The sequence below is a fragment of the Glycine soja genome, chromosome 10 (genome assembly GCF_004193775.1).
Source record: "Glycine soja cultivar W05 chromosome 10, ASM419377v2, whole genome shotgun sequence".
In the NCBI taxonomy this organism is placed as follows: Eukaryota; Viridiplantae; Streptophyta; class Magnoliopsida; order Fabales; family Fabaceae; genus Glycine; species Glycine soja.
This window is the reverse complement of record NC_041011.1, coordinates 43,383,210-43,455,298: the sequence shown is the minus strand read 5'-3', so window position 1 is coordinate 43,455,298 and position 72,089 is coordinate 43,383,210. Positions and strand designations below refer to the sequence as shown.

The following is a 72,089-nucleotide window of genomic DNA, read 5'->3' as shown; positions in this document are numbered from 1 at the left end:
TTTTTTTAAAAAAAAGCTTTAGGACTCTATACAGTCTTAATGACTAATTTGAAGATTTAGTCGATTAGATATACTTATCTTTATTACAAGGATAATCGGTGTTCTAATTTACGCAATGAACTTGCATTTTTGCCGCTTCCAACTAGATTGGACTGAATGACACTCTCATTACCTTATTTCATCCAATGTATACCCTATGATTGGTTAAATATTTGAATTTTTTTTTAGCGTTGATAATAATTTTATTGGCGGACTAAAAAAAGATTGTCTTTGTAGATAATACTTATGGTCTAAATCTAACAATTAATATGCAACGAAGCCTTTAAATTAATTTGTCTACGAGAATATATATTAGTCAAGCTTTTTAATTCATAGAATTTTTAAAAAGAACCCTGATATTTTGACACAAATTAATAATGCAAAGACTTCTTTGACATTATTTATTTTTATTTTTATGTTATGTTACATCATCAATCATATTAATTTATTATTTGTCTATCTTTCACTAGTGTATTGTATAGACATCACTTGAATGCCCAAGTTTCTTTTTTCCTTTTAATTAAAAATTCTTAGTTTCTTACTTTACAAAGGTAATTCAGTCTAGTCTTTTTTGTTCAAGACATTAAAAAAAAGCATAATATTACTTATAATTATAAGTCAGGTATCACTAGAATGTTTTTAAAATCTAAAAACCTTTAATATGACTTATAAAGTGTCATTCTCTTTATAATTAGTCTTTTTGATATAAGACATCAGGAAACAAAATATTAAATTGAATGATTTTTCTCAAAGGCAGGTATTAATAGAATGTTTTTAAAATCCCGAGAACTATAATATATGGCTTATACAATTTTGATGACTAATTTAAGGTTTATTAACTAATATGCACTATTCATTTGTTTTTGGTAAAACTTATTGCATTTGCGGCCCTATTTTATTAAATTACTAAAATGATTCTTGCATGCAATGTAAATTTAAGTTAATGTCACTAATCAGTATCATTCTGTTATGATTAAAAAGAAAAGAAAAGAAAAGCTACTCTCCAAAATTGAAAAGTTTCCAACCAGAGTTTGTTCAGGGAAAGGAATGGTTGTGCTGAACGTTTGTTTAAGAGGGATCGGTCATTCTCTGCCTATGGGTCTTCACACATTATTTAGCTCTATTCCTCGTTTTCTTTTGCTTTTTGCCCGTCGTGTTATTGGCCAAATTTTGTTGTGCCGTGTTCATCTGTTAGCAATTATGAGTCATACATTATATATATATATATATATATATATATATATATATATATATATATATATATATATATATATCATTATATTATTAAGTAAAATATTAAATGGTCTAATTAATATAAAAGTATGGCTAAGTTGTTAGTAAGTTTGGATCATCAGTAGTGATGTTATAATTTGATGAGAAATCGAATTATAATTATCAAATTTGGGGTAATGGTCCCATTTGTAAAGAGCAAACAATTTTTTCTCTTTATAATTCACAGAAGAAAAAGAAGGACACTCTATTATTGGAAGGTCATAAAACAGGTCAACCTTTCATCATCATTCCATTATGATTAATCCAGGTATCCTTTCGCATGTAGTTCTCATCATAAAGGGGTTCTATTTATCTCTGTACAGTTAAAAATAATGTTAGAGGCCGCTACAGAATATTAAAATAATAATCATGGGCCTCTAAAATTTAAAATAAATAAATAGTTAAAAATAATTTACTCAAGAAACATTTTAATTTTGGATTTGGTGCATCAATGTTCAAAATTCAGTTATGGTATATTGTTTAAATTATTTAGCATTTAAATGAGTTAATTGGATCAAGATAACACCAAAGTGACCCCTTTTGTGTAGATTGTTCATGAGAAATGTTAAATGTTAACGTGTGTAATTATTTATATGAATGGTGATTGACTCAAAAAGTTACCATTTAACTTTGAAAAGAAGGAGTAGAAAAGAAGGATTCGAGCAGGAGACTAATAGTGCAAGGTCCAATGGCACAGTCAGGTCTGCTTAAGTGTAGTTCAACATACTAATTATTATATTAAGCTTTGATAATTAAGCTCCCTTGTCCCATTTAATTCTTTCTAATGACCAAACTGATATTTATGTTAGAATTTTCTATTCCAATAATTAATGTGGGGTAATATTATAAGACAATTATATTTATTTTATGTGATCAAAATAAGTGAGCCCGTTAGACAACCAAATCAGATGATATATACTTAAATGAACAAATGTTCCTACTAGGTTAACACACTATAAGAAGACTATGGTCCCCAATATATCGAGTTGTCACACATAGTTTCTCTTCTCACCATCTAAAGAGTTAGGAAGGTCCTATTAAGGAATAAAGAGATTCTAATTAAGAAAAAATCATGAAGTCATCGGTTACGCTATTAGCCAGTTATTCGTTCCATAACAGATCCTAAGAATAGTACATAGATCATAAATCACTTACGGATTCAAATTTTGATGCGTTTGTTTGATCAAACATTATGGATCCAAGTATTCCTAGAACACTTCTGAGTCATCTATTGTAATGTGTTCCAGGTGGTTATATTGGTATTTTATAAGAATCCATTAGAATTTCAACAAGTAGTATCAGAGCCACCATTACTGTTAGATTTTCAGAATTTAAAGTTATTTGATTCTAATTATACATGGATTTCTTTGGTTATATGAACCCAATTCCTTTTTTGGAACAACACATATTAATTATTGTTGGTAGATTGGATATTTGATTTAAATTCAGGTGTTTTTTTTGGCATTGTTATTTGGATTTGTTAACGGCTTCTCTTCATGGCTATTGTCCATAATATATATAAAGAAGCTTTTTGCACATATCGTTTTTGTTTTATTTATTTATTTATTTATTATTTTTTTGATAAAAAAAGGGAGGGGAAAATTTTATAAGGGAGTACATCAAGAAAATGTTTAACTTGGCATCAAAATGGAAAACACTTAAGCTAGAACTTAGTGAAGACTTGCTTGTGCATCTAGTTTTGATCTCACTCTCTGCACACTTTGGATAATTCAAATTGAGCTATAAAACCGAGGTGAACAAATGATCCATTAATGAACTTATGTCTCATTATATGCAAGAGGATGAGAGACTACAAGAAGAGAAAGACATATATGAAAGTACTTGTTTAAGGTTAACCTCTTAGAATAAAAAAAAAAGTAAAACTAAGAGTACTCTCACTAATAGAAACAAGAAAAAGATACAATATTTACTTGGAGTATTTTAAATATAAATCAATGATAGCATTAAATATAATATTTGTTTGCCGTAATTAATGTTTTATATTTTTTTTTGCTATCATTATTGAAGTTAATTTAGTAGTAACAAATTCTTTCCATTTATTTGCATATCTAGTGATTTTTTAATTAAATTGATTAACACGATATATTATCAAAGTAATCCCTATTAAGAAAATTGATTTATTAAAATTACATAAATTTTTGTATAAAATTATTTATGTGAATTATGTTCGTCCCAAAGAAAAATATAATTTGGTCAAATAATATTTTATACCTGTGATAAATGATAGTCAGTCTAAAGAAAGACTATTATTTGATAAATCTTATTGTCAATATTTGATCATTGCATTGAGAGTACCAATTATGAATTAATTTCTCTAAAAACTAATGTTATGCTAGGTATCTTGTTTGATGAGTCTGTTATGCAAAATATTTGCATGTTTTGTTATATATATTTTCATATAACTAAATTATATGTGAAAGTTGTATAATTTTAAGACCTCTCATTTATTATATTAAATTATCTTGTACTTTTTTGGTTAAATTGATTGAAACAACATGGTATCAAAGTAACATTTATTACGTAAATTGATTTGATTGAATTTATATAGATGTTGCATGAAATCATTCATGCGAAGTATGTTCGACCTAAAGGAAAACACATTTTGACATAAAAATTACATGTTTGTGATGGTAAACATGTGATAAGTATAAATAGTATGATTTTTCATGTGAATAAAGAAATGTTCAAAGACAATTATTATTTGACTAGAGTAATCATCATATACGTTTGTTGACAACTGGAGTGCAAAGAAAACAAGCATGGTTTACATGCAAAGGTAAGTCTGAAAGAGGCAACACAAAATAAAAAAGCCGAAAAGTATCTTTATGAAGAGTCAAGAATGCAATACTTCTTGAGAGGGATACGCTGAGGATCATCACATTTGGAAAAAACAATTGAGAAACAGGTCTGCATCTAAAAGAGGAGTAGAAAAAAAGGCTTCTAGCAGGAGACTAACAGTGCAAGGTCCAATGGCATAGTCAGGTCTTCCCAAATGTGGTTCAACATACTTACTCTAGGAGATAACATCAATAATTATTATATTAAGCTTTGATAAGCCCCCTTGTCCCATTTAATTCTTTCTAATGGCCAAACATTGATATTTAATCTTGTAATTTTGAGTTACAGAAACAAAACAATATAAAGAAAAAACTTTCACAAAGCAACATAGTAAATGTTAATAAGGTATGATACCCAGCCAAAATCCATCTTAATCCAATGACAAGTAAACCCAACTTCCATAGCAGAAACAAATGACACTGGTAATAAACAAGTATGTTAAACAATGCGAAACAAGTCAAACCCTGAACTAACAGAAAAAGGAAAATTAAACATAAAGGCAGTTTATATGATGTTATCCATTTTCATTGTTGTTTGATAATTTTTCCAGCCTGGCCAAAACTGGGAAGACCGAAGACCAGTGCTAGAGAATCAATTGAATTGTACGCAAGTTACATGATTCACGTCCAGATTGTTTCAAAAGTTCTTCCTTGATTTAGGCATGTAGTGGAATGTGTCACCGGCATTGAGCTAAAATATCACCTACTATGCAAGAGAAATGGGAATTAGGGTTTGTTGAAATAAATTTCTCCATATAAGATAAGAAAAAATAAAATAAACTTCTCTATAAGTTAATATCCTTCTTTTTTTCTTCTCATGAGTATTTTTGGAGAAGTTTATTCAAAATTAAACTACTTATTGGATTTTTGTTTGGCTATAACAAAATATATATATATATATATATATATATATATATATATATATATATATATATATATATATATATTTAGAATTTTTGGATTTAAACCTCATTTAATATTATAAAACCAATTTATAAGATAAAGAATATCTTTCACTTATATAATTTTAATTTGATTATATCACTAGTTAACATGGAATTTTTAACTAACTATTCATACTCATGTAGCGTGTCTGCATGAGTATTTAGCAAGTTTGGTTTCATGTCTATGGCAAACGTGTGTGATTGACATAAAAGGGAAAACAACATGGTTTTGTCCATGCTACTTTATGCAAGTTAATTTATATAGCTAGAATTATTTATTTCAATAGATAGAATTTGCTCTCACTAACGGGGTTTAATTGGTGTAATTGGGAAGAGTTTGCTTTTTCCCCAAACCTTATTAGGTTATGTTTTATTTTTCCTAGTTGCTTGTTGTCCATCCTTTTTTCTGTCTATATCTCTTCTGCGTTGTTAAGTGGCTATTATCCTACAACAATTCAGTATCAGAAATAAAGTTAACCAATAACAGTCTCAGCATCATGTACTCTTGTAATCAATTACAGATAAGCATGTGTGTGTAATTTTCTATCTATTGGAACAACTAAGGAACATTTTCTTCCTTTCTCCCAAAGTCCAGTCTAAAATGAATGAATCCAATAGTAATCTCAATTCCTATTATTTAGATCAAATAAGTGAAAAAGAAGATACATTGGGTAGCCAATTGGGGTTCTCAGCATCAGCCATAACAATGTTAAGCCAGTTAGAGTTACAGGTTTCAACTTTGGAGAAATATTTGAGCAAGGAATTGCAGTGCCTGCACTTAGGGGAGTAGAACTCCACCAAAGTCACTTACTTCCCACTCGCTAGAGCCGACGCAAATGCTCTCTGCTCTGCCTTTGACTCCACTGTTGTTGGACTCATTTTCTTCTTCCAAATCGAAACAGAGCTCGCTCATAACGGCTAAATATGAATTATTTTTTATAATAAAAATATATTGATATATCTTTAAAAATATTGTTTAGTAGTTATTTTTGACTTAAATGATAAGAATTGATATTTTTATTATTTATGGTTTGGAGATATGAAAATGATAGATTAGAAGAGAAAAAGATCGAGAAAATATCAAAAAGGAAAATTTTTAGCATCAAGCCTAGACCCACTACAACAACTATAAAAAGGAAGTCAAGCCAAACAAAAAAGACAACCACGACACCAACTCCGGAGACTCAGAGCTCTCTAATGAATACATCGTAAGCTGAGTATCTCTAGTAGGGGAAATCTTTTTCTCCCTTTCTTTCTTTCACCCCTCTTTTTCCATTAGTTCTTATACCTCATTCAGAGTAAAACCCTTAATGGTCATGAGAAGCTAAATCCTTAGTTAGGGTCAGGCAGGCCTAAAATGTCAAAAGATGTATTGTACACTTCATAAACAAATGTTTTCTTTCCTATTATCCTTTTTTATTTTTAATTTCATGCATTATTCATCCTTGCATCATTTTTGGGGGTTAGGTGCTCGAGAAAGAGTACTCCTTAATAGAAAAACAAGGAAGGTTTTGCATGCATCTATTTTAGGAATTAGTCATTCGACAGAGGATAATTTCTAATAAAACTAAAAGAAAGGAGTATCTTAATAAAATCATTGTTAGACATAGAGTGATTGCATCATGCCCATGCATCAAAGCAAACATCTAGAATTATAACTTCATGCATTTTATCTATTGACTTTTTGCAAAGATATTTGGGAGATAGATAAATAAAATAGACTTGTCATCGTGAGACATCAGAGACAAGTATTTTAACAGATGTCAGTAGGATAAATTCACCTAATTGATACAGAAAAATCACAAATAATACATCTTATGCAAATAAGGCATGTTAGGTCCTAACGTTTTCATCCTATTGAATTCCCTATTATTTCTTTTGTTTTCTATTAATAGTTATTATTTTATTCTTTGTTCTTTTAAATTTCTTTTATACCTCATCTTATCTTTTTCTCTTATAAATTAGAAATTATCTAACACAAGTACAAAACAAAGTCTCTGTAGAAATTGACACTCGGACCTCCGAGTCTTTATTACTTGAACATTTGGTACATTTGTCAATCAGTTAACACTCGCAAAACTGAAAGCGATTAAGCAAAGGTTTTTGAGAGATTGCCATGGCCAAGGACCCTCAAACTTGCATGGGCTAGGGTTAAAGTTAGAGTTTGGGTTTGCATCATTCCTTGGCCATTTTAAGCAAAACTCAGGTTGCTTGGGTTTAGCATTAGCATTAGGATTAGGATTACGAATCAAAAGGCAGATTTCTGCTGCATTCCTGCTTGGTGCATGGAGAAGTCTTTCAAGCAATAAATTGGAAAGGAAGTTTATAATGTGGAATATTGGGGAAAGGAAGCCAATCTTTCTTTTCTTGTATTATCATAGTTCATAGGCTTAAACGTAATGGTCTACAATTTGTAAATTACAATCATCAACCCTCCTAAGCTTTCTATTAACCACTACGTCAAACAAGTTTTCTACTATACCAGTAACATAATGCGTATTACACATGCACTTGATCACCACTGCTTTTATTGGCAGATGCACAGGAGTCTGACTCAAGGTAGAAGCAACTCAGTGTTGACATAAAGCCACCAAAGCAAAGGGGTATAAATACCAGCAAAAAATCATTTAAAAGAAAATATAAAATCAAAAAGTGTGTACGGAACAGCAAAAGAATACACTATTTAGCAAACACACACATGCAAATGTTGAAAAGTCCCGCGCCTCTGTTTGTTTCCACTTGTTAATTAAAATTTACATGTGCAAATTTGAGACAACCTAAGTTATGTGCCTCTGTTTGTTTTCACTTGGTAATTACAATTTACATGTACAAATTTGAGACAACCTAGAGATTTGAGTGTTTGTTTATCCATTTTTATTTAATTATTTTTCCAGAAATCAGTCTTGCTAAGAGAAACAAGTCAACCCACACTACTCCCTATCATGATCATAGACCCCTAAAGAGGAAGAGCAACAATCTTCTACGGCGCTAGTGCGGGAACAAGAAAACGAAGATATAGAAGTTCCATTCTTTTTCATCACACCTTAAACATGAACGGGTGCCTTATTCATACCAGAAACGATGACAAAGAACTAGGGATAGCTAAGAAGAAAAACATAGCATAAAAAACAAGTAACTAAGATATTCTAATTTCTACACCAGACCCAGAAATATTAAAATTGGATATTCTATAAAATAAAATAAAAACCTTGTTTTTGGGATTTTCAAAAACCTAATCCAAAGCGAAAGCCCTTCTTACAGAAAACAAGAATGAAGAGTGACTCAGTGAGAGTGAAAGTGAGGAGCGAAACGACAACAAGAAAGAAGTGCGTGACCAGGACTTAGTTTAGTGCGAGTCTGACACGTGAGTCACAGAAAACTTAATTCATCTCAATATTTTTTTAAAACATCATCTCAACAATATTATTGAGTTTTTTTTTAGGGAAGAATATCATGAGTCAGTCTATCTCTAGTATCACATAATCTAGTAAGTAATTATTTTTTTATATTTACATAAAAAGAAACTAATTTATATTTATTTACAATTATAAAAATATTTTATAAAAAGTTATTCAAAGTAACTTTTAATTTTGTTTACATCTTATATTTTTTTTAGTTTTTTTATTATTATTTTTTGTGCACCAAATATATTCTTCATAGCATACTTAAAAAATTAAAATATCTAGCGTGTATTACATCTTATACTTAAAATAGTATAAAATGTTATATTGTAATTTTATAAGTAGCCTATGACAAATAAATTAAAATTTCAAATGTCGCTTACCATTTTAATAGTCTTTGTCAACATCTATATAAAACTATATAAGAGAATAGGCTCTCAAGAAGTCCAAAATACACATCTTATATTGTTGATATGTCGCTTAAATAGGAGTAATTTAAATTTTTCATCATCTTTCTCTTTACTCACTCCTCCCTCTTTCTCTTTCTCCTTCGGGCACAACAGATATCTCAAAAGCTTCTAGACGATAAAAAATAAAAAGAGATGCTTCTTTCTCTAAAGAAGCATCATTGTATTTCCTTTCTCGCATCTTTTTCCCAACTTTCTTCTTCATCTTTCCCTTTCCACTCCTTGATCCTCTTCCACTATTTTCTTCATTTTTTTTTATTGAGCATGGACACAATTTTGGTAAAAAAAAAAATGAAAACCAGCAGCCATCCTTCTCTTGTGGTTGTATCACGACCCTAATTTGTCCTCCTTCCCCCAATATCGCCTTCACCAATGAGTAAGTTGGCGGACCAAACATTGTCATCGCCGCTCAACGATGACTTCCTTCACCACCGTATCCATTGAGTGGTGACATCCTTCACTGTCGTTGTCGCTGCCGTTGAACGATGAGTTCCTTCACCACCGCATTGGTATCATTGGTAAGTTTGTTTTCTCATCTTTTTTGTCATTTTCACCTTTCTTATTGTTACAGGTATTTCATATTTATTTTTAATTTCTCTCATTTGTGTTTAATGGATTTCTTGATGTTTTTTATATGAGAAATCGAAAGGGTTTTGTCCAACAACAAGAAGTTGTGAGTATGTGGTGATTCTCATACATCTTTTTTTTTTCTTTTCATTTTCACTTTTGTGATTCTAATGTCAAAGTTTCTTGATGTTTTTTTATTTTAGGAATCATAAAGGTTTCCCGCAGCAGTAAGTAGTCATCAATAAGTACAATGGGTTCTTTTCATTTTATGTTATGCTTTCCACAATCTCCTCCTTTGTGTTATGTATATATTATTGAAGTTTTTTTTTTGTTTCAAAAGTTAAAAGCTCTATGAATTAATTAAATACCCATTGTTACTTACTATCACTCTTTCTAAATGTTGTTGGTGCTCAGCTCAGTTGGCTGAGTCTAATTATTGGCAAGTTTGCACAAGTGTGATAAGAGATGGAGCCTTAGATGAAACAATTGCTTAAGGCCTTATTTCAAGGGAGGTACATTCTCACAAGAAGAAAAAATCATTATTGAACTTCACTTCTTTCTTTCTCTTATTTTTGTTGGACATCCATTTTTTCATTAGTATTGTTGTGCTAGATGATGCATTTTTTTTAACATCTTTCCAGTCTAGAAGGTATGTTGTCTGAGTTTCCTTTTAAGAGTTATGTGTGTTCAAATATCTTCCTTGTGAGATATGGCTTTAATTCTATGCATCATTAGAAAATTTCAATGACATGATCACTTTGTGTATATCAGGACTATAAGACCACTTAATAAGTATGTATCTAGAGCTCTTACAACAAATGCAAAATCTTCCTCCTCCATTAATTGAGTTACTTTTCAATTTCCTATTTGTATATATAAAGATTTTATATATATTCATAAGATATATGATCCTATGCATTTAATTAAGTTAAATTTCAAGCTCAAATAAATCATAAGATATATGATCGTAACACTCATGATTCCAATATTAAGAAACTTTTTATTTATAAGTTTATCATGATGTTTGGCAGTATAGTCTCTTTTCATATCTGTCATATGTTAGCTTATAGGTGCATTTGTGATTGATTAATATTAATATTGTTTCTCCTTTTGTCTACTGATTGAGATCCATCACTCTATCTTGGTAGTGTATGAGATTGTGTAGTAAGACCTTTATGGTGCAATTACTACAAGTTCTCAATCTGCAACATATTTAAGGGTGAAACATGGCATTCATCATGCAAGCACTCATCATGAAATTATTGAGTTGTACCTTTCTTTAACATTGCTGAGAGTGACATGAGTAATTTCTTATACAGAGATTAATTAGTTTGACTGCCACGACAGAGAGCAACCACCCGATGTTTTTACCTTTGAAGACTGATTTCGTGGAAATTAGGAGAGTACAAAGCTGATCTCAAGCTCAGTTTTCCAAGCCAGTGCCAATAATGTCCCTAGCTAAACATCATATGCCGCACATCATTTAAGAAATTTATTCAATAATTAAAGATATTGCATTTCCTCTCATTTCATACTATGTTATTGTTGGCATGAATAAACTGGCATGTTTTATCATAGATAATTATATTTAACATCCACACTTTATCATATATAATTATATTTAACATCCACATATATTATATACTACTCCAATTTTAATGTAAAATGGACTGGGTTATGACACAAAGAGATTGGTTAGTTTCCACTGAATATGGTCATGATTGCTGAGATTAGAAAGCCAGAAATAATATCTATTTTCACAAACTTTAACTTAGTGCAATAAAAAAATTGACATTGGAGGCCATAAACTACTTTTTACACCATTTTTTATAGGGTTTGCCATTGTGCTAGATTAACAATGTTCTTAAAAGGTGGATATCATCATCCGTTTCTGGCAAGGTTGAATCTAGAGAGAAATTGCATCGACGACATTTAGGATCAGGAACGAACTGGGGATTCGAGTTGCGTCTTCAAAGTTGTTTTGGGCTTGTGGACAAGATTTTTGGCTTTGTTAAAACTCATGTGGAGTAGTCACGTGGGTTTTTAAAATTTTACTCTATTGATTTGTAAAACATGTGAATCAAATTTTATGTTTTTACTCTATTCTTTTTATTTTTACTTATGGAGCTGGGTTTACTTTTTAATCTAAGTATAATTTCAATACTAAAACAAAAAAAAAAAAATAGAGTAACTCGTACAGACAACTGACTGGTTACCTATTAAAGCATGTGTCAAACAAATGAAAGTTTGAGAATTTAGACAATAAATCAGTAATTATTTGTAGGTTTTTAAACTTCTCTTGATCTCAATTTCTTTCAACAAAAGTTAGAAGAAACATGTGGCACAAACTCAACCAGGTTAGCCAATTCAATGTCATTTATGACACAAGCTTTATCGGATCACACTAAAAAAAATCCACATTTAGTTTAGTCTCAAAATTTATAGCTCAAATCTTATATTTTAAAAGGTGAGTTCGAGTGAGTCTAATTAGTCAATTTATTTTATCATCTCTAGCTAATTGGTTTAAAAATGTATATCTAACAACATTTACAACACATATTAATGATAGTTATAAAATTGAGAATCTCATTATTTATAAAATTTAAATATTATATGTCTATTTTTTTAGTCAATGCTTTTTACCTTTTTCTTTTATGCTCGATTTTTGAGGAAACTCGATTTTATTATATCGCAAATGTGGGCTATTGCTCGACTAAAATAACAATAAATTAAGGATATTTGTACAGATCAACTTAACTACTACTCTCCTCTCAAAAAAAAAACACTTAACTACTACTTAACACATAAAGAAAATAAAATTAAAGGGATGCCGACAGCATGGTATAGCATTTTTCTTCAAGATGATGCACTTTGCCAAGTGATTGCAACATGCTTTAATAAGTTATGAATTCACATTAGGTACAAATCTCTCGCAATTCTAGCCGTTGAGTCTTTCACTGTGTAACGCTGCATAATGTAGTAGGGTCAAAACATATTTAATCTTATTTTATTTTATTTTTGGTAATATGATATGTTTTTTCCATCAAAGATTAACAACTATACAGAATATACGAAAGAAACAAAGTAGAAAAGCAAACAAACAAACTTATAGGACACTAAATAAACGTTAAAGAAAATCTTGTTATAGGCATTTTCATGTTTGACTGACTTCTTCTGACAAAGAAAAAGTTCATGCTAAAGAAACAAAATGAATCTTCCATGTAACGATTTAATTTCTCTTTAAGCTTTTATTTCCAACCCTCATATGTCTATAAGCATTATTGTTTTTGGCAAACAAAATGCTTTTAATTTCTCTTTTCTATGCTTCTATATTCTAGCTTTGTGATCTAGTACTTCCCCCAGCCCGAGATGTTACTATTACTCTTAGTAACAAAATTGATCCAAAAGTGCATGGTACAGAGCTTTCTAACTAACGTACGCTAACCTTTTAAAAATATTAATTAATAATAATAATATATATGTCTTCGAGATATTACCCACTTTTCTCCATCAATATCTCAATAATAGTTTTTGTTATTAGAATGAAATGAAAATATTATCTCCTTTATTTTCATTAATGTACAAAAAAAATAGTACGCATTATAATAGATAATTTTGATGCAGAAAAATAATACTGCATACTATTTAATTATATATCATTCAGATATTATGAATTATATGGTCAATGTAGACTTGTAATTTTTATATTAACAATTTTATTTATTCAAAATATTTTAATGGAGACGATAGCTCTTTTTTTTGCTTATCGAGACAATATATCTTTAATGTCAAATTATTAAAATTGTTTCATACACATAAAAATATTGTAAACAGTTTATCCTCGTATCCAAAGCCATAATTTTTTTTTATATTATTAATACTTTTTCAAGTTACATTGGTGCAGCGGTAAAGTTGTGCCTTGGTGACTTGTTGTTCATGGGTTCGAAACCGGAAACAGCCTCTTTGCATATGCAAGGGTAAGGCTGCGTACAACATCCCTTCCCCATACCTTTGCATAATAAAGAGCCTCCGGGTAATGGGATAGGAAGTTTTTTATTATTAATACTTTTTCAAGTTACATTGCTAAATAATTATATAATAGTTAATTGAGAAATGATGATCGATCGAAAGTTTGCTGGTAATAGTAATTGATTTTTTTCTTGTTATTTATTACTTTCATTTCTATTTATAAAATATAAGTTATAATGTAAAATAAATTATAATTTATTTCTTATAAAAAAGAACGGAGAAAAATTTATATTACTATATGACATGGTTTCTTGGATGAGAGTCTCAAGGTAAAGAGTAGACTGAGACAATCATGTAATAAACTGAACGTCCAAGAGAATCTAGCCTAAAGTTGACAGAGTTCAGATTTAAGTCTTTGGCAATGCGAATGCCATACTTTAGTGGTTTGTATGACAGTTTGCATGAACATTTGATCATAGCTAGAACTATATAACATTTTTTTTTTCCTGATATACCAATAATACCATTATCTTTCCAAAAGCAAAAGTTTGGCCCTTATTCACTTCAGACACAAGAAAAAAAATTCGGTACAATTCCAACAAAATCTCAATTATATCCTTTGTCTTGTGATCTCACAGTTGATTAACATAGCTTCCAAAACCCACAAGGGTACATTGTGAACTCCACAAGACAGCAGCATGTTTCACGTTTAGAGACCACCATATCAGAAGCTACTTTACATATTATTCTGTTTCTGTTTCTGTCCTTTTTTTTTCTTGTAATCTCTATGCTAAAGTAACTATGCCAAGTTTAAACTCACACGCACTCGAGCCTATAAATAACTTATGCACCACCACCCAAAACACAGGGCAAAGCATCATTTGCTTTCAAATACAAACCTAAGAGGATACTACTCTCAGATTGGATCACCATCCATGGCACAACTGTCCAATGGAACTTCAAGTACCACTTTGATCTCAAAGAGTGGCACTACTTCAATCCCACATCGAGCAAGTTTGCCCAACCCATTTGATCTTACCGATGATCAGATCCTTGACATTGTTTATCTGGCTCACCTCAATGATGATGAAACTTGCGACACCGATAAACTTTACAACCTTGTCTCCAACATTGTCCTGCGGGTAATTCACTTCCATGCTCTAATGTTTGTCAATATCATATTCAGTTTTTCAATAATACATATAACATCATTAACTATTACCATTCTTATAATTTGATGTCCCTTATAGTAGTATTTTTTAAAGAGCATCATATATATCTACTGTAGTCTGTAGGAAGTTATATAAATTAAACACGTAATATAAAAAAGCTACTACTATGCTTATTATTTAACAGACTATCTAACTTTTAACTTTTCAATTGTTTTACAGAGTCAATCCCCGATTTCCGCAGCCAGTTTCAAACCAGATTTCCTTACACTGAAGCTGATTTCTTGCCAGGTTCATTTTTTTTTTATGTACATGTTATGGGATTAATTAATGATCCAATTGGTAAGGCTAGCTTGTATTATGTAATTAATTTGACGTATATATAAAAAATGGTGACACAGATGATATCCACACGTAGTGCTGCGCATTGCGTGCACCAAACAACAATGTGGATTCTTCAACACCTGAAATGCTACTCCTGGGATGCGAAGGCACTGATAGCCATAGCTGCTTTGTCTTTGGAGTACGGAAGTTTCGTTCACCTTACTCAGTTTCAAACAAACGACGTGCTCGGAAACTCGTTGAGGCAGCTGAATCAAGTTCAGAACAGGAATGCCTCTGCTGTTGGCGAACTTGTCATGTACGTAGTACAAGTGTTTCAACACATTAACGAGTGGGCCACGTATGCTGCTGATGGCTATGATCCAGAGGACGTGCCTGACTTGACAGAAGCCTTTCAAGCCATCCTTGTTGTTGTATACTGGTCAATTGCTTCCACTGTTGCTTCCACCGGCAATCTCATCGGTGTATCGTAAGTTGTCTCTGCTTTAAGAGTAAAACCAATTTTAAACTAAAATTTTTAATTATTTTTTTAAATAAAAAATATTTAAAAGAAAATTAATTTGGTTAATCAAACTAACGCCCTTTCATTCTGGGGTGACGGTCGTACCATTCTAGCCTTCTTTTCATGCTTTTCTCGGAGGTTTGCAAAAAATTGCACTCAATAGAATTTTACTAATCCTTCCTTCCCGAAAGGAAGAACGTGAAAAATTCTTTTTCCTTTTCAATTAACCAAATTAGTTTTATAAAATAATATATTTCTTTTTTCTTAAACTAATTTTAAAAAAATCAATTCGATTTAGATTTAGTTACAATTAAACTAATCCAAAACAATTTTTTAGCTAACCTACATGTATCTTCAGAAAAAAAAAAAACTATTTTGAATAGTCAAGTACGACTACTATAGGCTATAGGCGACAGACTAAAATAACCTCACACTACTTCATCCACACACTCGGTTGAATTCAACTCACTATCTCATATAATGTGAAACACTTTTCAAACTGCCAAACCAATGCCACTGACTTTGGAATTATGTGTGTCATAAAATGTGAAAGAAATGCTGATTCTTTATTATTTATTATTGATTGAAATTAATGAACAAGTGAGATTCATTGAATAAAAAATAAGACTGAGACAGCAAAATGTGTTGCTAATCCCATTATATAACTTAAATTGGTTGTTTTTACAGGAACTATAAATTATCAGAATATACATTCAGGCTTTCCACTGCTGTTAACAAGTTGACAATGCATCTTACGAAAGTCAAAGAGCAAATAGGTAGATAAAATAATTGCTTCCTGTTTTTTCAAACCAATTAAGGCTACACCGCTATACTAAGCTTGTCTTTATTTGTTGCAGCCAATGTACGAGATTACATTACCATCAGGAACATCTTTGACAGGCCGAAAGATATTGTGGACCTTTTGAAGGCTCTGATCTACCCCCAACAAAAGGGAGCTGAGAATCCCAAGATATTTGAAGGGACCAACCTAGTAACAAAGGTTAGTTAGTTGGTTTTGTGACTTGTGTTGTGTTGGATGTGTTGGAATTAGAGACGGAGATAGACCCAGTTGAGTGATTAACTGATTATGTTGTTTTTTATTAACTTTATGTCTCAAACAGGGCATTGAAGTGTTCAGGCAGAAACATGTGTTGCTCTTCATCTCGGGTCTCGACAGCATTGAAGATGAGATTTCGCTATTGAATTCAATATATGAAAGATTGCAAGAGGATCCAAGAGAAGCAAAAGGTTTCAAGAAAGAAGATTTCAAGATTTTATGGATCCCCATTGTGGTGAAGTGGAGCCAAAGCAGTAGGGAACAATTCAAAGCTTTGAAGAGTGGCACCAAATTTTACGCAGTGGAATACTTCTTTGAGTTACCAGGGCTCAAGATAATAAAAGACACAGAAAGATTGAATTATGAGATTCAGCCTATTGCCCCGTTGTTCAGCTCTAAAGGTACCCTATTGAATGGAAATGCCCTGGAAGTGATCTTTGAATGGGGCATAGAGGCCTTCCCTTTCAGGAAAATTGATGGTGATGAACTTACTCAGAAATGGAAGTGGCTTTGGGATTTAATCCTAAAAGCAACACCAGGATTGCAGGTACACTACAATTTTTCAACTTTCTTCTTAAATAATTAATTTTCTCTGTTGGCTTAAAAAAACACACTCGATTAACTTAGTGCTTATCATTTTTATTTTCAATTAGTGTTGAGATACATAAATTAAGACTTCAATTTTCATAAATTGTCATACTGTGTCAATCAACTAAAATTTATTTTAAATATATATATATATATATATATATATATATATATATATATATATATATATATATATATATATATAATTACCGTAAAAATGAACAATTTTACAATATATAATGATTTATGTTTGAATACTAATTTAAAAAAGAACATTTATTTTAGATATATAAGAAGATATATTTTAATAAAATAAAAAAATTGAATTAATGTGATATTAATATGAAATATTTATTTATTTGGCTGATAATCAATTTTAATGAAATATCTAACATTTTTTTATTTATAATCTTCTAACTCCAGAATTTGTTTATATGTTTATAGAGATAAAAGTTCACTTAATGCGCATTTCTTTACATGTTCTAAAATTAAAATTAATTAATTTTTTAAAGACAAAAAGGGTATAGTGATTGACTTGTATGAAATATTTAATTTTACGATGTGAATCAGGTAAAGGAGAACAGATACATTTTTATCTATGGAGGTGCCAACAATACGTGGGTGCAGAACTTCACACAAGAGTTGTCAAAGATAAAAATGAACCAGAGTATCCAGCGTGCAGATATCATAATAGAGAACTATCAACTGGGGAAGGGGAAGGGTGAACTCAACAACAGTGTTCCAAGTTTCTGGATTGGCGTGGAAAGGAAGAAGCAGAACAAGAAGCACCAAGAGGCAGTGGACTGCGAGATTCAGAAGATTGTAAAGTGCTTATTCTGCCTCAAAAGGGACCCACAAGGGTGGGCCATTCTCAGCAAAGGACACAACATTAAGCATCTTTGTCATGGCCAGGCTGTTTATCAGACTGTGGCAGAGTTTCAAAACTGGAAAGAGAAAGTGTTCGAGAGAGAAGGGTTTGACATTGCCTTCAAAGAGTACTATGATGCCAAGGAGAAAGAGATATCTGATACTCAACCATGTGAGGACTACACTTCAGCTTCAAGTGTCATTGCTACCATAGCATGCCCAAATCCCACGTGTGGTCGTGTCATGGAGGTGTCTTCTGTTAACTACAAGTGCTGCCATCGTGATGATGCTTTGAACTGTTGAGTTTGAGTGTCTCATATATTCAAGTGGAAGGAAGGAGGAGTATCTGCCACAATTTGCTTTTGGTTTGGTTTGTTTACTATGCATCGTGTGATGTGATAGATTAACCACCTGGTTTGCCCCTTCAATGGGTAGACATAGCTAGAATAAGAGTTTCTCTTTGGTTGAATTTCTTGATATAATAAAGTTATAAATTATGCATCCGCAGAAGTTGAACAACTCTACTTCTATTTAGTTTGTTCCTTGTTACTTGTGCAACATTCACTTCTCACCTGTCTTTGGTATTTTATTAGATTCAAGAGAAATGTAACTGTTAGGTACTCATTCTTTAACTATTTTTTCTTATTGGTTAATTAAAAACTATAAAATTAAGGAAATTATCAAATGAAAGATAAGACTCGTATTTAATTTGTATAATTTCTTTTATATTAGCTTCTGTAAAATTCTCTCGTATTAATTCCTCCAAACTTATTTATAAGATAATTTTAGCTTATTAAAAATTTATTTCTTTTCTTTCTCCTAGAATTACCTCTGAAGGAGTTTATTCAATCAAATCCTTATTTTTTTAATTTGAAGAAATTTTAATTAATAAGAGACAATTTGTCCAAAAAGAGTGTGTTACTAACATTTTTCTTAAGCCTAAATAAGTCTTTTGACTCCTCAAATTTGAGTAATTTTTATTTTTTATATTCTAAATTTAAGTTTAATTTTTAGTCTCTCAATTTCAAAAATTGTTCTTTTTAGTCTCTTCATATTGATTTTTTGTAGTTCAAATGTTCAATTTATGACCTTTTTTACTGCAAAAAAAATTTTAAAAATATTTGTCAGAAATTGAGAGACTAACAACACAAATTTAATTTTAAGGAACCAAAAACATTAATAACATAAATTTGAGAGACAAAAATATATTTAAATCTTTTTTTTATGATCTAATATTTTATTTAAAAGCAAACATATGATTGAACTAGTGAAGGTATTAGTAGTTCAAATTTCAATGGTTTAACTTAATCATGGTTGAACCCGACAGTAATTAAACCTGTGTTTTTAAATATTATATTTTAAGTAATTGAAAAAACTATGGGAAATTAGTATCTAAAAATTGTAAATTAATAAAAATAACTAAATTATATGAATAAATTTTAGTTTTTTTTTAGTTTATGTAAATTTACACTTTAGGAATTAAAATTGGAAAAACTTAAATTTACATTGACTGAAAAAACAAAAAGCTTACACACACGAACTTACATTAATTAAACTCGTATTTAAAGACTTTGAAAAATCATCCAGGGTCTTGTGATCCTTAGTATATGATTTAGCGTAAATTTTTATAATGTTATATAATATACATTATAAATTTAATTATTATTCCTAATAAGAAATTGGACCATAGAGGCTATTTAGCATGAAGTCGTAGTGATGTCCACAATCCAAAAATAAACACATGATGGAAAATAAATAATAAAGTTTAATTATTCATTTAGTGTTTATAATTTTTAAAAGGTTTAATAATAAGCATCGAAGTTTAACAAGTGAATTTTTTAATATATGAGATTTACATTTTAATCTCCAAAAGATCCTTATCATTAAAATTCTTTAAGCATTAGAGTTAAAAAAATTTAAGGACAGACATCTTTTAAAAATTAAAATGTAAATTTTAGAGATTAAAAAATTCATTTTATTAATCTTCAGCGATTACAAAATACATTTATTAATTATATGTATTAAAAGAGATAAGTTTAGAAATTATAGAGATTAAATAAATAATTAAATCAAATAAAAATTAAAACAAAGGTGAAAAAAAATTCATATTCAACGATAATGATAAATTTGTATGCTATTTCATATGAAATTGTTTATCTAATTTATTATTTTTCTTTTATTCAATGATAATTATAAATAAAAATAGGCAAGGTTAGTTCAGTTAGTAATGAATAAGCTCGTGTCTTAAAAGCATATGGGTTTGATTCCTGCTATAAATGGTATCTAAGTAGTTGATGGATGCTATTTGTGTAATCTCCCTCCTCCCTTTTCTATTTTTCCTTTTCAACGATAATCATTTGAGAAAATATCTGTTGTCTTCGTAAAATTTCAACCATACAAAGTAGCCCCATACGATTAGTCATAAACTAATATATCATTTTTGTGTGTTTTCTTCAATTTTTAATTGTGTGCTTTTTTTTTTGAATTATAGTTTATAACACTGAGCATTTTCATTTTTTTCATCGTCCTAATCCCTTTAATCCTTCATATTTCGATTTAGTAGAAGCACGTTGTGGCAGTTTCTCTACTGCAATCCTTCTCCAGTCGAAGAAAGTCAAGAAATATCAACAATTTCCTAACTATTCATTTTCCTTTTTTATTTTTCATGCGAATGTAACATTTATATGATAGAAACAAAGCTTCTCAATTTTATTTTTGTAGGCAAGAAATGAATTTTATTGATATTTGCCCAACACAACGTACAAGGTGTACAATGGTTGGTATCACAACAAAGCTTCTCAATTGCATACAAACTTTTTTATAATTAGAAAGTAATGCAAACAAACTTGAAGAACACGAATAATATAAAAGATAAACATACTTGTTATAGAGTATTTCAATCGTTAACTGGCTACCGTAAAGAAAAGGGTTCCTAATAAAGAAAAAGATCGAAGCTTCCTTATAACGAATTAATGCCTTTTTGGCCTTTCTTATCCACAAACAGTTCTGTAACAAATCTCTTCCTTTACATGTTTTTTTTATAGTTAAAATACGAATTTTTTTATTAAATAAATTATTTTCATTTGTATAAACACAATATAATCTTATATTATATTATTAATTTTTTGGGTTCTCTTTCATTATACTTTGAGACATAAGAATGCTAAAGAAGCCATATCTTAATGAAGAAAAAGAACAACAAAAATTGCTACTAAAGTTTTGAGTTTATTGGCAATCTTTTTTATTTTTGTATCCACACTTCCCACAAATAATTTGTAATTATAATTTCTGTTATCACCCTTTTACTCATAAATATATTTTTTAATAATTTTGATTAAGTGTATTAATTAATAAATCTATTAGCATTTCCATTTACTTATTATACACATTTTTTGTCAGGAACATATCATTATATATAATTTCTTAAATTAAGTTGATTAAGTAATTTTTAACAAAAAATGTTAAAATTGAAACTATCACATGAATGTAGCTATCCAGTTGTTGATGTGAACGATCTATAAGTATCTCAAACCGATAGTTAAGTCTTGAGTCATGAGGTTGAATTCTTAAAATCCAATTCACATAAACTTTTATTTATAAAAAAATTCCTATAAAATCTAAAATCATTATTTTTGTTTAATGTTCATTTTAGAGTAAATAAATAACATTTATTTAGGCATTTATAATTTCTTTTAAAAGTATCATATATTGACTTAACATGGTATCAAAAACACTTGTGGAAGACACTTGAAATGACTTCTTCATTAAACACATAAGCTAATAATAATAATTTCAACTTTTCATGGAATAAAAATTAAAAAAAATTATAAAAACAAATAAAAACTCACTTGTTTTAAAAGGACTAAAAACATTCTTTTAAGTTATTAATGAGAGTATAAATAGCTAAATGAAAGTGATGGTAGTCTCATAAGTAATAGTTTTATTTTTTTTGGTTAAATTAGTTTTTTAGTTCTCTAATTTATTTTTTAGATTCAATTTAGTTATTTAATTTTTTTTTGGTTTAATTTGTTCTTCTAATTTATTAAATCGATTCAACATTTTGTGACACTTCGAGACCATCACTAAATGATTTTAAACTATCACAAAATATATAATTTTCCAAAAAAAAAAGAATCGATTTTAAAAATTAAAGGAATAAATTGAGGGGAAAAAAATTAATGAACCAAATTGAATTGGTTTTATAAATTAGATGACCAAATTGAACCCAAAAAAATTAGAGTACCATATTAAATCTAAAAAATAAATTAGATGATCAAAAAATTATTTTTTTTAAAAATAAACATGAATTTATCTGAACTATAATTTTTTTGGCCTTTCAAAAAAAAATCTAAACTCTAAATTATTGTAGAATTTATGAAGGAGTTTATTTCAGTTGGTTAAAAAGGTATTTTGTGAGTGATTTATTGTAAACTCTTTAATATATGCTTCAATTTTTACAAATAAAAAATACCTAAAATTTAAATAACATTATAACAAAATAAAACAAAAGTATCCAAAAGCAAGAGTTTGCTTGCGTCCAAATTCACACACCACCAGACAAAGAACAATTTCTATAAAATAAAAAAAAAGAAAAAGAAAAAGAAGATACAAACAAAAGCAGAGCTTGGTAAAACAATTCATCTGAAAAAGCAACTATACCCCTGGCCTTGATATTGTACCTCACACTCCTAAAGAATCCTAATCACTTAAGGCTATATTGCAAAATCCCCATCATTGCAACATGCATGTTTCACGCTCATATCACATCCCATTCAGAAGCTACTTTGCATTTTGTCTTTTCCCCGCTTAACTTTCCGTGTCTCTATAAATATGGGAAGCAATACCATCTACTTCACAACAAGGCAAGGTCTCCTCTGCTCTCAACACAAACCTCATAAGATACCAGTCATCATGGCGTGGGTACTGTCCAACACAGCTACAAGTGCCACCACTCCAGAGCATAAAGATCAGCTCCCCAACCCTTTTGAGCTTCAAGACTCTCAAATCCGCCACAAAGTTTATCTCACCCATGTCAATGATGACAAGGAGTTCGATAGGGATATCCTTTTCACCCTTGTGTCCAACACTGTCAACTCGACCTCAGCTCAACTTTCAGCAGCTACTGTAATTACCATTTACATATTTATTTATACTATATTTATTCATATATGAGAAATACTAGTAACACTCTTTCCAACACTATTTTTATAATTTGTTGAAATTTATTAAAAATCATTAATTTTAGTGGGTCCAATTTTAAATTGAGAAAAAATAATTAAATAAGAAATGAGATCTATTAAAATTACTGATTTTCAATAAATTTCAAACAATCATAGAGTCTTAGAAAAAGAGTATCAAATAATATTGCTAGCATTCTTCATTTAGATATAGCAATGCAAATCTCTGCATAATTTGTCATTGTTATATGTTAACCTTACCAAATGAAATCATATGTATAAACAAATTATATGTAGTACAACTAACATTTAATTGTTCTGTCACAGACTTCTGTTACAAGTTTAAAACCAGACTTCCCTACACTGAAGCGGCTTTCTTGTCAGGTTATTATATCATATTATGTGTTTTACTTGGGTTGATAATGTGGTGCTAATGATTGATAACTGATGGTGGAAACTGGTAACAAGTAACAGATGATAACCACACGTGGCACTCCAGAATGTGCACACCAGACAGCACTAAGGATTCTTCAGCAACTGAGTGGCTTCTCGTGGGATGCGAAAGCACTGATAGCAGTAGCTGGTTTCTCTTTAGAATATGGGGAGTTTTGGAGGCTTGATCGGGTTCAAGCCGCAGATCAATTTGGGAACTCACTGAAGCAGCTGAACCAAGTCCAAATCAGCAGAAGGGTCCCTGCAGATATGATTGATCTGGTCACAGTTTTAGGAGAAGTGCTTAGTTACATCAATCTGTGGGCAAAATGGTCTGCCATGGATTACGACACAGAGGCTGTGCATTCCTTGCAAGCTGCCATGCAAGAGATCCCTCTTGTTGTGTACTGGACAATTGCTTCCACTGTTGCTTCTATTGGCAACCTTGTCGGTATATCGTAAGTCCTCCTCCTCTAATTGCTTCATTCTGCATTTGCAAATTAACCATATTATTAGTGTCAAATATTCACCAACTTTACTATTGATGATTAATCTTAACTGAAATCTGAATTATCACTTTTAATGGGATCTGTCCTCCTAACATGGTTAATTGTTGCAGAATATAAATGTAATTGAATTTTAATTTTAATTTTTTGGTTTCAGGGAGCATAAATTATCAGCATATAAAGAAAGGCTTGAATTCATTTTTAAAAAGTTGCAGTTTCACCTGGAGAATTGCAGAGTGGAAATAGGTATTATATGCGTGTTTAAGTGCTTTCTGTTGCTCCAATCCTTTGGAATTTTGACTCAAATGCTAATAGGCTATATTGTCTCCATTTGTTACAGGAAGGATTCAAGATTACCACATCCGTTTCAACATTAGATATCCTAAAATTAAAGATGTTGTAGAGCTGTTGGATATTCTGATTATTCCGGGTTCTGACAATGGGACTTCGATACCCAAAATATTTGAAGGCGGCGTCCTAATTAAAAATGTTAGTGATATAGTAGACAGTTACCTTAAGTCCTTAATTAACTGTTATTATCTCATATTAGATAGTACTATGATTACTATCTTTTACTGTCTGTCTTTGTCTGACTTAACTTTCTTTTTTGACAGGTTGTCTGACTTAACTATAGACAGATAATTACTTTTTTGTTTTATTTGCTTTGTGACACTTTTTTCTATATAATTATTTTCAGAAATGGTTCGATTAAAGATAAATTAAGTTGAACTTTAATTGGTATGCACTATGTTAGATTCTCATTGTATATCAATTAAATTTATTTTATATATAGATATCTGAATTTTTGTTTAGTGTCCGCTTGAATACATTAATTAAATGAAAATGATTATGACTTTTTTTTTTTGGTAATTTACCAAATAGGGTATTGAAGTGTTCAAGCAAAAATATGTGATGCTGTTCTTTTCGAGCCTAGACAGCATTGGAGATGAGATCTTGCTTTTGAATTCCATCAATAACGGGTTGCAAGAGAACCCAGGAGAAGAAATAAAAGGTTTCAAAAAAGGGGATTTCAAGATTTTGTGGATCCCCATTGTGGATGACTGGAAGAGTAAGAGGGAGCAGTTTACTAATTTGAAGGAAAAGATCAAATTCTACCTTGTGGAGTACTTTGAAGAGTTACCAGGATATGATATAATAATGGACAAATTTAAATACGAAGGCTTGCCTATTGTGTCTGTGGTCAACCCTCAAGGTCAGATAATGAATGAGAATGCATTGCAGATTATTTTTGAATGGGGGATCGACGCCTTTCCTTTTAGGCGAAGTGACGTTTATGATCTCAACAAAAAATGGAAATGGTTTTGGAATTTGTTGGAGCAAACCGATGATAATGCAAAGGTAAGCACAAATATACCATTACACATAATATGGGTTTCTCTCTATTACTTTTCTTTTAAAGTCAAAATATATTTTGCATGTAAATTTAAAATGTTTTTCATTTTTATGAAATCAAAATGGATCAAATTTAGATTCGGATAAATCTAAAAAAAATTAGAGGTTAAAAATTGTTATAAATTACATTAAAAATGACATTTATGTCAATTTTTCTATAATATATGGTTATTTTATTTTACAATTTGTCATATTTCAATTTTATTAGCATAAAAAATATTTTTTTTACAAAAATAAAATATAAATATTTTTATTTCTATGAGAATCAAAATATATTTTAACATTTTTAATCAAGGACTATAATTTTACAAGATGATAATGTCACGGACTCCATTCCCATTATTATCACAAGAATAAGTGGGAATAATTCTCTTAAAGTGTGTTTGAATGGAGAAATTTAAAATTCTGAAAAATTTTAAATTTTAAGAATTTTAAATACTTCAATTAAAATTCTTTTATTTTCAAAATTTTGTGTTTGGATAAAAAAATTAAAATTATGAGGATAAAAAAAATGAATGAAAAAAAGAAAAAATATGATTGACATGCTAATTATAAGTGTTCATCTATGCTCACACCCGATCAATATTTTAACAGCTCGAAAAGTGTTTTTTGAAGAAGATAATAAGAAAAGAATTTCAATTTCTCACATTGTAGAAAGAAATTGAAATACCAGATTTTTAATTGTTTAAAATTCTGTTTTAAAATTTTAAAATTTTAAATTCTTCATAAAAAACATTCAAACAAATGAATTCTAAATTACAGAAATTCAAATTCTCTGATAAATTACTTTTTTCAATTAAAATTATCTATTCAAAGGCACTCTTATAAAAAAGTAGATGTTTTTATTTCATCTTAGTTTATAATTTTCTGATTAATTTGTTACTCTACTTAATATGTGAATTAACCAGCGCTTGGGGAAGGATAATACTAGTTACGCCTTCATCTATGGAGGTAACGACAGTAGTTGGGTGCAGAACTTCAAGATCGCAATTGGAAAAATTGAGAAGCATGTGATCAACAATGTGGACATAAACATAGAGCCCTATCAGTTGGGGGAGAGTAACCCTGACAATGTTCCTTCATTTTGGATCGGCCTTGATGGGAAGAAGAAGAACAAAGGGTGCAAGGACAAAGTGGACTGCGAAATTCAAGAAGTTGTGAGGACCTTGCTTTGCCTCAAACAAGACCCTTCAGGATGGGTTGTTCTTAGTAGAGGGCGTAACTTGAAGATTCTGGGTCATGCTGAGCCTATGTATCAAACTGTGCTTGATTTTGAGAAGTGGAAAAACAAAGTGCTTGAGAAAGAAACCTTTGATGTGGCCTTCAAAGAATATTATGATGTGGTTAAGGAGAAATATGCTAGTCTCCCATATGATCATACTTCAAGTGTCCTAGCAACAATAACTTGCCCAAATCCCTTGTGTGGGCGCGTGATGGAGGTTACATCAATTAATTACAGGTGCTGCCATGGTAGTGCAAACAGCTGCAATCTCTGATTTCTCTCGAGGACCAACAAGTATCTTCCAAAGTTTGTGTTGCTTAAACATGAAGTTTCACTTCAACTTTTGTTTGTTTACTTCATATATATGCTTGTGTCTAGACGAATGCATTGTGTCCTATGTATCCACTTTGTTCGCCCTTGAATGGGTCGGAACTAAATAATGGCTCCTTTTCCTGCATGTGTATGTTACAGAATTTTTATCATTGAATAAAATTAGTTTTATATGCAAATTATTCTAACAAAATTAATAATTAATATTTATTAATTAAAAAAATACAAATTACTCTTAGATATAATTTTGATCCATTATATTTGACTAATGTGATTTCAACTTTCTTATTTATTTTGCTGATGTGATTACACCTTATTTTTTCTATTATTGTCCAGTGTTGTTTGTCACCTGTTTTTTTTTTTAAAAAAAAAAAACTTACTTTTTATATTCTACTTTGTATTATATATCCATCCCATGTTATAAGTATTAGTAAGAAAATCCAATTGACGTGGTGTTTGGATTGTAAAAAATTGCAAGCTTCACACCTTTAGATTGATCAGCAATAGTTATGGCGGTGTGCTGTTTAGGAGAAATTATTTAGGTGTCAAGTAAACTATTCGGCGGGACCATAACTGATTTGATAATTATGATGTGGTAATTATGGATCAAGCAATAATTTCACGTTGTTTAGAGAGATTATGCATTATTACTTTTTGTAAATTTTTTTATAACATTATGATTAACTGTTGAATAGGTGCAAATTTGATACATCTTGTACCATTGATTTGATTGTGATCAATATATATAATGTGTTTTGGCTTAATTAAAAAAATCATTATAAATTTATAAGTAATTGAATTAGTATAAATTAAGGAAGTCTAATTGGTTGAAGAGATTTATGTATTATTGTAAATCTTTTGACATTATATATATTTGATTTTCACATATAAAAAAACATTAATTAAGTCTCTCTCCCTTTCCCCCTCTTTCTTTGCCTCCCTCCCTCCGACCCTATTTTTTATCTTTTGGGACGTGATTTGTTTTTAAAGGAAGAAGAATACTACATTTTGTTGATAATATGAGAAGCAATACAATTTAGAATATGATTAAAAAAAAAAAATTGGACGCTAGCATATGATAGTGATGTCCTAGCTAAAGTATGAGCAATAATATTGATTTTTGGACATGAATTAGATCCCCCAAGTTCTAATTAAGTAAAATAAAGAGGCTTTAATTATGTTGTAGTTTCTCAATAATGAGTTACATTTATATGTAGTTTCTTAAATTTAAATTTAATTTTTAACCATTCAATTTCAAAAAATGTTCTTTTACTCTCTTTTACGTTAAAGAAGTCACTACAATTGTGCATTTTTTTTTTCCTTCTAAAAGCTACAAATTATGCATTTAAACTGTAAAAAATGAGTCACAATGAACTATAAATTTAGGAGACCAAAAATAAGAATAACCAAAATTTGAGGGACAAAAAGTATATCTTTTAAAAAAAATCAAAGTTTACCTATTCATTCATTTCTTTTTTATCCCATTTTTTATTTTTATTTTTGGTTTTGGACTTCTTTTATGGTTTACAGGTATTTAAGAAAGTGTTTTGGGCATGCATGTCTCAGATTTTTTTTGTGCATAACTGCAATAATTTGATCTTTGCATTATCAACCAATGAAAAATATAAATATAATAGGTGATAGAAAGATAAATATATTAACAAATAATGTGACAATGATAATAACACTTATGGTTCTAAGTGTTATGATGGATGTTTTGAATTTGTTTTGGGCATAATTGTAATGTTTTGGTTTATGCACTACTAACCGAAAAAATATAGGTATGATAGATAATTAATATGATGTAATAGAAAGAAATAATGTTTTTTTAATATTAATAGTTAATTTATTAATTTTTATTAGTAAAGGAAATTAAAGTCACGATTTTTCTTTTTTTTTAATCAACCAACCAGTCTTATATATCCTGAAAATAATGTATTTATGAAATGTTGGACTTTAGAGTAATGGAATATATATTGATGCATCAGTACTAGTCATGTGAATGATAGCTTTAAATTCTTGAGAAAACTTCTACAAATTAACTCATGTACTTTAACTCATGAAGAAGCTTAAGTCATATTTTTTCTTCTAAAAATGTTCTTTCATAAGATCATGTCCTAATCAATCTGTAGGTTGGTAAACCCATCATACATGGGCCATCTTGGCCCTACCAGAACTGAAGGATACATTTATACATCTTTACCGGCACTTGATCTAATGCACTCGCTATCTATAACATTTTCACGTGAGAAAAGATCACCCCAACATCATTAATTGCTCATTAATTTTGGATAGTCATAGAAAGTAAGAAATTAAAGTAACAGCAGGGGACTATGGATTAATTGAGATTCAAGGATTTCAAGAGCTTTGCTTTGCCTTAAACGAGATCCTCAAAGATATCTTGTTTTCAGCAAAGCGTAATATAAAAAGTATCGGGGCCAAGGCGAGATAATGCATAAACTGTAGCTGATTTTGGAATATGAAAAGACTAAAGAGAATGGACCCGACAAAGAAAACTAAAAGACGTATCTGCTCGACAATCTCTTGCACGTATTAAAGTTGATAATTACGCTTCAAATTTAAAATGTGTTAGCATATATCCCTAAAGCCCCACTTGTGGTGTGTGATGGAAGTGTTTATATCCGTTAATTACAACTGTTATCATCATGATGGTCCAGACAATTACAAAATTTACTTCTAGTACACAAAGAAGTATATGTAAAAAAAATAATTAAAATGATTGATCGATTATTTTATTTAGTCTTTATCTATTAAAAATTTATTTTGATTCTTTATATTTAAAAAAAAATTAAAATGGTTATTCTATCATGATAACCTTAACCGTGTTAATGAAATAAAAACATTAGGAGCTAAAATCGTCACATAATATAAGTTTTTTTTAGCTTCCTTCTTCTCTTGCTCCTGTTTTTTTCATTTTTTTTTCTTCTCCGTCCACAACAGCGACAGAGGCACTGCCAACAAAAGCAATGATGAATGAATAAAGCCCTTTTTTTCATATGCTTCAAACACAAACTCAAAAAATGATTTGGAGTGGAGAAGGTGAAAGGAGGAAGAGGAGAAAGAGAAGAATCTCTGCTATCAGTAGTAGGGGACACAAATTTGGGAATGGGGAGGTGTGGGGGTAGGGGTTTCATATTTGGGGGTTTCTTGCTCTTCCTCTTTAGGGATGATGAGGGGGGCAGGGTTTGTGATGGTAATGCATGATGCTAACAACCATGGCGATGAAACGCGCAAGCAACCCCGGGAGAACTTTGAGGGAGTTTGTCATCAATGAGTGGAGGAGCCAATGACAAAGGGTGGAAGGCGGAGGAGGAAAGATCAAGAGGGGAAGGGCGGGGGTCGTGGGTATCATCGTGGGTGCAGTTGGTGAGGGCAACACCGATGTTGTTAAAAATGTGTAGTTTAAATTTCTTTAACATTGAAACTAACAATAGTGACAAATCATTCTGAATATAATGGATTAAAATGAATTTTATAAAAGATAAAAGAATTAAATTAATCCATAAACATAAAATAAATGACCAAATAGGTCATTTGAAAAAAATATCTCCATAAGTTTTCTTTTAATTTTAGAACTTTCTTTTAGATTTTTTTTTTTTAATTTTTAGAACTATTGAAGTTAGGACTTAGGAGTTTGTTTTAAGTTGTAATCCTTGGTAGGCTCACACCTTCAAAAGTCTAAATAAGGTGCTAATAATTAAATTAAATGAGGTGCTAATAATTAAATTATACATAAACTAGATCAAGATATACATCATGTATAACTTTATAATTTTATATGATACCTTTCTTGTAAATTTGACTCAAATAGTATAATTCAGAAGAAAAAAGGTGTAAAATTAAAACTATTAAAGAACATTTGTGATGATTATGTTGATACACACAAAAATAATATATAATTTTTAAAATGAAATACTATTATTTTACTTATAACATCCTTTAACATCTAATTACTTTTCTTCCTCTGTTTTTATTTTTTATATTTAGCTCCATCTGGCTCTTCAAAATAATTTAAAAGACAAATTTTGTCTTTTCTTTTCTGAAGTAAAATTTCGTCTTGAGATTATAATAAAAATTCATGTACATATAATAAATAATGAAGTTATTAAACTTTACTTTTTTATTTTTTAAAATTGATGGTTATAACTTTTTACTTAATTTGGAGTGCATATTTTAGATGAAGAAATTAAAATTCATTTCTCATGTACAGATATATAGAGTATCATGTAAAAGCTTGAGTATAAATCAATGTTGATTATTTAATTCCACATATGTACCCTCATAGGTTCATCAACAAATTTTTTTAACCTATTTTAAGATTTCTGTCTGGAGAAGCTAGCTTATTTACTGTTCAGTACAATTACGTAGTACAATATAATACTTGTTCTTTCCTTGAACCCGTAACATTTTTCTTTTCTCTATTTGGGAAGTGGCATCTTTGTCTAAAGTTTAGGTGAGCTTTCCAACAAATTGCCAACGATATCCTTGGTCATTGCGCATGTCTCATGAACCCCATAAGGGGTATGTTAAGAAAATCACATTAGAGTGGCACATTTCACGCCAGGAAAGGCCCCAGCAGAAGCTACTTGGTATATTTCCTCTTTTTCTAAACTATTAATTTACTTACAAAGTAATCATATCAATTGTAAACTCTTGTTCCCTCTTTCAGCCCTATATATACGTGGATCAGACGAACCAACCCCACAAGGCATCCTTTGCTTACAGACCTAAGAAGTTGTACCTACCCTTAAGCCGAATTATCACCACCATCATCATGTCACTGTCCAATGGAGCTGATTCAACTGCCACTTCCAAGCAGCAAAAACCTCAGCTCCCGAACCCCTTTGATCTCACTGACTCTGAGATCCTTGAGAAAGTTTATCTGACCCACCTCCATGATGAAGACAAGTGCGATGTAGAAGTCCTTTTGGACATTGTGTCCAGTATTGTACTTAAGGTATATATAATATTATTCACCTTCTTTCATTAATTCATTCTCCCACTCCAACAAATAACAAATGTTGCCAGCTAGTTTAATTTATTAATTTCTCTTTCAATGTTTAAATTTATACTACTTAGTTAATATCATGTACATTTTCAATTTTATCGTATAAATCTAATTATTAACAAATAACAATTTAACTGGTTATCTTGAGTCACAGACAAGGTTAGCTGAAGGCAAAGCTTCTCAGACCATTTTCCAGCCAGAATTTCGTACAATGAAGCTGATTTCTTGTCAGGTTATCTTATGGCACAATCATAATCATTATTATTCCTTACTTTATTTGCATGTTATTATATGAAATGTGTCATGCATGAGTCACGCTTTATTTTGCTTCATTTAAAAAGGGCTCATCTTTTTGTATTAAGATATTATGATATATCTTGTGTTTGCAACGTACTTCAAGAATAATGAAAATTGAATCCAATTAAAACAAGTGATAATATGCTAACAGATGATAACCACACCTCATGGTGAACGCTACGTGCACCAAACAACAATGTGCATTCTTCAGCACCTGAGAAGCTACTCGTGGGAGGCAAAAGCACTAGTAACTCTAGCAGCTTTCGCTTTGGAGTATGGGAACCTTTTGCACCTGAGTGATGTAGAAACACCAGAGAACCAACTCACAAACTCGTTGAAACAACTGAACCAAGTTCAAGCTAGAAAGAACCCTGGCACTACTTTGGTGGAGTTGGTGATGGAAGTGCTTCATGGCATTCAAGAGTGGTCAAGACTGTCTGGTCTTGATTATGACATAGTGGAAGTGCCTTCCTTGACAGATGCCCAGCAAGAGGTCCCTGTTGTTGTGTATTGGATGATTGCTTCCCTCGTGGCTGCCACTGCCAACCTCGTTGCTCTATCGTATGTTATCTTTCTTAATATTTATCCTTTATTTTCCTGAAATTTGTTTCTGTAAAGTAACTTAATGTATATATAAAGACACACTTTACATACTTATCAATTTAAAACATTCACCAGCTAAGTTGTTGTATATATTGTACAATTCAAGTTTTAAATATTTTTTTTATTTTCTATGATATTTTTAAAAGAATTTAATTTTATTATAACAGTTGTGTAATTTTTTTTTACTATTTCAACGAATTAGAAATAGTTTTATATATAAATTTTAAAATAATTTTTATAATAATTAATGATTAGATGCAATATATAAAATTCTATATTGTTAATGTATTTTAATTAAATTAATTTGTACTTAAAATTTGATTTATTTTAATTTTTAAAATTATAAAATTAAGTTTTTAATTCTTAACGAGTGAGTAACTAAAAATATATCATTTGTTAAAAATAAGATTAAAAATAAAATAAAAAAATATGAAGAGACTAAAGTATAAAAATGACATTTTTTTTCCAGCAGGATATTTGCCCTTGCAAACTACAAATAGATTTTATATAATATTTTTCTCAATGTAACACGACAATTATATAACTGAAATTCTCTATTAATGTTGTTTCAGGGAGTATAAATTAGCAGATTTTCTCGATAGGCTTTCTTCAGCAGCTGATAAATTCAAGGAACATCTGAAATCGAGCGTAGTGCAAAAAGGTTACGCGCTTAGTGCTTCCTATTGTGTATATTAATTATGAAACTGATCAAATGCTAATTAGAGGTTATGTCTATTCGTTGCAGGTTATGCAGATGAAAACTACAAGCGCAGGAAGGCATTTTCTAATCCCAAAGATATTGTTGAATTCTTGAAGCTTCTGATCCAACACAATGGATCTAAGGTCCAAATATATGACGGCAGCATCAAAACCAAAACGGTTAGTCTCTCAAACATTTACACTTCCTTAACTTTTGTCTATTGTTTATATACCTGATATTCAGATTCTATCCAAAAGCTGATGACTATGCCAAAATAATATATTTTTATGAATGAATTTATCTAGCCTTTTTTCATTTAGTTATTTTTCCTTATTGGGGTCATCTTAAAAACAAAACTAATGATTATGTCCTTTTTCTTTTTTGTTATACATATGTTTCAAACAGGATATTGAAGTCTTCAATCAGAAATATGTCTTGTTGTTCATTTCAAGCCTCGACAAGATTGAAGATGAGATTTCACTTTTGAATACAATCCATGATAGATTGCAGGAGAATCCAAATGAAGTAGTAAAAAATTACAAGAAAGGGGATTTCAAGATTTTGTGGATCCCCATTGTGGATACCTGGGACGACAAGCAAAAACACAAATTCAATATTTTGAAGAATACCATCAAATGGTATGCAGTGGAGTTCTTCACTGAGTTACCAGGCACGGACCTAATAAAAGAGAAATTCAATTACTTGGGAAAACCTATTGCCCCAGTGCTCACCCCTCTTGGTGACAGAATGAATGAAGATGCAATGGACTTGATTTTCCAATGGGGGATCGACGCGTTTCCTTTTAGGAAAATTGATGGTATTGATCTTACTCTAAAATGGAAGTGGTTTTGGGACGCTACAAAGAAAGCAAATCTTGGAATACAACAGGTGAAGCAAGGCACAGTAGTTGTTACACCTTTAACCATTTATATATATATATATATATATATATATATATATATATATATAAAAGAAAGATATTAGTGATATATAATGGAGATTGATATGAGGAAATTATCTATTCATGTACTTAATTTTGTTTTGAATGTGAATTAGGTCACTGGGGACAGGTACATTTTCATCTCTGGAGGTGCTGACAAAAAGTGGATCCAAGACTTCGCAGTGGCAGTGGAGAAAACAAGAGGGCATGCAATTATCTTGAACACTGACACCATCATAGATCACTATCAGTTGGGGAAGGATGACCCCACGGATGTTCGTCGTTTCTGGATTGAAATAGAAAGGAAGAGACTGAAGAAGCACAAGGATGCGGTGGACTGTGAGATTCAAAAAGTTGTGAAGACCTTGCTTTGCCTCAAACAAGATCAACAAGGATGGGCTATTCTTACCAAAGGCTCTAACGTGAGGATTCTTGGTCACGGTGAGCCTATGCGCCAAACTTTGGCTGAGTTTGACACATGGAAAGATAAAGTGTTCCAAAAAGAAGGGTTTGACGTAGCCTTTGATGAGTACTATAAGACCAAGCTTGATGAGTTATATGCTCGTCAACAATGTGCTTTTGTTAAGAACAATGCAGATGTGCTTGTAACTATAACATGCCCAAATCCCACATGTGGACGTGTGATGGAGGTGACATCTGTTAATTACAAGTGCTGCCATCGTGATGCTTCAAACAATGGCAACATCTGAATGTGAGAGAGGATGAAATTGAGGTTCTTAGTAGCCTCCATGAGTTTGCTTTGACAAAACTTTGGGTTTGAATTTCTTTTTGCTGTCTCGATCGAGTTAACTATTACTCTATTATATGCATATCTTTTGTGTCAAGATGAAAGCCTGGTGTCATGTAGCCACTTGATTTGCCCTTGATGATCATGGGAAAATAAATAATGGCTTTGTTTAATTTCATCTCTGTATAATGTCAACTACAAAACTGAATAAACTTAGCTTTGCCTATGCATATATAGCTTGGGCCGTTCTATTTTGTACGTTATGCTCTTCCTTTTTACTTTGTTTTTGCATGCAACATCACTTTTTTTTCCTTATGCTATTAACTTATAATGGTGTTTACAAGGGGTTTAGATTCTCTGTCCAATGAAATCTCAGCAACGAGTACACAACTCGTTGCTACTCCCAGTACCCATCTATCATTGAAATGTGACAAGTGACAACGGAACTTTTTCTTTCCTTTCTTCTTCCAAAACAAAAAGGCTGTTTAGGTTAATTACTTTTTAATTGCATGTCATTAGTATCAAGGTTGACCTTGGGGTAATGCGGGTACATGTATTTGCAATTCAGATTAGATCAATTTTTAAGTCAAAAAATATATGTAATTTGATCATAAAAAAATAATCATGTTTCAATTTATTTGAATACAATAAACCCTAATCTTCAATCTGGTAATAAGAAATTTAGATTGGATTAAATGATTTAACTTTTATATTAATATTTAAAATTTATTTAAGGTAAGTATATATCTTTTATATTTTATTTTACAATATTTTAAGTAAAAGTTATTTTTAATATAAAACACAAAATTTATAAAGTAAAGCAGAAAAAAAACTTATAAAGTAAAGAAAAATATGACATATAAAAATAATTTTAAATAATTCAAAGCTAAAAACTGTATAAATATATTAAAATAATTACATTTACTCTTAAAAAAGTAATAATAGAAAATTTTGAGAAAAAAATAAGAAAAAATAATCAAATGTTACAATTTAATAAAGTTTAAATTTTTTATTTGGTTTTATACTTTCATAATTCTTATCTTTTTAGTTTTTATAGTTTGAAAATAATCTTTAAAATTTTTATATTCTTTTTAGTTTTTATAGTTAATATAGTTATATTTTTATTTTTTTTAATCTCTTTAATTTGAAAATTAAAGAAAAAAAAATAAAAATCATAAAATTATATATTAAAAAGATTATTTTCAAGACTAACTAAAAGAGTGTGTTTGTGAATTGTGTGTCTATTTCTAATTTTTTTTGTAAATTTATAACAACGATAAAAAATAATAATAAAAAATTGTTTAGTGAAGAAATATTGGGCTGTGGCAAGGAGTAGTTCCCCTATCCACGGTCATTTTGGCGGCAGCAAGAATCAACATTGATATTTGTCTCTCCGGCGCAGGGTAAGAAACAGAACAGAGCATAATCCAGAAGCTACTTCCATTTCACCAAACACCATCATCTTCATCATCATTTTCTATCTCTTCACTCATGTCACTGTGATTATGGCTCTTGTACCCACTTGCCACCTCCACCCATTCTTCGATTCATTTCACGCTTCTCCCAGCTTCCACTCTCTTCTCTTCCGCCACTCTCCCAATTCCACTTTCCTCCGTCCCAAACCACCCTTCATCTTTCGCTGCAACCCCGCCAAGAGTTTCTCCACCGATAAACACTGGTTGAAGCGTTGGAACGACCCCACAAACAACCACGCCCGTCCGAAGCCGCCACGTGCGGTTTTGGGCTATTCCGAAAATGGGGACGCGTCAAAATCCGGTCTTGCGAGCTCTGACGAGGAGGGGGGCGATGGAAATACCGGCGGAATCACGTTGGATAGGATTGTGGAAAAATTGAAGAAATTTGGGTACGTTGAAGATGGGATTCAGAATAAAGAGAGAGTGATAGAAAAAGGGTCAGTGGAGGATATATTTTATGTGGAGGAAGGAATGTTGCCTAATTCACGAGGTGGGTTTTCATCAGAATCTCCATTAGGGTTTGGAAGCTTTGGAAGTGATGATGGGGAAGTGAGGTTTCCGTGGGAGAAGCCAGTGGTTGAAGAGTTAGAAGAGAGGAAATCCATGAGGAGTAGGAGTAAGACCTCTCTGGCGGAATTGACTCTTCCTGAGTCAGAATTGAGGAGGCTTCTCAAATTGACTTTTGAGAAGAAGCACAAGACCAGAATTGGGAGGAGTGGGGTCACTCAGGCTGCTGTGGACAAGATTTATGAGAGGTGGAAGACTTCAGAGATTGTGAGGCTAAAGTTCGAAGGCGAGGCCGCACTTAATATGAAGAGGATGCATGAGATACTTGAGGTTTGGTGTTTATCTTTAGTTGATTCTGTGTTTGGAAAGTCTTGCTTTTTTGTTGCAAAACTTGTGAGGTAGAATAGGCGGTGAATTGTTGATAGATAATTATATACAAATTTCTGTTGGATTTAATCATAAATTGCTATAATGAGTTTAGACTCATTCAATACCTTCCCTTTCCTGAGATTGTAGCTGGGCAAGTTGATTATGAATGCTATATAAACCAAACAGGTTTTCTTTAAGCTGTCCTCAGGACCTGTTCTGATGTTTGCAATTTTTGTTTTATTTGGGCTGTGATACCTATTTTTACAAATTTTCTTGTGTAGTGATAAATGATTGAGTCACCTTCTAGATCACTCTCTTGAGTGTGCTTGTGAATTTGGATATATTTCTCTTCTTCGACCACAATATTTGTCAAAGAGTCAAGATTATCTCTAGGATCGATTTGAATGCTCTATGATTAGATTGTTTGTATTGTCAATGCTGCCTGTTGTGTATCATTGTGTGTAAATTCCGTTTGGAGCTTTGCAATATTTCTTTATATATCTCCTTTGACTATCAATAACCATTGCTATATTCTTGTTGATTTTTAAAATCATATTCAGAGAAAAACTGGTGGTCTGGTGATTTGGAGGTCTGGCAACTCTGTTTCCTTATACAGGGGTGTGAGCTACGAGGCTCCTTCGGTACAACAGAATAAAAAAATATATAGGAAAAGCAAGAACTCTTCTAAGCTTTTACCAACACCTTCTTACTCTGTGGGGAATTCTCCCAACGCTGCTTCTACTTCTGGGACAAGTGCACCATTGGCAAATTTAGAATCTACAAATGACAATAAAGAAAAAGATTATCTGCCCAAAGTCAATTATGAACATGAAGTAGACAAGTTATTGGACGGTCTAGGCCCCAGATACACAGATTGGCCTGGATGTAATCCATTGCCTGTCGATGCAGATATGCTTCCTGCAACTGTTCCTGGTTACCAACCTCCCTTCAGAGTTCTTCCTTTTGGAGTGAGAGCGACACTTGGTTTAAGGGAGGCAACTTCTCTACGAAGGATTGCAAGGACCCTTCCTCCACATTTTGCATTAGGTTTGTCATTGTTTCCCTTGTGCATGTGATGTTTTGAATTTTATTCTGATTATAATAAACTAATCATGATATATAGGTAGAAACCGACAGGTTCAAGGATTAGCTGTAGCCATGACTAAATTATGGGAAATAAGTTCTATTGCAAAGGTTGCACTCAAACGTGGTGTGCAGCTAACTACCAGTGAGAGAATGGCAGAGGAGATCAAGGTGATTAATCATGCATTTTCATGTTCCACTAATCAAAATTGTTGACTTTGTTTTTGTAGCTTTGTTTTCTTGAGCACCTTTTCATTATTTCAGAGTCAGTATGTCATTTCCTACTGCATAAAGTTTCCTTTATGCATGAAAATTTGCATAAGTCTTGTGTCATTAGCAACATCCATTAGGTGGCCATTAAATGTTAAGAAGTTGATACCAATTCACTGTGTAAAATTGTAATTCTCATAGGTTTGAACTTTGGTATTGACAAATCAATAAATAAACCTTGGCATCTGTCAAGTAATCAATTTTTGAACCAACAACGGTTGGCACAAGTAGTAGTGGTTTGTATTCCTTAACTAAGTAGTCCAGGGATCGAATTTTGGTTGGCCCTTGGGTATGGAAAAAATCATGTTGGGAGGGGAATATCCACCTTGAGTCCGCTTATGGTCCCCGACAAAGATTTGTCATTGCTTTTGACAGGACAACTTCATACCAATACCATAATCAACAAAAAAAAAAAATAATGAATTTTTTAAACCTATGAGATTTACAATTCAATATTTAGGTGAATCCACTAAATAATTAGTATCAGTGTTCCATATTGACTAAATTCACATGAATCCACTAATCTTTATCTCCTAAATTCTTTCAAGACAATGTCACATCTGACCTGCTAATGCTCTCCTTGTCACTTTTTCTGTTGATGTTTTATTAAAACACTGTTAATGAAACCTTAATTCTTCGTTATCACATGTTTGTATATTTTGCAGGTTTAATCAATTAAAAACTTGAGCAGATTTGTATATTTATTCTCTAATAACTTTTAGTGGTAGTTTAGTCACTTCGTTTGTGAACCTGCCATTCTATATTAAAATAGATTCTCAACAATTTGAATTTGAATATTAGATGAAATAAATAATGTAGATTAATGCATAAAAGTCAGTCACTCAGATGGTTTTGTGATTAACTTGGTGTTGGATGGAATTTGCTGCTAGGCTGCCAACATCAGATATCAATATCAAGTTATAAGCATTTACTGAAATAAACATTGGGTAGTTTGTTATATGCATTTTTAGTACACTACTAGATGAAGATTTCTTGATCAATGATTATGTTTGTTGCTGGCTGCAGAAATTGACAGGTGCTATTCTACTCTCCAGAAATAAAGACTTCTTGGTCTTCTTTAGGGGCAAGAATTTTTTATCAGCAGATGTCACCCAAGCCTTGCTGGAGAGGGAAAGAATGGCAAAAGTAATGCAAGATGAGGAGGAGCAAGCAAGATTGAGAGCATCATCATTGCTCATACAGACTAATAATACATCAGACCTGTCGGCAGAGGCAGGGACTCTTGGTGAAACTTTGGAGGCCGATGCAAAGTGGGGGGAAACATTGGATGAGCGTCACAAGCAAAAAATAATGAGAGAAGTAGAACAACTATGACATGCCAACCTTGTTGAAAAATTAGAACAGAAGCTTTCCTATGTAAGTTCTTTAATTTCCTATAACCGAGGAAGGCTATTATGGTCTGCCAATGGCTTTTGTGTTTAATCTCTCAACATCGGGCATGATTATAATGCTCTTTCTTCTAAGGATTTTCTTTATGAAAGTTAAATAAAGCTGTTAATTGAGCCGATATTTGACTACTGGCTAAACCATTTCATAGTATTTTACTGAACTTTTAATCAAATAGGAAGAGTAAAATTGTTATGAAGTCTCATTATGTGATATGAAATAATTATCAATGTTATTGGAAATGATGGCTGTAGAGATGGGGACAATATTGGTGGAGGTTGCAGAAGTATGGGCAATACTAGATTATCAATGCTGGTTATTTTGAAACCTAACTTCATAGGGCTTTTCCTTGTATAGATGTATGTCCTTTAAATCAATTCTGTTGATTAACAGATGTAACATTAAAAGTTATTGGTGAATGCCCCCCCTTCCCAAATTTACTCGCTGAAGGACTCCACCTACTTTCATGTTTGCTTCTTTCTACTTAGATTCAGTTAGTACTTAGTAATACTAATATAACTAAGTGAAATGTGCCATATATGAGGTGGAGGATCAGATTTGTCTCATTAAATCATGATGAGGCCAGTCAGGCAATGATATGAAAGAGAATAAAGTAAGGATCAGAGTAAGCAACGGGCTAAGTTTACAAGGAGAATAGAAGCTTAATATTTATGTTGTATCTGAGATTCTGAAATTGATATCAACAAGGCTAAAAAGTTTGTTACAGCAGTTAGACATGTTTAATTTTCTAACATGTTTAATTAGACTCTCAATCAATGTTTTTAAATATCATGACACCATGTCTGGTACCTGGAGGTTTTGATAATCTTTATCTGTATCTAACTTCGCTCTAGGATTATTCTCCAATTTAGAATATGCATGATTGTAATCCCTGGATTTTGGTAACCAGGCTGAAAGAAAGCTAAGGAGAGCTGAAAAGGCCTTAATGAAGTTGGAGTCGTTTTTGAAGCCATCAGAATACAAAACAGATCCTGAAAGTATAACTGATGAAGAGAGATTTATGTTTCGCAAATTAGGATTGAGGATGAAAGCTTTCTTATTTCTTGGTAAAGCTCTATCTAAATAAAGTTGTTATTACTGCAAGAAATCAGATTTATCTCCCACCCCTGTCCTTCTCAATCATTCCAATCCCCACCCCCCAAAGTCCATGAGGGTACCCTTCATTATGTGGTGCTTACGGCTTATACAAATCTAATAATTTGTGGATTCAGGTAGATGTGGAGTTTTTGATGGTACTATTGAAAACATGCACTTGCACTGGAAGTACTGGGAACTGGTCAAGAAAATTGTGAAGGCTAAAACCTTTGAACGAGTAAAAAAAATTGCACTAGCACTTGAAGCTGAGAGTGGAGGTGTTCTGGTCTCAGTTGACAAAGTTTCAAAAGGATATTCTGTAATTGTTTATCGGGGTAAGGATTACCAACGTCCTTCAACATTGAGACCCAAAAATCTTTTGACAAAGAGAAAGGCTTTAGCACGTTCAATCGAGCTTCAACGACATGAGGTATGTATACAAACTCTTATTCTACTATATCAATTTTCATGTAGATCTAGAGATAATTGCACCAAACAATGTACCTCCAAAACTACAATTTTTTGACTACCTAATGTCAGCCCACAGATTCACTGGATTATGGCCTATTTATTTAATATATAATTTACTTACTTTTCTTCTAATGTTATAGAAACCCATGTAAGAAATGTCCCTTTCTTTGCTCTAAGTATGGCTGAAACTTGATTAAGTTGCTGTTCTCCCAGCTGGCTGCTGTTTGTTATACCTTATGAAACTTTCCCTTAAATGAAAGTAGCTTATAATTTTTAGGTTAAACCTGGTGAAAGATGCAAAAATTTTAATCAATTTAGATTCTTAGAGATAAATGTAATAAATTTAGTCCCTAGAACTTAAAATCCCCAAATTTTTTCACCCCCTCCATCCATTTTTTAACAATGTTAACATTAAAATCTGATTTTCCACATTACAAGATAACATGGCAAAACAACATAATTTTGGATTAGTTGACTGTGCTGAATACAACAACTAAAGCCTTTCCCATTAGGTGAGATCAGCTACATAGATCACATGATATCATTGGGCTCAGTTAAAAGACCTAATCTTCATAGATATGCCATGTTTATCTTTTAACATTATTCAAAGCCTTTTCGAGTTAACAGCATTAAACTTAAATAGATGGGGGGATGAAAAATATTGGAGATTTTAAGTTTTAACTTTTAAAGACCAAGGTGATAAAATCTAGCTTAACTTTTAGAGTGCGCTTGGATAGAGAATTTTAACCGAGGAAAGTATTTTATCAAAGAATTTAAATTTTTGTAATCTAAAATTCATCGTTTGGATTTTTTTTTATGAAGAATTTAAATTTTTGAAATTTTAAAACAGAATTTTAAGCAACTAAAAAATGTGGAATTTCAATTTCTTTCTAAAAGGTGAGAATTGAAATTCTCTTCTTGATAGAAAAATGTTCTAAAACGTTTTGCGTATTTCCTTTATAACCTTCATCCCCTCTTTCACCTGAAAGTTTCCGAAATCTCATTCTCAAACTTGCGACTCTTCCCTCACGTCGACGATCCTCTTCTTCAAGAAACACCGTCTGAGCTTGTGGAACATCGATCAGGTGTGAGCGTAGGAGGACACGTAGAATTGTACTTGTCATTCAGGGGAGCAGCCATTGCTATCCATCACGCGATGGAGGGGTGCTCGCCGGCGCGGAGGGCCTGAATCATGTCTTACGCCGTTGACTGAATGCTGTGGTCGGGTGTGGTGGTATACGCCGCCGTATCCTGATTTCCCTTGCGACTTCACATGCCGCATCAGTATTCTTCTCTTTGGAAGCACACCAAGCATATATTCTCTTCTCCTTGCATTCATTTTCTTTTACCCTCATAATTTTAATTTTTTTAATCCAAACACAAAATTTTGAAAATAAAAGAATTTCAATTGAAGTATTTGAAATTCTTAGAATTTAAAATTTCTCAAAATTTTAAATTTCCTCATCCAAACACACTCTTAGGGATTTGCTAATGTACACACCCACTTGGTTGTATTTTTAAAAAACTGCTGTTACAATTTGCTAACATATTCTTTCTATAAAAGAAGTGGGTATGCGATATGAAACCCTACAAATATTTGCTAATGTAGACCCACTTGTTTTATAGGAGTACATTAGGACGCAACACCCTCAGTGTATTTTAAGAAAGCTAGTTAGCAAATCCCATATTGGTTATATAACAGCAATCAAAATAAAGGTTTTACTCTTATTCTTAATGTATCTGCCCCTCTATGCAGACCTGTACGCACATTCTTATCTGTTAATCTAGAAAATGCCTTAACTCTCTTTCTGTTTACAAACAGGCGCTCATGAATCATATTTCAACTTTGCAAAGTAAAGTGTGGAGGATAAGATCCTAAATAGTATGCTCTTAATGATCTTTATATTTTTAGCATTTCTTATTGCAAGCCAAGTTGTATGTTTTATGGAAACACCGTTTCCGATCTTATTTGGCTTGAATCACTTTCCACATGAACAAATGGAGAATGTAAAGGATAAAGGAGATGAAGCATTGTATGACAAATTGGATTCTGCCTATCCTAGTGATGATGAGAACTATGAGGTTGCTCTCTCTGCCATAATAACCCCGACCGTCTCCAAAAAAAACTTATGAAACTGGTTTTCATTATATACTTTTGTGTTAATACCTTTATGTAGGTGGAGGATGGTGAGGATGGTGAGGAGGGAGATGAGGCCTATCTCGAGACCCATAACAGTGAAAATGATAGTGAAATTGAAAGTGAAGTTGAGAGTGATAATATGTATCCTCCAATCTTTTTGCCTCACCAAGTTGAAGGTCAAGGATCATTTGATTTTGGGGATACCTAATGCCGATGAGTCATTAATGGCACTCAACATTGGAAGAATATAATAGCTCCTTCATATCAAATCACCAAGAAGAACATGCTCGGTTCAATGATATTGTCACATGGCATGCAATTACAATTTCTGAAAAAAATGTATGTATATACATTTGTTTGAAATTCTCTGGAATTGAATAATTCCACGGGTCAATTAATATGTGGTGGAGGGATAGATCGTGATAGATCGAATGGTGCAACATATCATTCAACAATATTGGCGGATTTATCTATTTTCTGAATGATTTCACTCAATTCTATCTGATTACTTTGCCTCGAAGGTGGCAAAACCATGTCATTCCAAATAGAAACAAATTCGATAATGGGGCTAGGTTCCTTGTGAAGTTCTTAGATGGAATCAGCTTCAGCATTCAAACTGCCTACCCTTTCCAAGCATTTGATAGCTTTAGGGTCCACTGCTAGATTGTGATCACCATCATTCTTCCACATAAGCTGCAATGTATTGCAAGCAAGTTATCTTCATCACATTTTAATACTGATAGTGTAAAATCAAGTATTCCAGCACAAAGAGGGTGCAAAATTGTTCACATTGTTCACATTTTAACACTGACAGTGTAAAATCAACCATTCCAGCGCAAAGACATTTTAACACTGTCTGTGTGATTTGAAGAACTAACAAAAAGGTGTCATTGTCATTTGGGTGAATCTAATCAAATGATGAATTATATGTACAGTATAAAGTTGTAAAATAAAAAAACATCAAAAAGATATATATAATGGCATAGGCAAGTAATAAAAATTAAGGACAGAAAACAGTGGAAAAAAATAGATACAATAATGTTATCTTTTTTATTTTAAAAAAATTTAGATAGAATAATTTTATCTTTACTATTTTATTTTTAAATTATTTTTGTTACAACAAATTGAATAGTAAAGCAAAAGATTTTAACACAGATTAGATAATATATCGATAAAGTGTACAGAGTTTCATTCTCTTCCTCTGACATAGTCAATTCAAATTAGTGTCTATTTGTAAGTTTATTTTAGGATATTATAAACCTAACTCCTATTGATCTCACACTCTTATCCTAGGGAGAGTGTGTTAATAGTACGAAGAAACTTAGCAAAGTGACATAAAATAATGTATGGATACAATAATTTAGTAATATAAGAAATTGTATATGAAAATTTATTGAAAAGTTTGATTTCTTATCAACTACTTTTTTTAAAGAAATCAACTACTTCTTAATTGATGGATAAAATATTTGTTGGTGAGGCTCACAATTGACATGCATGAAAAAAAAAAATGCATGAACCCCCTGGAATGTTGTGATAAAATAACTCATAACAATTATGTGATATTTTATTATTATTTTTTTCATATTTCTCACTTTTTATTTTATTTTTTAAATTATTTTGTATCATTAATTAATCATAATTGTTTCCGGTATAACTTATAAAACAATTTTTATAAAATAATAAATTTATTATGATAAATTTGTGATTAAATAAAAATAATTTGTGTACATCTTATTCATGAATTAAATTATAGTTGAATAATGTAAAATTATCAAAGTTTATAAATTATTTTCATTTATTTCTTAATAAATTAATTGTCAGTCCAATTGTATGGCTTCAGCTATCCTATACTGTTAACACTTTGCTTAAGTAACAGCAAAATGAGGATTCGAGAAGAGAAAAAAGAAAACAACACAAAAAACGCATTTGTATTCATAAAAAAATTGTTTTAAAAAATACAAATAACTTTTTATGCTAAATAAAATTATAAATATCTAATATTGCTAGAAAGTGGTTTGATTTCCGACTTGGTTTTAAGAAACCAATTTTTTCAGCCATTAATTTCTCATCTAAAATATTGTAAGTTTTGAATTCTATCCATAAAAGAAGTCTTCTAAAAACTAAAATAAAAGAGCCTAGAGATATTTTAGATGTCTTCCCATTCTTTTCTCTCCTGTGGTTCTATTGGAGTGAGCTTGGTGTGAGTTGTACCACTCTAATATTGGTCTTGCTTGCATGGAAAGAAAAATAGAAAGAAAAAAAAAACAAGTTTTTTCTTTTATTTGATTGAAGATTTGAAGGGGAAAAAAAGAAAAAATAATTGACTTGAAAAAACAAAATTCTTTAGCTTTAATTTTTTTTTTCTCTCCCACTTTTCTTCTTCTGCACAATCAATCATAGTATAAAAGTAAAAAAAAAAATCGAACGAAGTCTAAGAATCTAGCATTAGAAATTGTGAATTTTTATTTCAGTTAAAAAAATATACATAGCAACATAGTGGGAGAACTTTTCGATCTCTACCAGATGCAGGACGCCCATATTACGATCAGCCGGGGAATGAGCTTTTCATCCATAGAACATGAAGAACGTGAACTTAATATGTCATTGATGGATAGTTAAGAAAGCTTGCAAAGGAAGAAATGAATAAAGGGACGCTGACTTAGTTACATAGATACTTAGATGTTAGAGTAACTAACCTTGTAATTAACTTTTAACTCACTAATTCTAACTCAAACTAGATGATTAGATTAAGAGTTAACCACCTAACCTCACCACCTTTAACTCGGGTTGAATGGATTACTAATTAATCTATGCTAAGACTTCTGTTCTCGTACCACCGGCCACCGGCCATCGGAACATGTGTGAACTTGATTACTTTCCCAATAAAATTGTCTTAGAAAATTGTGATGAAATAGGTGTTATTATAATTAAACTATAAACTACATGCTTCCGTATGAAGTATGAACCAAAATGAACATATGCAAATTTGTTGCAAATGATTGGACGGTCATGGTTTTTTCATAAATTTTCTTTTCATTAAATAATAGTTTTCAGAGAAATTTACTATATATAATACTAGGTTATACCCATGTGATGCAATGATGAGAATTATGTTACTTAGTTAGGTTGAAAATAAATTATAGTAACTAAGAGTGGGTCCCGAGCATATGTACGGTTTCTTTACGTAAAAAAAGAGAAAAAAAAAGAAAAAATAAAACGAAAAGTATAGAATTATTCGATCCTTTTTCACACACGGTGACGGCTAAATAATTTATAATTTAAAGTGATGAGTTAGGATTTTTCGTGAACATTAATTATACACGTAATTAGTAATACTTCGCATTAATAATATGATCATTACGTCGCATCCTAGGCTTGTTCTTGACCGCATCTGTGTCACCCACATCCCGCCACCTTCCTCTTCCTCTTTTTCACCATTGTCGCCTGGGACGACCATTGACTACCAAAACAACAAGAAAACAGTTGAAAACAATGGGAGGGGAAAACAAATTTGTTTGAATATATATATTGATAACATTTGTGCAATTATAAATACTAATGTTTTCAAGAGAGATAAAAGAGAAATTATAAATACTAATGAAATGTTAATAATATTGAGGTATCTACATATAACTATCTAAAATTAATTATTTTATCTATCTATTTTTTTTCTCATATAGTATTACCTTTGTACGTCATATATATATATATATATATATATATATATATATATATATATATATATAGTTTGATATAAAATTATATTATTTTTTCTTGGTCCCCTAAAATTAAATTTATGGTTAGTGATGATGTGAAACTAACTTGTTAATTCACTTACACTTGATGGGATACTAACATGTTGTACTAGTATGCACATATATGTTAACATGACACTAGAGTTGTTAAAATAAAAAATAAGCTTGGTCGAATGGATTTCTTGGTGACCTTGTAAATTAGGCTAAATTGAATTCTAAAAATATTGTGTAAATTGAGTCTAGCCATTTTCGCCCATAAGGCTTGGGGCAAACCCTTTTAATAATAAATAATAAAATTATATTTGGTAAGATATTTTAATTAATTTTTAACTTTTTTACTAACTGAAAAACTTATTTAACTATTCGATAAATAAGTTTTTTTAATAACTTCCGAGTAACTTTTAATATTTTTTGAAATGATACTTGAAAACTATGTATGACAAGACATTTAAGCTAATTTTTAATTTTTTTTCTTTACTAAAAACTTGTTTGATTGTTAGTAAATAATCTTTTTTTTAATAATTTTTTAATAGTTTCTAGTGTTTCTTGAAACACCACTTCAAGTAATAATATTTTTTTTTAAATACTACATTCTAAATTTTTATATTTTCTTGACACTAGAGTTGTTTCTTAATATATTTATCAAAATTGTTGATCACCTTTTCTAAACAAATCATGGTTTTATTATTTTTTATTTTACTTTTTTCAGCTATTTCAACAACTAATTTTATTTAACACTTGTAATTTAATAAGCTAGTTTTTTAACTACCAGCTTTTACTTAATTTTTTAGCTTTTAACTAGTCAAAACTAGTTTTGTTAAACACATTTGAAGTATGATTTTTTTAAACTCTAGCTTTTAACTTTCTAATTTTTTTATATATTTTCTTTAATTTTTATCTTCAATATATTTATCCAATTTTCTTATTATCTTTTTTAAATAAATAATAATATTATTATTTTTCAGTCATTCTATAATTTTTAGTTATTTAAATAGTTAATCTTACTAACACTTATAATATAATAGACTAACTTTTCAATTTCTAATTTTCAACTATCAGCTAACTTTTCTGTTCTTAATTATCTTTCCAACTTTCAATTAATTATTCAGTTAATCTTATGAAATATAATCTAAATAAGGTAAATGAAAGACGTGAAACATTAAAATGTCAAACATAAACACTCAAATTCTTAAACATATGCTTGTCTCGTGAGTGAGTATGTGACTTTGGATAGAATTTTCCATTTTTTTCAACATATACTTGTCAAATATATTAGTTCGGATTTAACTAATAAATAATAATGAAGGATGTCATGTGTACGTGAATCATGATAATGAAATGGGTATCAATTTACCTGCTGCTCTAGGAGGCATGTTGTTGAGGGACTTCACACTTCCTGCCAAGTGTCAATAATAAAAAATAAAATAAAAACCCACCATCCACACTATATATGATTATTAATTACACCAATTATAACCTTAAACCCAATGAATATACTAATGACAACCATGATTAGGCATTTAAACACGCTGAACTAAGTTCGTATTGGGCCAACCATTAAATCAAACACCTATTAGGGTTAGTCTAGGTAACTTGCATGAGGAACATATTCTTTTTTTTTTTTTTTCTTATTTGGTCTAGGGGTCATATAGTCATCATCTTTACTTATTACGTGAATTGTCTTTTTTTTTTTTTCAATCACCAATTATATTTCACATGAATCACATATTCGACTTAAGATGTAACAACACTCACTAATTTCATAATAAATAATTCATAGACATTATGTAAAAATTAAACTAAAACTCAAGTCTATATGCAATGTAGTGTCATGTCAGTGAAAAATAACACTAGGACACTTAGGAGTACATAACAAGACATGTCACACAATGAGTATGTTAAGTCACTCTCATTACGTAAAATCACAAGGTGACCAGTCAGGATCACTCTGTTTTGCGAGAATGTTCCAACCGTATGAGATCAACATAGGTTTAGATGAGCACTTAAATCAAGAGTATTTACTCCTAAGGCTTAGATCTTGAAGAATCTGTTAGGGTCTCACCTTCCTAATTCAAGTTCAACCCCTAAAATAACTTTTATATGCAGACATTGCTCATGAATTATATAATACCCACAACTTCACACTTGTTTTCAAACAAGTTTAACACATTGTACTACAATTTAACAACTTCACACTTGTTTTTGCATACAGACACTGCTCATGAATTATACTTTCCTTTTAACACCTCCCGCATAAATATTTTTATCAAGGTAAACACTAGTAGGATTATTGTATAATTCACAACTCACAACACAAGCATTGTCATATCAAGTATTAACCACACACTTATAACAACAATATCCCATGTCCATAATTTAACATCTCACAATATCACAATCTACCATCATATGTTCACATGTATCCCACATATTAACACATGCTTAATTTATCCCTTACACACAATTGCAATCACAATTTCATGATCCCAATATAACAATTTATCATGTTGATCTAGTAAATCTTGTCCAAAATACAAACAAATTGTACAAAAATGCTTCTCACAACAAGGGAGTAAAACTCCTCAAACAATTTCACATAATTATATCAAAATCAAAGGAATAAAAAAATCATAAGTCAAAAACACCAAAACACTCAGTTTTATCAACCAATTCACATCAAGACATCAATTGGTCCATCAAACACAACAATCTTGTAATTATAATCGTAAAGGAAGAATTGCAATACAATAAACATCTCAAAATAAATCTCAATTCAATCCTCTAAGGATTCATACACATGTTCATTCTAACCTCGATTACAATAAACTCATCACTTACCTCTAAACGAGTTCACGTATGTAGTCCGACAGCGATAACGACATCTTTAATGGTTCCGTAAGATTTCTCAAGTTTTTATCTAGTTGCTCTATTAGAGTTTTCAAACGTTAAAGAAAAGGAGATGAGATTGAAGCCTCCATTTCATTGTCTCCATGAGAGGGATATTTCTCTTTTCACGGATACTATTTTGCAAATCCCAATGATGAAGACGTGCGAAATGAGTTTTGAATATGGTGTTAAAAGTTTACGATGATCCAACGGTTAACAAGTTCAGGATCATAGTTTTATCAAAAAAAATTTGGATGTATACAAAAAAAAATAAAATTAGAAGAGGAAGAAGGAAAATTAAATTTAAAAGGAATAGAAAGCGTATAACCTCCTTTGTCGTCCCATATTTATGGCAAGGATCAACATCTTCTTCGATGAGCTTAATTGTGTGAAGTGAATAAAATATACAAATAATATCTTTGATGACAATCAAGTAGAAGTCATGGTAAGAAGTAGCTTCCTGTCCTTGTTCTTAATCAAATTTACGTATATACACTTTCCTTTAAAAATTAAACAACTTATTTTTTATAAAAGGAAAAAAAGAGAGAGAATAAATAGCTTTTTTTATATAAAAAAATTTTAAGTGTGATCTTGGAATGGTGTTAGTAATGAAGACAATTTCATATCAAGTAATGAAAAAAAAGTAGAAGTAGTAAATACTTGTTTCTAACTATTACAAGTCTAGTAGATTAGATTGAATTTTCAGTCCCGTCTATCATATTTCCCCTTGTGAAGTCGGAACTATCTTTTTTTTTAAAAAAATTAGTGATCATTATATCACTCTTAATTTTTTACCATCACGTATGTAATTCATTCAGATCTTTTATCAGACTCATAGTTACAAGATTTTTTCACCCAAGAAAGAAGTTTTAAAATATTTTGTCTTTATTTACAGAATGAAAAATAAAATAGCATTATATATATATATATATATATATATATATATATATATATATATATATATATATATATATATATAATAGTTTCTTAAAGATAGGTAAGTTGGATGTATAAAAAAAGTTTAATCGTTCTCCTATTTTTTAACATCTATAATTTTCTCTTGTTTTAAAATAATTCATTTAATCTTTTTATTTTTTAAAATATGTAATTTTAATTTTCTTATTTTAAAATAAGACATTAATTTCTTATATTTTAAAAATTTATAATTTTAATACTTCTGTCAAAACTCAAACTATTATTTCTCAGGAGATTAATATTAATTATGACATAAATTAAATAAATAATTTTGTGTCACGTTATGAAATTTTGATCCTATTAGGTTAATTTTTTAAAAATTAATACTTTTTGAATTTAATGAAAAGATCAAAATTGTAAATTTTAAAAAATTAAAAAATTAAAATGTTTCTAAAAATAGGAAAACTAAAGTTATGAATTTTAAAAAATATAAAACTAAATGTTTCTATTTTAAAATAAAATAATTAAAAATTAAAATTATGAATTTTTAAAAATAAAAGAAAAACAATTATATTTAAGTCTTAAAAAAATTAGTGAAGTTGGTATTTAAATGTGTGAACTCCGTGATTACATAAATACAACCCAACTACCCATCATTAATAAACATTAATAAGTTTAAATGCTCAAGTTGACCGGTATGTTTAATTTTTTAAACGTAGACTTTCTATGAGCCCGTCGCGTTGGCAGCTTTAGGATATGTTTGAATTTTTAGTACGAGGGTTCAAAAGTATGGTTAATTTGTAAAATTAATTTGGGTTTATGTTTTGTTATCATTTAAAAGTATGCTTAAAAGTAAAATTTTAATTCTTCGGTGTACATTTGGATTAACTTAAGTTTGTAAAATGATTTAAACTTAAGTTTATAAATTTTAATCCAAGCATATATTTAAAGGATGTTTAAGAGGGACAAAATCTTCTGAATCAATGAGATTTTATAAAATTAATTTTAAATAAACACAAATATATTATAACATAATTTTTGTTTGGATAACCTATACTAAAAAATTAATTTCTCACAAAATTGTTTAAAAACTACGATCAAAATTTATTTTGGGTGCATGATTACCAAAATGAATTTTAATATTCATATATATGCAGACTTTTTGTATTGTAATTCATTATATATATATATATATATATATATATATATATATATATATATATATATATATATATATATATATATATATATATATATATATACACACACACGTACGTGTATGTGTGTATATTTAATAATTTTGAAAAGTAAAGGAAATTATACTTGCTTTTGCTAGGCTGTCTTAATTTTAATTGGGTTTCTATATATTATTAAAGAAAAAATAAAAGCACTAATTTATAACAAGTTGTAAAAATAATTTAACATGGCAACATTGCTATCCCGATTCAGTTGGTTAGGTACTATTTATCATTTAATTTACTATTTATTACTTGGAGAAAACCCCTAAAAAATAGGGGTATATTTGGAACAATCTAGCTAAGCTGGCATTAGAGTTGGAGATGTGACGGGCTTGAGTTAGTTCACGTAAGCCTGCAGTTAAATGGACTGTGATCCACAGACAAACCAGCATTTAACAAACTTGTTTAAGCTCATAATTAAACAGATTGATTAACTTCATATTTTTTAAATAGTTAAATAGACCAGTGCGCTTGCCAAGCAAAAATGACTTTATTTTTCACTTCAAAAATAGATAAAACATTTTTAAATTATTTTTATGAAAAAACGAGTTAGTTCACAAAAATTCGAGTAGGATAAACGGTTAAAAAAATCTTTATCAACTGATCATGAGAAAATCACATGACTAAAATTGATATCATCTTGAATCCAAACTTGGATTTTATTGCTCATATATAACTCAACTTTTTCATTACTCATATCTAACTCGACTTTTTCATTTTTAATTGAATGTGAAACTTCATGATCAGACTTAATTCTAACATAATTCTAACATATAGGATCATAATATTCTACCATGTTTGTCTTAGTTGCAAGAGAAAAAAAAAATAAAAGTATAAAATAGATTGTAATTTTTTTTATAGGCAAATATTTGTTTATTAATTTTGGTTAAAAATATCAGTGAAGGAATTGGAACTCTCAATCGACCAATTATAAACATAAAGTTATGATATGGAAACCATTGGAGTTAACTGCACCTACATGCAATTCGATCTGCAAATTAACAGAAAATCTGGAAATCAGGAACCAACAAGTATGAGACACCATATTTTGATTTAATATTTATTGATTGATATGTAAAGAAAACAATCCCTCCAATTCAGGGACCGTTTCTGAACTCTCTTCCTACATCAATTGAACCCTCTTCCTCCAGTGACCGCTACACGGTGGCATCCTTTGGATCATACTTTGTCTATTTTTCTTCAACGAAAAGAAACTAAGTTTCACCCATCAACATTGGAGTTTACAACCCTGATTTTTGTTTTTGTTTTTGTTTTGGTTACAACGTAAGGCTAGATTCAATAATCAGTAATTATATACATTTGATTTGAACTGAAAATGCTTCAATGAAGTACGTTTTAATTAATTTACGCACACATATGTACATGGGCAAACTTAACCGTGAATTAGAGTTGGTTTGCATATTGATGCAAAGAAAACGACTTCCATGCAGAACTCGACCTTCTCCCTTTGTATTCTTCGGTCGTTAATTAAACCATAGGGAATAGCAGATACAAAACTTGGTAACTCAAACTTTGTTAGATACTCCAAAACTTGGCTTTGGGAGGAAAATATCATGCAGCAATATCAATGGTTACCGTTTTCTGATGGATGTTTCTATTTTCTGAATGAATTCCTTCAATTCCTTCTGATCATTATTATACCTTGAAGGTGAAAGAACAATGTCTTTCCAAACAGAACCAGGTTCCATTATAGGGCTGGGATCCTTGTAAAGTTCGTAGATGGAATCAGCTTCAACATTTACACTGCCTATCCTTTCCAAGCATTTGATATCTTTGGGATCAGGCAGATTCTGATTCTGATCACCATCCTTCCGCCATTTGAGCTGTAATGTGTTACAAGCTTGTTACCTTTTTGACATTTAAATTAATACTAGCTAGTAAAGTGTGAAATTAATCATTTCTTCACAAGAGTGTGCAAAGATGTTCGAATTACCTGTGGTGGACCACCGACATCATTTGTGCAATAGAGCCTGGCATCATCAACAAGTTTGCAAAATCTTGGAAATGCATTAGCAAATCTTTTGTGAGATTTCAACTGTGAATTCACCCTTACTGCCCTCCCTGTCATAATAGCTCTCCTGTCAAAATTCCAATGGCAAATGTTAACTTTCATATATATATATATAAAACCAATTCCCAAACTAGCAACACGGATGATTCCACAAAGCATTTATACCTAATGCCTCTAACAACAGCAAGATAGCCATCACAAACCACACCAACTAGCTCAATTCTGTAAGGTTTTCGCGTGCGTGATTCTCCATTACAATTTTCCTCTGATTGAAGATGTTCTTCTGCGTCATCTACTTGCTCCCAGTAATCTTCTGTAATTATTGTACCATCTTCAGATACTTTATATCCTACCCCCATTCGGTACCTGTGTTTGTGAACATTTCTTGCCATAGTAATAGTCTGCTCCACAAATGGTTCCCATGATAAGGTACCATCCATGATCACATCTCGACCCTCATTTAAAGCTGTCACTAGCAGAGATGATGCAGCATCAGTGGAAGATTGATGCACCTGTTCAGATTTTGATAAATTTAATTAAAGCAATCATTTGTTAAAAATAGCTTATAAGGATCTAATATATCTCATCCATTTTGATAATATATTTTGGATTCCTATAACATTAGTCACATGCTGCACATACATTAGTGTGGAGAGTTAGTGGAAAAATGATAATAATAACATGGAGGTCATGTTCACACAGAAGCATACCAATTCAGCAGTTTGGAGCATGTCATCATGGTGACCTCTGGAGCTAAGGGCTCTATATATGACGTCATTTTCCTTAAAAGCATCCGGCTCAACCACCACAGCATTTGAAGCTGCTCCAGACCAAAATGATCTGCCAAAGCCAATTGATACACATAAATATATAATCTTTACACATTCATATTATTTTGTAAAACTATTAGCATTAGAGAATGATAATAGTGCAAGAGTAGAATTATTACTCTTTAAGAATGTCTTTAAGAACAGTGCTTTTTCCAGCTCCCATGCCTCCTCCCATAAGCAGAAGCACTGGACTCCTCTCACTGTGGACATTGTGGACCATGTCGTTCGTTCTTTGTGAGTCAAGCTTTATTGCTTTCATCTCTTCCACCAATGTAGAGAACACTCTTGCCACCTTCAGATTCTTCGTTACTCTCTCAAACCTCTGTTCCCTGTACAAGTATATTAATATTTCAATTTACATACACTTATATAATAATAATATAACTTTCTCCATAAGATTTTCTTATATGATGATATTTCCTTGTATAACATTTTCGATTAGAAATGTTAATAAGATATAAAGTGAAATTAATTATATATAATGAGAAAAGTTATTTTAAAGAAAATAAAAAAATAAAGAAAAATTTACCTTGTAGCTTCCAATAGAATCTTTTTTAGTCGTATTTTCGGAGGTGACTCAACACTCAATACCTATAATTGAGACAAGTAATAATATAATTGAATTAAATAAACAAAGTATGACCAGAAGAAAGAAAAATAAAGCACCGTAAGTAAATACAAATAATGTAGTGATATTTTTATATACTTTATTTAGTCAAAATATAAAAATTTAATGATAACATTAAAAAATAATTCACGTTTTTCATTCTTTTAAAAATAACTAACAAGATTTCTTTCTTTAAAACAATTGATATTAAGAAGCAGCATAATTAAATTTCAAAACTAATGCAGTAATTATAAATCATTATTAATAACCTTGCATATTTATGTTTGAATAAATCTCCTGTAATATATTACTAATAATCTTATTATTAAATGAAAAAAATATTAAATATATATTTTTTAATTTTATTACTTTGTAAGAAGTATTACAAGCATCTCATATATACATTTTTTTAAAACATCCCCAAATAATATAGCCAAATCTGTTCAATAAATACGAGGATGATACAAATACTCTAATACTCTACTTATACATTGCCTATTATTATCATCCCCAAAAGTAACAAATGTTAGGACACTTATTAGTACCAAAATCTGCTTGAAGTATACTGCATGCAAAGTTTTGTTCTAAATTATATATACTGTACCTGACTAATAATATAAGAAGCTTGGTTCCAATTAAATGCGAAATAACTGAGGATGCATCGATCAAACTCATTAATAAATTTCTGGCATAAAGTAGTAGGGTCCTTCTGATCAGCAAGATATTCAAGGATGCTTTCCAAACACTCCTTGGGTTTTATCAAATACTCATCTGCCAATCTACACAGCTCAGCTGGAACCTCGCTCTCTAAGAATCCCATTTGCCTACCTGCAAAACCAAACACACCCATTCACCATTCAACAAATTAACCCATGTCATATGTTATTATGGAAATTAAAGCTCAAGCATTACTGTATGTATGTTTTTATGTTGTTTTTCTTTTTTAAAATTTATATATATATATAAATCTATGAAAAAGTTTACAATTCAAAGGTTTAGCGGCTTGAACGGTGGAAAAGCTGGACCGTTCTATAATAAAAAAACATTAAAAAAGTCAAAGCAAGATATTGGGTTCAAATGTGGTGTACATACACGACAAATTTTCAGCTGCACTTCGTTCTTTTAATGTCACAATTTTTTCTTTTTTTAGGAAAATGTCATAACATATGAGCACATGGAACATTAATGTCCCGTTGAAAATAATACTAATTATATATTTGTCCATAAGTTCATGACCTTGACCGCCCTAGAAGCATATATGCCACTTTTCTATTTGTCTTTTACCCGCAAATTAAGCAGGAAAATGAAACAGAGCTTGCAAAATATAAATTTTTTTTTAATACAACATTGAAAAGACCAACTTAAGTTATCATATGTATCTATTTTTGAGATATAAGATTTTTTTTATCGATAAATCATAATTTTATTTGCAGATTGAACTCGCCACCTTTCTTTTATTAGATTCACGTCCAATTTTGATTTGCTACAACTTTTCAAAAGTGAATCAAACATAATTAATTTCGGATTTTGAATTGGACGTGGATCTATTTTTATTTTATTTTATATGTGGAGCAGATGTTTACAATAACCAAACACGTGCTTAGTTTTTCCCGTGTAGTACATATATTTCAGTCAAAATTTTAATTTTAAGAAAATAAAAACTTATGAAACACTGTCTAAATGAAACGAAACAGGCCTGAAAAAGACTGAGAAATTGAGACGATGCAGGAGAGAAGAAGGAGATCTGTTCCATTCACTGGTGCTTAAAATTAAATAAAATAAGATAAATTATAATTAATTTGACAATATAAAAATACATGTCCAATTTTTAAGGAAAAAAATTAATTACAAAATAAAATTTAATCCCCTACTTAGGCACACCTATTCTAGGGCCCTGACAGGAAGAGTGGATTCATTTCGATCGCTTTCTGAAAATCTTTGAAACAAATACTACTAATTTTGATCACTTATTCCATATCCAATCATTTTCTTGGTTTTCCATTAATCATAGTACGCGTGTTTTGGTTTCATGTTCATTAAACGAACTAACGATAAATTAATTAAGGATAAACAAGTTAGTTAATTACCAACATAGAGAGAGAACTTCTCAAGCTTTACAACACGGCCAAAGTGATCTTTTTTGTGGCGGGGAACGATGCTCTGGTCTCCCACCACCCTTGACTTGTCCATAATCATTCCGGCGACGGAGGAAATCAGAACTTGTGAGAGGTTATTAATGACTTTACCAGCAGAACCATCTGAAACAAATTAAGAAGATCGAACAAAATAAAAGTGAATTAATATTGCAAATCTATACCAAATCAAATTATTTGATCAAAGGCTTAACTAACTAATTATTAGTATACCTTGTAGCTGCATCTTCTTGAAGATTTTAGAATCGATACAGATATGATTGATGGTTACAGTGTGAATGGAAGAAGACTGAAAATGCCTATGATGGAGGAGCTATCCGAAACTCAATCATTCTATTGTTTGTATCAACTTCTCGTTGTTATTATAGAGGATTGGCCTTGGATCAAATCAAATGAAAGCCACTCACGAAAGGATAAAAAATCATTAAAAAGTATAGCGAGGTTTTTGGTTTTTTTCAAAAGTAAACCAAACACGACTTCAGACTTGGTTGACCTCTTAGGCTAATATTTTAATCTCTACAAATGTAACTGATAAAGATATTTTATATATAACTCTTTAATTGTATAAATTTAATTTATTTTATTAATTGTATTATTTTAATAAATCAAATTATTATTAAAATAAAACATTATATAATTTAATTTAAATTTAAAGATAAGAGTATAGTTAAAATAATATCATTTTTAAGAAAATAAAACTTATTGAAATATTCTACAAAATATGATTTAAGTCCCATTCTTCAAAGTACTTAAATTTATAATATAAAAACAAATTATCTTTAGATAAGTAACTTAATTAAATATCTATTTAATATTTTTTTTTATAAATGAAATTTTATTTATAAGTCTGATTAGACTACTTATTAGAATAAGTTTAAACATTTTTTAATAAAATTTTAAATATAAAATCGTGTAGCCATACAGCTAATCGAATGATGATGTAACATTGACTTTGGTTAATGAATACTTTAAATGTTAAAGTTTTTTTTTTTAAATATAGTATTTTGTATTCTTATTTAATATTTTGATTATTTGGAAAATCAAGATAAATATTTCTCTATTATACTCTATTTTGTACTAATATGTTAAATATGTTCATTAATAAGATTTTATTAAATTATAAATAATAAAAGTTTCATACTCTATTAATAAGCTTTAGTTACCGATTTCGTTCTTATAATTATAAACAAATATTTAATTTTTATATTTAAAAATATCCTTTTTTAGTTCTTATATATATATATATATATATATATATATATATATATATATATATATATATATATATATATATATCATTTTTATTTTCTTTTAATTTCTATACATACCATTTTAATTTGTTTTAGACAGTTTTTTTATAGCAAACAGTTAAAGAGATTAAAATTAGTATGTATAAAAATTTTATTAAAAAAATATTTTTTTAATATAGAAACATACAAAAATAATTGTTGAAACCAAACAAGTAATTAAACTAAAATGTACTCAATTGAGAAGAGCGGAAAAGTGTTTCTTTCGGAAGCTGTAAATTGTGCAGTCTTTGTGTTTGTGCTGGAAAACGTGGATGAAATTCTTCGTATTGACGCGTTTGACTTGTAACTCACGTGTTAGTTTAAGTTTAATTATATTGCCCATAAGTATATATGTTTAATCATGGAACTACAAGTAGGTCTATTAACGCGTTTGAGTTATAAGTTATAACCCGTTAAATGTATCTTTGCAAATATATATATATATATATATATATATATATATATATATATATATATATATATATATATATATATATATTAAAAATTCTATATTTTATTATTTAGTCCTCCTGAATGGTTAAACCTAAATAATTTCAATGGCATAAATATTGAATTAACATGCTCTGATTCTTTATTTTTTTTATTGTTGAAAGAATTGACTTCACAACTACTCCACAATTTCTGTTTGTATTATCTAAGCACTAGCTAGTCATTCAGAATTACTCATGATACGTAACATGTAACTAAATTTTTTTGTACTAGTAGAGTGTCAACGCGTTGATGTTACAATATTTTTGTTTCATACAGTTTAAAATTATTTCTTAACTTTTTTTAATAAAATAAACAATTTTGTATTTTTTGTTGTATTTGTTTACATTGCTTTCACTAAAAAAAACTATTTTTTAAGAAAAAATTCTATCTGTTTCTAAAACTACTTTTTTTAAACAAACTGGCTTATAATTGTACATACAATTTGATAAATAGTGTTTTGCCTTTAAGTTGCCTCCACACTAGCCAGCTATTTCCTAATTAATTGAAATTATTTTACTTGACAACGACTTAATTTTATTTTTTTAAAATTAACACACATATTTATATATAAACTTTGCTAACCCTCTCATTCTATTTTTCAAGCTTTTAAAAGCTAATTATACGTGTTATATTTTTCAGTCTTAAACATCTTTGATCCTGCTTTTTTTGGGTCAAAAGGAGGTTCTAACAGAAACTAAAGAGAGAAATTAATTCAACACAGTTCGTGACATCTCTAATCCTTTACTTGTTAATTCTAAGCTTCCTTTTTATCAAGAGGGAGGCACACCGATGGATCGAAGAAAATGAGGGCTCTATCTTTTTTTGTTATAAAAAAAATCATATGTATTTTTAATTTGACCTTTACTATTATTTTGAATTTTATGTGACTTTTATTCTACTACAATTATCTATGTTTAAACCTTTGGCCTTTATTTGATATCTGCCATGGAAAATCTTAAATCACTATGAGAAAAAAGAGTAGTGAATAGATATTCAATCTATAGATGATGGCTGCGCCAAAAACTTACGGGAGAGGATACAACTTCATCAATAATTTTTTTTTGTGTGTGTGTGTGTGGAAAAGTACTTTATGCATAAATATATGTACATAAAACAGTAAGACTATAAGAACACTGTAGCTTTTAATGTTGGAGAGGATTCAATTTGATTGTTTTTTAGAGAATACAATTTCGATTGTTTTCTTATATTATATTCGAAGTTAATTTATAATTCTTCAATTTGGTTCTCAGGACAATGGGTTAAGCATTTTTTTTGTCTATCATGGATGGCATTGTGGAAGCTGGGATGACAAATAAATTAATATATCTATTATCCATTAATCCATCAAATTCATCCATTACAAAAAAAAATTAATGATCCAAATTCATTCATTTAATTTTATAGATGGTTAATGATCTATTTACTAATTTTTAAAATCCAATTGATCCTCTGATCAATACTTAATAACAAAAGAATTTGTAGGTAATATTAAACCAACGTTGGCTAGGATATTTTTCGGTCATAGTTGGCTAAGATTATTTTTTGGCAAACATCGACTCGAATTTTTTGACCGATATTGATTGATAATATTTTTTGACTGATATGGTTGAGATTATTTTTTAATTGATGTCAACTGAGGATACTTTTCGACATACGTTAGTTGATGATGTTTTTCAGTTGACGTCGATTGATGTTATTTTTCAGATGATGTTGGTTAGGGTTTTTTTGGCTAACTTCTATTGATGAATTTTTTTTAGTCAACATCAATTGATACTATTTTTTGAACAATGTCAGCTAGTGTTTTTTCAGCAGATTTTGACTAGGGCTTTTTTCTTTTCAATGTTGTCTAGAGTTTTTTTGGCGGACTTTGACAGATGATTTTTTTAGCCAATGTCAACCGATGCTATTTTTCAAATGAAGTCGACTAGGATTTTTTTTTGGTTGACTTTGGTTAGGGTTATTTTTTGGCCGACGTCTTCAAGAGTTTCTTCAGCCAACATCAGCTGATGATGTTTTTCAGTTGACATCGATCGAGGCTACTTTTGGTCGACGTTAGTTAGGGTTTTTATCTCAGTTGATGTCTTCCAAGGCCATTTTTTGGTCGACGTCGACTAGGGTTTTTGAGCGACATTGATCATGGCTATTCTTTGTTGACATCGACAAGGGTTTTTGGTCGATATCAGTCATGTCTAATTTTTGCTAACATCAACAATATTTTTTCCATTGATGTTAGTTGAGGCTTTTTTACTGCTTACATCAACTAGGATTTTTCGATTTACATTAGTTGGGACTATTTTTAGGCCGATGTTGAATGAAAAATATCATCGATCGACATTGTCCAAAAAATCCTAAACAATGTCGGCCAAAAAGTTTCCTCAGTTTTCAATCGAACCAAAAAACCCTTGCCAACGTTAGTCAAAAAATAGCCTTGGTCAATGTTCATCGAAAAAAACCCTAGCTTATGTCACTCAAAAAATAGCCGTATGTCATAAATCATCAATGGCTGACGTCGAAAAAAAAAATAGTCTTAGTTGAAGTCGACTAAAAAAACCTAGTCAATACAAAAAGAAACAGTCACAACTAACGTTGGCAAAAAAAAAAAACTAGTCAACATCGATCAAAAAATAGTCATGACCGATGTCGGCCGAAACATAACATCAATTGACGTCAACCAAAAATACCTAGTCGATGCGAACAAAAAAAATATCCTGATTGAGGTTGGCAAAAAAAAAACCTAGCCGACGTCGATCAAAAAATAATCCTGGACAATGTTGACTTAAGAAAACCTAACCAATATCTGTCAAAAAACATCATTGACCGACATTGACAAAAAAACCTAGTCAATTTCGATCGAAAAAATATTATTGACTGATGTTAGTAAAAAAAAAAGTCTTGATCGATATCTACAAAAATTTAACCTCGATCAAGATTAACCAAAATAATTAAATTTTAAATTTTTTATTTGTGGATGGATTGGATATATATCCATCTATGAAAATAGTGTTAATGAATGGATTAGATAAAAAATTTTATCAAATAGATTATATTGAATAAAATCCATTAAATAATTTTTAATAAATTAAAATAGATTATTTTGATACAATCCATTAATATATGAAAATTCATCCAATCCATCCATTTACCATTCCCAGCAGAAGTATATATACAAGATAAGATGATCTAGCTGATGACGCTATAAGATGATGTTGGTGTTGGTGCCCAACTGGAGATTTGGTTGTCTGCATCTTTCTTAAGTGACGTTGCTGAAGGCATAAAACTGCTATAGCTAATGCCTTATGAGTGGATAAGGCTTTCTTTATTAACTTTTTTTTTGGTTGGAGGATAATGCTTTTTTAATTCTTGTAAATTCACATTTTAAGGATTAAAATTAAAAAAAAAAACTGATAAGAAATAAAAATAACACAAGAACTTACATGGATAAAAATTAAAAAGACATGAACATGAACAAAATTTATATTTAAGTCTTTGTGAATTATTATTAGAATAAAATACAATTATACTTCTAAGTTTTTTCAAATTATAACATAATATCACTATTTTTTTATTCTTACGCTAATCCTTTTAATGTTTAAAAATATTATGCACACTCTTTTATATTTCAGGAATCCCTCTTAGTATTTAAAAAGTTACACTAACCCTCCCTTATATATTACACTGACAAAAGGAGGTTGTTGTAAACATTAAATGAGGAAAATTATGTGTATTTGAAAAAATATCAGTGTAATTTACTCTTTATTATTATATAATTGTTGTTGTTATTTTCATTATTATTGTTCTTGTTATTGTCAAAGTTATTACAGAGTTGGTATATCTACCATACTTTTATGAAAGTTGCTCGCACCAAATGCGGATCTGCAACACAATAACAGGACCAATGAAAAGATGTTACCTAGAAATAATTAGGCTTTGCGAGTAGTTAAAAGGACTATAATAGAGAGATTCGGAGAACTTGCCTCCAAATAAACAAGCAAGTACTCAAAAAAGAAAATCTTCAAGCAAGCTTGGATTCGTATATATTTTTATCAACCCAGGATACAAGCTCCACGTGAAAGTGTCTATTCACTAGCAATGTACAAAATTATTAATTTCAACGGAAAGTAAGGTAGATTGCCACTACTTTCCTTTCAAAGACAAACCAAATTCTTGGAATAGCTCGTCTTTGATGATGCGTGTTGGGTGGTTGGGTGAAGCATCTTTAACTTTAAGCAAAGAAAGGCAACTTTTGTATACAAAACGAAGAATAAATTGGAGCTGTTAACGGTAGATACTTTGCCTCCATAGGAAATCTAACATTTTCTTATTTTGAATTTTTATTCTTTCTATTGGATCTTCTTCAGTTGGAATCTCAGCACCAGCTTCTGAGGTGGTGCACCACCACTGTATAATGTCTTCCTGTAGGATAAGAGAGAGATGGAACAAAGTAAACAAAAATTAGATATCCATTCCATAAGTTAATAATGCTGTTCATGTAAATCACTATAACTATAAGATTAAATAATTCTGATAATCATATAGTGGAAGCACAATGAAACAAGTAGCTTATCCTAACTGGTTCACAATAAAGGAACACACCACTTGCTATGTAAAGTTTATAAGACAGGACCATTGACAGTTGGTGGGGCTGAGAAAAAGCAAAAGCTAACTTTACTTTGTGATCCACTCAGATCCAAACTTAATAATGTTGAATAACAAGTTCCAACTTATAGTTAGAAACAACTGAAATGATGTATAAAATAATTGATTATTAAGATTTTTTTGTAATAAGTCACTGAAGGTTCACTAATTCACTCTACCCTATCATATTCTTAGACAAGACCAGCTCATAAATTTTCAATAAATAATTATTGACTTTGACAATCTGGACTTGGTCAATCTACGCACCAAATGGCATTATAAAGAAATAGACTCAACTGAGGACTTGCTTTAATTTATTAACTCGACATTTTTTACTTCGACCATTTTGTTCACATGACAAAATATTTCAAACAAAGAAATTGAATTGACCAAGGATTCGCTTTAATGTACTGCCTAACTACTGCCTTTGCCATCTCTAGAATCCACAGAGAAAAAGTTTCTTTCCTTGCACTTGATAAAATATGATAATAATAAAACAGATCTCTCTTGGAGCTACTAATTATGGATTTTGACATAATCAAATGTTTCATACCCTACTCTTCAGAATGCAGATGTTGGATTATTGAGTTAATTAATGATATTATGAAACTTAACGATAAGCATGATGAGAAAAACATTCATTACAGTTGCCACCAAGGAATAGAAGGAAGAGGAAATAAAGAGTATTACAACACTACATAGACAACGAGGTGCTTCCAAGTTCCAGTTCTCCTATATGTATTTATATTTTTATGAGATCATAGATTATTTCCTGTAACCTTTGGTAAATCACAAGTTTTTGACGCCTGGTCTCATAAAACAGGCAAGCCATTTTTACCTGTGTGGGGTAGACTATTCTGTATGCTGGAATTGTTTGATGGCACCTAATCTCCTTGCAAACATGGACACCATTGGCCCTGCAGCTCTCAATCCTGGGAAAGGTGTAAAGGAGTTGAACTTATGCAGCTTTGCTGTGTGATATTGATTTCCCTTATCATCCTTAAGGACAGTGGAATCCTCTTTATTGACACAACAATTATGTAAATTTTGAGCCTCACTAAGAAGTTGGTCATCAGCAGATTGCTCTTTAGCCTCTTCAATCTTGCAGTTGTTCAGAGAAATGTGTTTATTGGAATTTGGAAGCATTGCGCAAGACGCAGAATGAACTTCAGAACCACCCCTCTCATTAAGGTGATCAAAAACTACCAAGGGGGAAGTTGACTTTGGTAAAAAACGATTTATCCAGAGACCTTCCACATTATCACTTCTATGACAGATTCCCTTACTCTCATACATTGCACAAGACTCGGCATTCTCATTATCATTTCTGTTTTGTCTAGTTGAAGGTGAATGTAATGATAGTAATGCCATTCCTTCTTTCTCCTTAGTTAGCTCCAAGTTGTAACAATTTTCATTCTCCATTGAGTTATTTTTCCAGTGTTCATGACTGTTGAGAGAATTTATAGGTCTTGTCTGCGGCTGTATGGGGGGACAGGCATCAAATCTCCCTTCGGATATTTCAAGCTTATTTGATTGCAAATACTGTCTGTAAAGGCTATTGTTCTCTGCATAGAAGGTTATTGGAGTGGCATCAATTCCATGTACCTTGGTACCTGGCTCAAAATCTTTAGAAGCCTCTCCGACTTGAGACATTCTTGTTCCCACATTCTTAAATTTTGCACCAACCATAGACTGAAAATTTGATCTGAACCCTGCATTTTTTAGCTCTGAATCTTGATTCTTGTTGCACTTGAGAAGTTTCTGATCTAGCTGTTGAAGATGATGATTAGGATTTTCAAGGTTAAGAGCCAAAGACTTGTCCCCATCTTGAGTTGATTGTGAGCATCCTTTGATCATGTTTGAAATCAAGTTCATGAATGAGCTATCCGGTTTAACATAGGATTTAGAACATGAAGTTTCTTGAGTTTGCTTTTTGAATTTTTTACTCCCAATTATCACTTGTTGCATCTTGCTTCTCTTCCTACCTGCCAAAAACAACCCAGCACTGTGGAAGCTTTCAACACTTAAATGGCTCTCTTCCTCCTTTGATAAAGTGGCATTTGAATCCTCATCTGATAAGGACTTTTCCTTACCTTCATTTCTTGTCATTTGAATCCTGCTATTACTTGGAGAAGGCATGACCTGATGGTTCTTACTGCATAGTAGCATCTTTTCATTGACATGGAATTTGTTTTTATTCTTGCTGAATTTTGAAACAAGAACTGTGCTTGTTGCTGCACAAGTAGCCTCATAGTTGAATGTTTGTAAATCATTCTCTGCAGTTGATTCCAGTTTTTGTGAAGGACTGATGCCAGAAGATATTAAATTTGTTCCTAGAGCACTGGAACCTTTACATTCGATTGTATGCTCGACCATAGTATACAATCCATCTTCTATTTCAACCACCTGGTTGACAATACCAGTATCTATGTCTCCATTGCAATGTTTACTTGGTGAAGGATTTTCTTCCATTCTGCATTTAGGTTCATCTCCTTGAAGTGATAAATTACTAAGCAGCCTTTCATCAACCTGACCTGAAGGAAAATCATGATGCAGGTGATATTTCAGGCATGCACAAAAAGAATGGACTTGCATTTTTCTTTAACATAAAGTTTCAGCAAGTGTCCTTTAAACATAAAGGAAATGTCTTAAATTTGGAACCTGTGTTCAGAAAAAAAAAAAAAAAAAAACCCTGCCAGAATGATGAGAATTATTTTCTATGATCCAGGAAAATTGATATAAATTGTTTACAAATAACAGAATTTAGAACATGCTCTGAGCAAAAGTAACCAAAAATGCCTAAATTCTTGTCTTGTCAGTACCACAAAGTGATGATGAAAGCACATACCTGACATAGTAGATTTGTTTCCCTTTATCTCAGATATTATAGCTGTTCCAATGTTGGCTTGAGCACAAATATTCTTCTCCAAGTCATTCATTACATTCTCCTTCTGACTGTTTGGCAAATTAGGTGTTTCTCTTTCAGTGGTCATTTTCTGCATATTATCACCAAATCCTGCCAGAACATTGTTCAGTCAGATTGAGCAAAAATAGTTTATGGGAAAAAAGTGACAAGAAGAAAACCAATCAAATTGATAAGTTCCAGTTAACAATTTAACTAGTTAGGATAACAAGTTTATATTTTTTCCTTCAGTAAGGCCTACTTGAACTCAATGTTATACTGCAAATCCACCTTTCCCTACATTTACAGGAACCACCATAGATGTTACTTTTACCTATATCATGATCATCTTCACATGTTTTATGGTCTGGAATGATGACAATTGAATCACTTGCTGGATTCCTAGCAGGAGTATCTGTGGATGAAACATCACTCTTCGAGCATATGACAACAATAGGTTCTACAGAAACATCATCTATAGGTTTATCTGTGGTAGAACTTCCATTAACGCTTTGGAGCAGAGCAAGAACCATACTGCTTGGTTCAACATCCCCCAAAAGAGAGGTCTTTTTATTAGTAAAACTTGAATCAACACATTTGAGACTGAAACCTTTATCTGGAGACCAAACTATTTCGGATAGGGGGTCAATGGCAGAAAATGTCTTGTCTATTCGACAAGCTGCATTTGCACCTGCACCGGAGTCATTTTTCCAAATACACTTATTAGAATAATTTAGAATGAGTCCAAAATCGGTCTTTGGTTTTATTGTCTCGCTTTCTGAACTCATCTTCACCATTCAGTAGTCAACAGAAGGTCCTGCAATAATAATTACAACAATCAAAATTAGCCTTTATGTAGTAATCTGAATAAAAAGTCTAAGTAGGGTATGATGGCAATGCCACTGGCTCCTTAACACCAAGTGTTCCATCAAATAACTTGATTAAATTATAGATTACTCAAGTCATTTTTGAGATGCCTCTTATTACAAGGCAAGTTGAACGAGGCATATATGATTTGTAGCATCTTTCATCTCATAAAAATCAATAAGCTATTGTGCTAATGCCTTTCTGAAACAGTCTTATTTGAGTGTTTGATATTAGGAAGGTTGCCAAATTCTGTTATATATACAATGAGTAACTAAATTTAGAACTGTTGGGGAAACAACCCTCATACATAACAAGATCAAAGATGGGAACACATAAAAAACACACCACAGATAGAAATAATGGAAGATACAATTTAACATGGTTCAACACCCTTTTCCTACATCCACATAAACATTTCAACAAGTATTTACTATCACAAATAATGATTACAAGTTTTCTAGACAAACTTGAAAAACCATCCCCTAATAGTGTGTATCACTCTATGAACTTGAGTTTCCCACTCAAAAGTTACAAAGAGCAATAAACACTTTCTCACTCATAAGAGACACTTTTACATTTCTTGGACTTACATCTCTTCTGCTTCAGAACATGATCCCCTCTTTAGGTTGGGCTGGTTTTTCTCATTTCAGAAATCTCTATATGATTCCTTACAATGGGGTCAAAGATCCTAAGATGGCAGAGGATTAGCTTAAAAGCTTAAGGTATATTAGATGCTGGCCCATGAATGACTTTTTTTTCCCTACAATATAGTTTATATACATTTGACAATTACCTTCACAAAAATTTAAAACCAAGAACAACCACAAACTCCAGACAACATTCTTGGCGTAGAAGGAAAACTCAAGATTTTTCTGAAACTTAATCTTGACATAAAAACCAAACTCCCTTTCATACAACATTATACCCCAGTCCAGAAATTCTGAATACATACATGATATTCCCAATTATTTTGTGCAAGACTGTGATGAACAATTGTTTACAAAACTTAAGTGGGCATTTCCCACAATTATCCATCAAAAAAATATTCTTACAAAATTTAGTGCTTTTAAATAAAACACTACTGTTAGCTCTTTCCTACTATCAACTCATGTTTTATGCACACTTACCATAATACCCATATATCCCTTCTTTTCCCAAATTCAGCTTATCATCTGTGTGAAGTGTAGAGTTCAAAATAATGCATTATCAGCTTTAGTACTCTTTTTTTTTTTGTATAGACTACAAATATCCTCCATTAAATGCAATCTTGTTTGAAACGAATATGACTATTATGGGTGACATAGTTCTTTTCAAGTATTTAACGCGACTGCATATCCAAAACTTGAATTCAAAATAAAATAGAACAATTTCGTGTCAGTTGATCCACGTGTTTAGTGGAACGAATCTGTGTACTCTAAGAAATTGATATGAGTCTACTTACTATTTATAATGTTTTAAATCCAGGCACATAGCAAGACAGGTACAAACTTGCATCTAAAGTTGTAGACTCTGTTGTCTTCTCTTCTTTATAGTTGGGCATAAGGAAATCGATAAGCACAGGGAAGTAGATAAGTAGATGTCATCAAGACCTTGCAAGCTAATTCAAAAGTCAATTTTTGATACATATTAATTGCATATAAGACCAAATATTATAAACTTCTAATTATAAGAAATGAACGTGATGCACACCCTATAATCACGTGAAAAGAAGCAACCAAAAAAAAAAAGAATACAATAGATAAACTACCAAACAAGAAGTATATTATTTTATTTTTTTATCATAGATAAAGTTGACCATAACTCTTGTATATGAAAAGAGCATATCTTGTACATGAATCTACAATATAACAAGTTCAAAACTGAACAAGGCATTAGGAGAAACTTAAAATTCAAAGAAACACACCTCTTGAATATGAAACGCACAAGGATATTTGCTTTGCTCGTGTGTCTGGCCGTTAGAGAAAGAAGAGAATCCACTTGCAGTTGGCAAACGTCCTGGTATGGCATTAGCTGTCACATGAAGCTGTTCATGCAAGGTCTAGGATCTGCCACGTAGAAACATGTCATTCCACTAACGCCCGTGCATTATTCTACAGGATTTAGTAGGTTGACCAAGTTTCCCTTATTTGCTTTCAGTCCTTTTTTTTTTAATATATTTTAAGTAAATCCGGCATTGATTTGTATAATTGTAAATCACACGAGCTAGTTTTATCCTACATATATCATAGAAGGCTAGGATGACAAAAATTGGGTTTTATTGTACTTATCAACCAAAATTACTTAAGTTATTATATTGTAAATTTTTTGATATTTTAGTTTCATTTCTTATAAATAAAAAAATTATACTTATCAAGATTTAAAAAAGTATAAATTTATTCTTAGTAATGGTAAAATATAATTAATCCATAATTTTGGGTTGTTATTTTCTTATTCCAATATTTTCTCGCTTGTCTTTTTTAAAATACATTTCACCTATTATCTTAAAAAATAACAATTTTTTTTTTTATAAACCAGTCTTGTCTACAAAAAAATATAATAAAATCAAATTGGACACAAGTGATTAATATGTTAAAATTAAGATTAAATCGTTCAAATATTATTCAAGTTTGATCCTTGACGAAAATAATTATTGATCAGATTTTACTTACCTCCCGACCAAATAGATTAGGCAGGATCTTTTTCCTTCGAAGAACCGGAGAGTTAACACCAAAAAATAAATATAATAAAAATCTATTATATTCCATTATTCAATTAATCAATTATTTCTTAATGAGAAACGCCCATGACATCCTGGAGCAACAAGTGACCCATACCCCCATTTGGGGTTCCTCCTATCAGTGGAACTTGCACCCATATCATGCTTCGTTGCAAGGAATTAATGTTAGAGATCTCTCGTTGTTATAATGTTGATGAATGTCTAATTAAGGTATAATGTTGATGAATGTCTAATTAAGGTGCCCTAGCTCTACCAGCAAAATTAATTGTGTGTTTTGAATCTTAATAACACACCACATCCCACATCAGAATATAATCACATGGTATAACGTTGCTGTTAGGGACAGCAGTGGCATAAGCGATAGACTTAGCAATACAATGCAACAGCACACACTACTACATAAATGACATTCTAAGTCGGTCATATACGACTTTCTAAGACGGTTTTGAACCGTCGTAGAATGAGACGTCGTAATATTGTACTACACTTATTATGACGGTTATTGAACTGTCGTAG

At 30.7% G+C, this 72,089-nt stretch overlaps 5 protein-coding genes and 1 pseudogene across 7 annotated transcripts; 4 read left to right on the top strand and 2 right to left on the bottom strand.

The window, feature by feature from the left end:
- The first annotated feature begins 14,366 nt into the window (after positions 1-14,366).
- Positions 14,367-18,576, top strand: LOC114369431 (protein SIEVE ELEMENT OCCLUSION B-like). The gene is made up of 7 exons (XM_028326665.1): positions 14,367-14,659; positions 14,909-14,977; positions 15,088-15,497; positions 16,218-16,306; positions 16,388-16,530; positions 16,652-17,134; positions 17,746-18,576. The coding sequence occupies exons 1-7, from the start codon at positions 14,453-14,455 to the stop codon at positions 18,343-18,345; spliced, it is 2,001 nt and encodes a 666-aa protein (XP_028182466.1). The 5' UTR covers positions 14,367-14,452; the 3' UTR covers positions 18,346-18,576.
- Positions 18,577-22,872: 4,296 nt separating this feature from the next.
- Positions 22,873-27,249, top strand: LOC114369832 (protein SIEVE ELEMENT OCCLUSION B-like). The gene is made up of 7 exons (XM_028327088.1): positions 22,873-23,166; positions 23,547-23,603; positions 23,694-24,109; positions 24,315-24,403; positions 24,498-24,646; positions 25,040-25,516; positions 26,479-27,249. Exons 1-7 carry the CDS (start codon positions 22,873-22,875, stop codon positions 27,064-27,066), a joined length of 2,070 nt encoding a protein of 689 aa, XP_028182889.1. The 3' UTR covers positions 27,067-27,249.
- Positions 27,250-31,917: 4,668 nt separating this feature from the next.
- LOC114369848 (protein SIEVE ELEMENT OCCLUSION B-like) lies at positions 31,918-35,697 on the top strand. Its single transcript, XM_028327112.1, has 7 exons — positions 31,918-32,100; positions 32,306-32,383; positions 32,600-33,009; positions 33,624-33,712; positions 33,797-33,930; positions 34,157-34,639; positions 34,808-35,697. Exons 1-7 carry the CDS (start codon positions 31,918-31,920, stop codon positions 35,399-35,401), a joined length of 1,971 nt encoding a protein of 656 aa, XP_028182913.1. The 3' UTR covers positions 35,402-35,697.
- A 1,074-nt stretch (positions 35,698-36,771) lies between these two features.
- LOC114369411 lies at positions 36,772-45,044 on the top strand (annotated as a pseudogene). The gene is made up of 7 exons (XR_003657623.1): positions 36,772-37,751; positions 38,351-38,837; positions 38,914-39,044; positions 40,170-40,520; positions 41,461-41,617; positions 41,783-42,075; positions 43,939-45,044. The product of XR_003657623.1 is annotated as a CRM-domain containing factor CFM3A, chloroplastic/mitochondrial-like (transcript).
- A 9,038-nt stretch (positions 45,045-54,082) lies between these two features.
- LOC114369412 lies at positions 54,083-59,053 on the bottom strand. Its single transcript, XM_028326643.1, has 9 exons — positions 58,886-59,053; positions 58,607-58,777; positions 57,124-57,347; positions 56,442-56,503; positions 56,032-56,241; positions 55,793-55,922; positions 55,248-55,594; positions 55,005-55,149; positions 54,083-54,894 (listed from the first exon to the last, which is right to left on the bottom strand). Exons 1-9 carry the CDS (start codon positions 58,896-58,898, stop codon positions 54,643-54,645), a joined length of 1,554 nt encoding a protein of 517 aa, XP_028182444.1. The 5' UTR covers positions 58,899-59,053; the 3' UTR covers positions 54,083-54,642.
- Positions 59,054-64,446: 5,393 nt separating this feature from the next.
- Positions 64,447-70,867, bottom strand: LOC114372626. Of its 2 annotated transcripts, XM_028330294.1 has the most exons (6): positions 70,761-70,867; positions 70,299-70,454; positions 68,325-68,807; positions 67,937-68,104; positions 65,927-67,622; positions 64,447-64,866 (listed from the first exon to the last, which is right to left on the bottom strand). In XM_028330294.1, the coding sequence occupies exons 3-5, from the start codon at positions 68,785-68,787 to the stop codon at positions 65,941-65,943; spliced, it is 2,313 nt and encodes a 770-aa protein (XP_028186095.1). In that variant the 5' UTR covers positions 68,788-68,807; positions 70,299-70,454; positions 70,761-70,867; the 3' UTR covers positions 64,447-64,866; positions 65,927-65,940. The 2 variants fall into 2 exon arrangements, with proteins under 2 accessions (XP_028186095.1, XP_028186096.1); XM_028330295.1 differs by lacking the exon at positions 70,299-70,454 and having other exon boundaries at positions 70,761-70,866.
- Positions 70,868-72,089: the final 1,222 nt, after the last annotated feature.

Bases quoted from the DNA above. Each gene is read 5' to 3' on its own strand.
- LOC114369832 (XM_028327088.1), top strand. From the start codon at position 22,873: ATGGGAAGCAATACCATCTACTTCACAACAAGGCAAGGTCTCCTCTGC. The intron at 23,604-23,693 runs GTTATTATATCA...AACAAGTAACAG, and splicing joins TGAAGCGGCTTTCTTGTCAG to ATGATAACCACACGTGGCAC. The intron at 25,517-26,478 runs GTAAGCACAAAT...TGAATTAACCAG, and splicing joins AAACCGATGATAATGCAAAG to CGCTTGGGGAAGGATAATAC.
- LOC114369431 (XM_028326665.1), top strand. From the start codon at position 14,453: ATGGCACAACTGTCCAATGGAACTTCAAGTACCACTTTGATCTCAAAG. The intron at 16,531-16,651 runs GTTAGTTAGTTG...TGTCTCAAACAG, and splicing joins GGACCAACCTAGTAACAAAG to GGCATTGAAGTGTTCAGGCA. The intron at 17,135-17,745 runs GTACACTACAAT...GATGTGAATCAG, and splicing joins AAGCAACACCAGGATTGCAG to GTAAAGGAGAACAGATACAT.
- LOC114372626 (XM_028330294.1), bottom strand. From the start codon at position 68,787: ATGGTGAAGATGAGTTCAGAAAGCGAGACAATAAAACCAAAGACCGAT. The intron at 68,105-68,324 runs GTAAAAGTAACA...ATGTTCTGGCAG, and splicing joins TGAAGATGATCATGATATAG to GATTTGGTGATAATATGCAG. The intron at 67,623-67,936 runs GTATGTGCTTTC...ATTTTCCTTCAG, and splicing joins AAACAAATCTACTATGTCAG to GTCAGGTTGATGAAAGGCTG.
- LOC114369412 (XM_028326643.1), bottom strand. The intron at 57,348-58,606 runs GTAATTAACTAA...TTGGTTTTGCAG, and splicing joins GAAGTTCTCTCTCTATGTTG to GTAGGCAAATGGGATTCTTA. The intron at 56,242-56,441 runs GTAAATTTTTCT...ATACTTGTACAG, and splicing joins ATTCTATTGGAAGCTACAAG to GGAACAGAGGTTTGAGAGAG.
- LOC114369848 (XM_028327112.1), top strand. From the start codon at position 31,918: ATGTCACTGTCCAATGGAGCTGATTCAACTGCCACTTCCAAGCAGCAA. The intron at 32,384-32,599 runs GTTATCTTATGG...ATATGCTAACAG, and splicing joins TGAAGCTGATTTCTTGTCAG to ATGATAACCACACCTCATGG. The intron at 34,640-34,807 runs GTGAAGCAAGGC...AATGTGAATTAG, and splicing joins CAAATCTTGGAATACAACAG to GTCACTGGGGACAGGTACAT.